The 72089-nt window shown below is 41.4% G+C and overlaps 1 protein-coding gene across 2 annotated transcripts; it reads right to left on the bottom strand.

Annotated features, from left to right (window-relative positions):
- Nucleotides 1–25257: 25257 nt before the first annotated feature.
- Nucleotides 25258–43427, bottom strand: DLK1 (delta like non-canonical Notch ligand 1). Of its 2 annotated transcripts, XM_050954221.1 has the most exons (6): nucleotides 43365–43427; nucleotides 42531–42633; nucleotides 41207–41270; nucleotides 40588–40718; nucleotides 34827–34968; nucleotides 25258–26195 (listed from the first exon to the last, which is right to left on the bottom strand). In XM_050954221.1, exons 2-6 carry the CDS (start codon nucleotides 42601–42603, stop codon nucleotides 25454–25456), a joined length of 1152 nt encoding a protein of 383 aa, XP_050810178.1. In that variant the 5' UTR covers nucleotides 42604–42633; nucleotides 43365–43427; the 3' UTR covers nucleotides 25258–25453. The 2 variants fall into 2 exon arrangements, with proteins under 2 accessions (XP_050810178.1, XP_050810177.1); XM_050954220.1 differs by lacking the exon at nucleotides 43365–43427 and having other exon boundaries at nucleotides 42531–43202.
- Between the last annotated feature and the right edge of the window lie 28662 nt (nucleotides 43428–72089).

The raw sequence follows: 72089 nt of genomic DNA, 5'->3' as shown, positions 1-72089 counted from the left end.
GATACTGCCCAGATAGTGTCACTGCACATCCTGATGTAGATCAGTGATGGCAAAGAGCACAGCCAATTCCTCCATAGCAGTTATCCCAGTTTAGAATCTGATGCCATGCCCATGTAAATGGAATATGCTCCTTGACTTCAGTGGGCAATAGATAAGGCTGTTGGAGCATGAAGAATGTGCTTGGAGTGTATGTGTGTAGCTCCCGGTGTCAGACCAAGAAGTGTATATAGAAGACAAACACCAATAGGCTAGCAGAGAACTACCCACGGAGACCCATCTCAGAGGACCTGATCTAACGTTCATTGAAGTTGATAGATTTAAATGGGCTTTTTTTTATGCGCATAGATATTAAGACCAGAAGGGACCATTTTCATCTAGTCTGACCTCCTTCATAACACAGGCCATAGTGCTTCACCCAATAATTTCTGCATCAAACCCATAACTTTTGGTAGAGCCATTGCATCTCTTATAAAAAGCTATCCTGTCTTAACATAAAAACTTCAAGTGATGGCGACTCCCTCACATCCCTTGGTAAGCTGGTTCAATGACTAATTGCCTTCACTGTTAAAAAAATGTGCCTTATTATAGCCATAATTTGTCTAGCTTCAGTTTCCAATCATTGGATCTCATTATGATTTTTTTCTGCTAGATTAAAGAGTCATCTACTATCAAAAACCTCTTCTCTGTGTAGGTACTTGTAGACTACGATAAAGCCACTTCTTTCCCTTCTCTTGGATAAACTAAACAAACTGAACTGTACTCTCTCTCTTTGGATCAGGCCCATGGAGAGTTTGTATTTGTAGGTTTTAGCAGGAGCCAGAATCATTGCAGGAATAGAGTTATAGAGTTTAGGGCCAGAAGGGACCACCTGATCATCTAGTCTGACCGCCTGTATATCACAGGCTAGCAGCACCATCCAGAACCCACAAAGTAACCCAACAATCAAAATTAGTCCAAAGTATTACAGCCTACAGGAGACTAAACTCCTTGTTCCCCGCTTTGCTCTGTAGATTTTCTGGCATGCACCCAAATTTGACGGCAACTATTTAGAAGAGAAAACAGCTCCTGTAGAGATGGAGGGTAAGGGTCTGAATGGTTGCTGTTGTTGTGTATAATCAATGGTGTAGTTAAAAGCTCTTCCAAATCAACACACTCGCAGGCTGAGAACTGGCCAAAACTGTACTTGGGAGTATGAAGAAAAGAAACTTAGCAAACAGTGAGTGCATACATGTTAATGAGGCAAACCCAGGTTTTATCAAAGCTGGGCTGAACGTTCAGTGACCTCTTTCAAGAACCTTTTATAATGCTATTGAGAGTAAAGTTTTAAATGAGCAGAGAATAAATCTCTACTCTAAAATTAGAACCAGGGCTTAAGAACATGTTTTCCATCCAGTACCTAAATCAACATGTATCATTATTATAACGAGTGCATATTTGAAAAGAGACCCTCATCTGAAACAAATATTGAAAAACAGAAGCTTTCAACAATCTGTCTGAAGTTTCTTCTGTTTGAAGTACCAGTGACTGGCAGTTTTCTTTAGAAAGAAGAGACAACAGAGTATGTTTTGCCTGTTACCCAGGACCAAATCAGGTGAAGTAACTCCACTGAAATTACACTGGTACAAAACTGGTGTAAGTGAGAGAAGCATCAGACCCCGAAAGAAGAGAGCGGCTAGAGCCACAACATTTGGACTTCAGTTTCAAATATCTTCAAGGTTCAGGGAGGCAGCATCTAGAGCTTATGTGAGGATTCAGCTGAAAGTGAAGAACTGAGAATCAAAGGGCTGGATCCTGGGTGCTTTTGCATTGCTTCCAGGGCCGGTGCAAGGATGTTTTGCGCCCTAGGCGAACCTTCCACCTTGCGCCCTACCCGTTCCCGAGCCCCCACCCTAAGACCTCCCCCCTCCACCCTGAGGTGCCCCCCCATGGCAGCTCCCTCCCTCCACCCTGAGGTGCTCCACCGCAGCAGCTCCCTACCCCCCACCCTGAAGCATCCCCCCCTGCCCCAGCTCACCCCGTTCCACTTCCACCCCGAGCATGCCGTCACTGCTTCACTTCTCCCACCTCCCAGGCTTGCAGCACCAATCAGCTTCGGCTGCCAATCAGCTTAGGCGCCCCAAGTCTGGGAGGCGGAAGAAGTGAAGCAGCCACGGCGTGCTCGGGGAGGAGGCGGGGCAGGGGTGAGCTGGGGTGGGGAGTTCCCCTGCATGCCGCTCCCCACCCCCCTTACTTGCCGCAGGTGGCCCTCCCCGCGCTCCCCTGCCCCAGCTCCCTACGCCTAAATTTCGGCGGTGACTGGGGCGTCCGAAGATCCGGCCGCTGCGGTCGCTGCCGAAGAAAATGCCACCCCCCAAATCCTAGCACCCTAGGTGACCACCTAGGTCACATAAAAGGTTGCACCAGCCCTGATTGCTTCAACATCAGAGAAGGCTCATGTGGTATAGGACAGGTTTAGCAGATATAGAAGGAGGACTGCTGTGCTTCATTGATCTGGCGCTGGTAAATGGCTCCCTGGCTCAGCCCGAGATAGAGCAATCTCAGACTCTAACTTGTAGTGGCCCCAGCTAGCCCAAAGCCTTCTTTGCACCCTCAACTTATGCTGAGTGAGGATCAGCTGGGTCCAAGGATGAAGCCCAGAATGAGAACATGTAAATGACAGAGTCCTTTTGGCAGAATAAAAGCCCCGACACCTGCATCCTCTTCAATAACATCTGTGTTTAGTTTCACTCAAAGTTTTGGAGATAACAGGAAGAAACAAAGCAACGGGAAGAAGTATCAACTTCTGTACACCAAAATCAGGAGAAAAGTTCATATACCAAGTTTATACGATTTAGTTGGTGCTGGTCCGGCTTTGAGCAGGGGGTTGAACTAGACGACCTCCTGAGGTCTCTTCCAACCCTAATCTTCTATGATTCTAAGTTTGTACCACATGTACCTTCTCAATAGGAGGGGAGTGTAATAGCCCACAAACCATTCCAAATCATCAAAATGTGTAAGAAATCATTTGCTTGCCAAGAAGGAGGCATCAGCGCTCAAATACTTACACGTTTTATTCAGTGGTTTAGTACTGAAGGGGGGAGACCAAGAAAAATACAACCTGTCAACCCCCTGAGGTCTCCCAAAGGCAGCCATGGTGGAAAAACCATTGTATTTTTCTTGTTCTTCTCTCTGTAATATGAAACTACTTAATAGAATATGTAAGCACTTTGATGCCTGGTTCTTGGCATGCCAGAGGATTTGTTACACGTTTTTACAGTAATTGAAAGAAATATCCATCTGTAGTGGTTTCATTTTTAACACACTGAACAGATTCTTGGAGCTAAAAGTTATGAACATATAAAACAGAATAAAACTGTTTATCAGGCAGAATCTTATCTCCAGACATAGATACTTTTGATTTCTGCTTTTGAAGAAAACAACAAAGTTTAATAAGAGGCTCAGTGCAATGATGTCTGTCATGTGGGGACGTTGGATTTAGAATCAGTGTTGGGACAGTGTTTGCACAGTGGTTGGGTCAAACAGAGTCACACAGAGCTGACATGATTTATTGCTGAAAAGAGAAGTTTCTGGTCATTCATGCTTTTGCTCGCCCTATGAGGAAACCTGTATAATAGCACTAAGAAAACGTTTAGATGAGATCACTTTGGAAGATGAGCGATGGTCTTTGGGTAAAGGCAACAAACTTCTGCATTCAATTTCCAGCACAGCCACAGATGCTTCATATGACCTTGGGTAAGTCACTTTTCTCTATGTTCCCCAGACCCCATCTGTAGAAAGGACATAATGCTTCCTCTTTCCCACTTTCTACAGTCTCATCTATTTAGATTGTAAGTTCAGTAGGTCAGGGACTGTCTCTAGATGCTACATATTGTGGGGAAGGGGGAAGAGGTGGATGGATAAGATGACCTCTTGACTCTTCCAGCCCTACATACCTATTACATTAATAATAATAAAAAACTTTAGCCATCCAGAAAGCAGGTAGCAAAGGAAAATGGAGAAACATCTAAACAAGAGGTGGAGTAGTAACTTGGAGCACAGAGGAAAGGGGTGCTGGCAAAATGGAACCAAGGAGGAGGGTGGAGGAGGAACTTGAGAAGCCAGAACCATGTAGACATTTGGCAACTGCTGCAGAGGAAAAATCTCTCTTTGAATACTGAAGATTTAACTTTCACATGTGGTTTGTTGCTATTGCCTGTTGAGTGTCTAAAAGTTTCAGAGCTTCAGCACATAACATTTCCAGTTAATTTGCTATTCTTTTGGAATATAAAAAGTGTAATTTGCAGAACCCCCCACTAGCATTTTTTCATCTGAAGCTGACAGTGTTGGAGAGGCAACTGAATCCCCTGCTGTGAATACTTACAGAACTAAGATAGATTGTGGCAGAAAACCTCTCATCACTCAGGAGGACTCCATGAGAGCTAGTTAAAATCTGGAGGTACAAAAGCTCCATCATAAGGCTGATACATTGCAGTACCCTTTCCACTAACCAGCACCAGGACTTGAATAGCCACCAACTAGGTATTTCTTAACATGCTTAGACTGAAAGTTACTGAAAGGATCCTTTTTCTGACCTGGTGTTTGGTATATGCATAGGGAAAAGGTCTGTTAAGTTTCACTTTTCTGCCTCAGATATTATACAAAGCCAAGTTTTGCTCTAGGGATGTATTCTTCCAAGTTCCTGTGCACCTCCTGGGAAGGTTGTTGATATTAATAGGAACTAACGACTCTCCACCATTAAGTGAAATGGGTGGAAATCTGAATTTACTCCACTGAATTCAATGGCATTGTTCTAGATTTACACTGGTCTCCCAGAGAGAAGAATTAGGCCCCCTGTGGCAAGCAATGATGTTCACAAACATTGGAGAAACTTTCTGTACAGTTACTGTTACACATTTCTTTAAACTAACATCAGGTTTACATTGTTCTACATGCTCTCGGTACATCCTATGCAGCCCTTCAGCTAAGAACTAACCAATATTTGGCCATGTATCTATATTTGTACTGATCGACACTGGGAGTGGAATCGCTGCTTCTATTGCATTTTGTTGCACACGTGGCTTACAGTGCTAGACTAACTAAGTGGCAAAATTTCAGAGAAGGGAAAAAAAATCACAAGAGTCTATAATAGTCATAAATTCTTGCAGACAAAAATAGTTACTGTCCCCCCTCAAAGAAAATGATACCCCGTTCAGACAATAAAAAGGTGGTTTCACTAAGTTGTATTTCATAAATGCCTCCATGTTAGATAAACACTGATTATATTTAAGTTCCCTTTTAAGAAATGTACAGGGCCAATTTCTGACATTTAGCCACTGGTCTTAGAGGCCACAAAGAGTTATACTGTCTCATGGGAGAATTTAGGAAGGGAAAATAATATGGATTACACAGGGTGCAATAATCATTATTAATGTTCGCTAAGTGCTTTGAGTTCCTGAGATGCAGGCACTGAAATAGTGCAATATTTTGGCTTTTTAACAGTTTTATAAAAAACTCCAGACACCAACTTTTTAACATTTCGTGTAACAAAATACGAAAGGTCCAGTTTCTGTGTGTTGCATTAGCAAGGGGGAAGGGAACAGAGAAAGCCGACAGATGCCAGATGGCGTGAATAGCTACAAATTCTCAAGCACATTTCTAGTCTGTCTAAATTTATGACAGAAGATTTGCAGTTTACAAAAGTTCAGTCTTTGAAAATTGTACCTAGGTTTTCTTACTGAAATATAGGGAGGTGAGTGAACTAGCATTTAAAGGAAATCTGAATGTGGTTTGTGTCTGCTGTTTAGCTTAAAAGAATCCTGGGAACTGTTTTATATATTTATATATATATATATATATATATATATATATATAAAGCTCCCGTGGCTGCTTCTCCAACTTTCCTTAGCTTTGCAGTCACAGCCCCAAAGGTAAAATGAACCCCTACATCAATCACCATCTAATGCTGCATCAGGGATCCTGTATTCCCTTCTCACAGCGTGAAGTCGTATGGCTTCACGTTGCCTAATTGGTGGGGAGGGACTAGATGATCTCTTGACATCAGTGACATCAAATGGGTCCCACAGTGACTGTATAGGAAGCTTCCCTAAGGGTCTTAACCTGAGTGTTCTGTCTTGAATTGTTCCTAGATGACATGTGTATTCCTGAAGTCACCTAGCTGTTCTTCTATTACTGGGAGCTATAGCTTCATCTGACTAATGTAAAGAAGGGACCTGTCAGGAGTAGGATTTAGAGTGACAAGTAGCAGCTAAGCTGCCAGCAATATAGAAACCAACTCAAGGACTATTAAACCCTTAAATAGATGTTAGAATTGAATGCCCAACTCTAGCTAGACAAACAGGAGCTTTTAAAACAGAAACATCAGTGAGATGGGCCCCTGGACCTCTTGCATTCTGATGATCAGCCACAATGTAAGGAAAAATAGGAAATACTCCAGCCCTGGGATGAAAAATTCAGCAACAGACATGGGGAAGGATCTATAACTATAAATACTAAGAGTGGTGGTTTGAGGGAGAAGGGATAGCCCAGTTGCATAAATCTTCCCTTTCTGGGCTGCTTCATGCATTTCTATTAGTCTGGGCCAGTTAGAGAATAAAAATTGCTTTCTGTAGGCCAACTAATTTCCTGATGAGTTGGCCAGCAGTGTCTACATCCCATATTTGTCTGTGTCATGGAGGATCCAGAGGGCCATGTGCTTTGGTCTGAAATTAGGACATGGGCCCTTTCCTCAGATAAGCAGTATAGTTTGGGGACTTGTACAAGGTTAGTCTACTTATTATTTAAGTAGTTATCTGGCTAAGTTTGTCCCAGTTGCTCTCAGGTATGTACAAACAGTTGTAGATTGTTCTCATGGTGGTTTGAGGTTTCTAGAATATGAATGAGAAGAAAAAAATGAAAAGTGTGCTTTGGTCTGATCTACATGAAATCAGAGCAGGCATCTTATATATACACTGGTCGTACATCCTACTCTACTTATATGTACAGTTAGGTTTCTTCCACCAAACAGTCAGGTTTTATGTTTTTCTGGCTTAAATTTCTAGTCTATTAATCTTTTCCCAAGCAGAAAGGATGAATTAAAGGCCACAAATCACTTTTCTAACAGAAAATGTTTTCATGGTGGTACTAATACAGCAAAACTTTGCCCAGGAAAATACATTAGGTTTTGCCTTAGTGAAGCATGTCTTTGGTATAATTGTACACTAAAAATAAAAATATAGACGTGCTGAACCTCGAGTAGGCCAACCAACACATTTCTACATCAGACCATATTTTATCATGATTAAACTGTGTGCTGTGGAAATCAGTTAACTATTCTGTTTTTTCCCCCCACAGGGATCCACAGGAGAAGCATGTTGCCATGGAGTTCTGAATATAATAAGAAATGCAGAATGCTGTAACAGCCACACAGACTTCACAATCTACCTGATAAGAGTAATGATTAGAAAAGATTCTTTTCATTGCAGAGTTTTGCTCATTGCATGTGTAGTTAGTAAATTTGATCCACAAGACATGTTAACCCCTTACCAAAAAGAAAAGACAAAACAAGGCAGCTAAGCAAGGTCAGAGTTTAAGCAAAAGCAAAGTTTTGACTCATTAGAAACACAGATAATTCATTCCGGTGGAGCACATCTAGTCTAATGAGACTTTATATAAAATGATAGAAGACAGCAAAGATGATTGTTCAGATTAACATTGGCATTTATTGATAGAATAAATACAGTCAATTTACAATTTAGTTCTGCTATTATAATTATATTACACTCAAAAGTGTGCTTAGGTGCTTCAGTCCATCATAAATCATCTTACAGTATAAGTGGCTAGAGAACCTCAGAAGGCCACTTTTAAGGAGCACCCAGTTTGGATTTGCATTGAAAAATCTGGTCTACAAAAGCAAAATGAAGATCTCCCTAAAACAGGTTTTCTGGCTGGGGTTTTGGATTTCCACTTCCAGTTGTCTCCAAAATGAAACAATGAGAAAAGTGAGTAAAAATAACTCAAAAAAGGTTCAGCTCAAACTCTAGGTGAAGATTAAGCTCAGATTCCATTTTGTCTCAACTGATATGCCCATCCCTACAAGTGCATATGTACCCTATATGGAACAAAACCTGTGTGATCATGGGAGACTCCAATCTGAGGAACATATCCTGGAGGTCTCATGCTTCCACTACTAAAACATCCTTGGAATAGTTCTAAACATTATAATGACAATTTCCTAACTCAAAAGTGTTGCAGCCAATACAGGGGGATTCTATATTAGGCCTTGTCCTAACAGATAAAGAGGAACACTGATCAGAGAACTAAAAGTTAATGGTAGCTTAGGTACAAGTAATCATGACTTGATAACATTTATAATATGCAAGCAGAATAACATGAAGACCAATAATATACATACACAAATTGCGTTAATAGGGCCAATTTCACAAAGTTGAAACACTGTTTCTATTTCACTAGTGTTTTTGCATGATGTTAAACAGGGTACTAAAGTTAGACATTTTGTGAATACTCAGGTCCACATAACTTGCAACCCAGAGTTCTAAAAGAGCTGATTGAGGAGTTTGCTAGACTGTTAACGGTTGATTTTCAATAAGTCTTGGAACACTAGGGTAATTCCAGAAGACTGGAAGAATGCTAATGCTGTATCTTTTTTTTAAAAGGATAAGCTGAATGACCTGGGTAATTATTGGCCTGGCAGCCTAACATCAATCCTGAACTAGGTAATGGAGCAGCTGATACCTGACTTGATTAATAGAAAACTAAAGGAGGGTAATATCACTAATACAGTTCAACATGAATTTATGGAAAATGGATCTGGTCAGACTAACCTGATACCTTGTTTTTGATGAGATTGCAAGCTTGGTAGATAAAGATAAGAGTGTTGACATAATATACTTAGATTTCTTAAGGGGTTGATGTGGTAACATGACATTTTGATTTAAAAAAAAATCTAGAATGCTATAAAATTAACATTGCACATGTTAAATGGATTAAAAACTAGTTAACTGATTCGTCTCAAAACAGAGGAATTATCATTGAGCGGGTATATTTCCAGTGCAGTCCTACTAGAATTGATTCTTGGCCCTATGCTATTTAACACCTAGATCCATGACCTGGAAGAGAACATAAAATAACTGAAAGTCTGCAGATGACACAAAAATTGGGGGAGTGGTAAAGAATGATGAGGACAGCTCACTGATTCAGAGCTATCTATATTGCTTGGTAATTGGTGCAAGCAAACAATGTGTTTTAATATAGCTAAATGTCTACATCTAGGAACAAAGAATGTAGGCCATACTGACAGAATGGTGGACTCTATACTGGGAAGCAGTGACAGTGAAAAAAGATTTGGGGGTTGTGGTGAATAATCAGCTGAACATGAGCTCCCAGTGATACTGTGGCCAAAAGAACTGATGAGATCCTGGAATGCTTAAATAGGGAAATCACAAATAGGAGTGGAGAGGTTATTTCACCTCTGTATTTGGCACTCATGCAACCACTCCTGGAATACTGTGTCCAGTTCTGGTGCCCACAATTCAAGAAGGATATTGTTAAATTATATAGGGATCAGAGAAAAGCCATGACAGTGATTAAAGGATTAGAAAACATGCCTTATAGTGATAAGCTAAATAGACTGCATTCATCTAGTCTAACAAAGAGAAGGTTAAGGGGGACTTGTTTACTGTCTAAGTATTTTCATGAGGAACAAATATTTAGATCTTCAGTCTAGCAGAGAAAGGTATAATATGATCCAATGGCTGGAAGTTAATGCTAGACAAATTCAGACTTGAAAAAAAAAAGGTGAAAATTTTTAATTCGAATTAACCATTGGAGCAATTTACCAAGGGTCCCAGTGGATTCTCTGTTATTGACAATTCTTAATCAAGATGGGATGTTTTTCTGAAAGATCTGCCCTAGGAATTGTTTTGGGAAAGTTCTATGGTCTGTGTGCTACAGGAGATCAGATTAGATGATCACAATGGTCCCTTCTGGCCTTAAAAAAAAAAAATCTATGAACAGCCTTCCCATCATTACATCTTGGATCTGATCCTGTAAACCCTTTGTACATTGAGTTCTCTTTGATGCATTATGGAACAGAACAAAGGCTATGGACATTTATTGACATTCTCTGTCTTTCTTGTCACTAGTATATTATATTATTTTTATTAGATAATTTTGGTCACAGGCGAGAACAAACAATTAGAGCTGCATGAATTTTTGCAGCAAAGTCTATTAGCTGAAAAATGCAGTTCTGAGTTGACCAAAACCATAAATACATTCAGAAAACAATTGCTGAAAAATTTAAAATATTTCAACTTTTCATTTTGAAACATTCTTTCATTTTGATATTTAGCTAAACAAAAAACAAACAAAAAAGGGTCAAACACACCCCAAACCAAAATAAAACATTTTGTTGGACCAAAAAAAATTTTTTTTGGTTTAGCGGAAAAAATATGAAAAAAAAATTATGCTTTCAAGATCAAACAAAAATGGCTTTTTTCCTGAATTGTTCACTTCGACCACTATTCACTGAACTCTACTAACAATACTGTATTTTTTACTATGAACTAAAACTAACAGGAGTTTTGTCTAGATAGAGAGTGCAGAACTGAGCTCTCACTGTGCAGGCGTCATGTGAATGAACCAATATTTGCCCATTTATTTAATTGCTCTTATCTTGTATCTCTTTACTATTCACTGACAAAATATTTGCATACAATCAGCATATACTGATTCACCTTCACCTTTATGATCAACAAAGCTCTCCTGCTCACCCTTGTGATGATTTACCAATGGAGTCCTCTCTGAGATGGTGATCACTTGCTAAAATACACTTTCCTGCCAATTTGCTGAATCACGAAGTCTTATCATGTAGGCAAAGACAGTCCATTGGCAGCCAAAACAGATATGTCTTGCTTTGCATTTTTTCTTTATTCCAGTATCTGTGAACAGATTTCTTCACAGGTTTTCAAATGTAATTACAATAGGTGTAACATTTTTATTTTGGTGGTAAAAATGAGAGAGATATAAACATAGCAATGGAGGATGTACTCTCTGGGGCTAAATTCAGAGGAAAGAATAAGTCAATAGGGAGTCTAAGTTTGTGTAACTTACATGGTCTTCTTGCCCATCATAAGCTCCTGCTAATGTCCCTAGGATGTAATTAGACTAGCTGTTAAGGATGAGATTTTCAAAAGGGTTCAAAATGGTCTCCACTCCAAGTCACTTAGGTACTTTTACGAATCCTACCCTAGATTCCCTTAAAGTCACTTGTCAATGTGTAGCTTATACCCCTCGTTACATATCAGGTGTGACTCAGGCCCACTAGGTGGAACTGTACACAAGAATTTAACATGCATCTCAAGGGATCAGAACAAAGGAACACAGAATTATATAAATGCATGGATGGAAAGGACCTCAAGAGGTCATCTAGTTCACCCTCCGGCACTGAGGCAGGACCTAGTGTACTCTAGACAATCCCTTACAGATGTTTGTCTCACTTGTTCTTAAACTCCGCCAATGAGGGGGATTCCACAATCTCCCTTGGAAGCTTATTCCATATCTTAATGATCCTTATTGTTAGACAGTTTTCCCTAATATTTAATCTAAATCTCCCTTGTGCAGATTAAATCCATTACTTCTTGTCCTATCTTCAGTATATATTGAAAACAATTGATTACCATCCTCTTTATAACAACCCTTAACATAATTCAGGTCCCCCTATAATCTTCTTTCTCAAGATTAAACATGCCCATTTTCTAAAAAACTTTTTTATAGGTCAGGTTGTATAAATCTTTTATCATTTTTGTAGCTCTCCTTTGAACTCTCTCCAATTTGTCCACATCATTCCTAGAGTCTGATACCCAGAACTGGACACACTACTCCAGCTGAGGCCTCACCAGTGTTGAGTAGAGTGGCACAATTACTTCTGTGGCTTACACATGACACGCCTGTTTATACACCCCAGAATGATATTAGCTTTTTTCTCAACTGCATCAGATTGTCGACCCATTCAATTTACAATCCACTATAATCACCAGATCCTTTCCTGCAGTACTATTACCTAGCCAGTTATTCCCCGTTGTGCATTTGATTTTTTCTTCCTAAGCATAGTACTTTGCACTTGTCTTTATTAAATTTAATCAGGCTGATTTCAGACCAGTTTATCAAGGTCATTTTGAATTCTAATCTTGTCTTCCAAAGTGCTTGCACCCCCTCCCAGCTTGGTGTCATATACATTTTAAAAGCACACTTTCCACTCCATTATCCAAGTCATTAATGGAAATATTGACTAGTACTGGATTCAGGACTTACTCCTGCAGGATATATCCTCTCAGTCTGATAGCAAGCCATTGATAACTACTCTCTGAGTGTGGTTTTTCAACGAGTTGTGCACTTACCTTGTAGTATTTTCATCTAACCCCATTTCCCTAGTTTATGACAATATAATGTGAGATTGTGTCTAAAGCTTTACTAACATCAAGATATATCACATCTACAGCTTCCCTCTGTCTACTAGGCCAGTAAACCTATCAAGAAAGGAAATTAGGCTGGTTTGGCATGATTTGTTTTTTTCTTGTAACCAATTCTGACTTTTATGCCTCATTACTTATAGTCATGTAAAGTCTAGCCTTCTCTAGTTAATAAATTTGTTTTATCTAAGCCAGTGTGTTTGGATTGAAGAGTTTGGGAAATTCCATTTGGGATAACGAGGCTTGTACATATTTTCTACTAATAAAATGTTAGACTTTATATTAGCTTGTTCTATCCAGGAGAGAGCAAGACAGTATGAGATGTACATTTCTGGGGAAAATCCGGGACTGGGAATTTGCTGGTGTTCCTCTGCAGTGTAATTCAAGAGTGGCTGGTTATAGCACTCATACAATATAACTGGGAGTGCCTTCTGGAGGCTGTGTGAAAGCAGCCCAGGAGTGGTAGCTTTCACAGCAAAGCAGTGTAAAAAGCATCCCAGGGTGGAGAACTGAGGGGAAACAGCTGGAGTCCAGGCAGATTTGTATGTGGGCTGGCTAGCCCAGGCTGCTGCTCCATCTGCCTGTGCTACCACAGATACACTACTGTATTTAGTGCACTAGCTCAATGAGAGCTTGTGTAAGTCTTTATAAGCTGGGATCAAACTCCACGCTCCAAGTGTAGATGTAGCCTCGGTTACCTTATGGGAGTCTAACATTGCTGCCTACGATCATGAGGATTTATTGGTGTTTAAAAAAAGTTTACTGGGGAGACAGGCAGCACTGGTGCGTGTTAGGATGTATAATTTACCATCTGACCAATGACACAGAGCTAAAAGTCCAAGAAAAACAAGAACTGAATATTAAATATTCTATATAAATCTTCCCCTCTGGAACAGACATCTTTCAGCTGACAGGTCATAGCCAGAGAATAGGCAATTTTTAAAAGGTAAAATAGAAGCATTGATCCTTTTCACATAGCATAGTAAATAGTACCCTGCCCAGCTTTCCATCTTCTTCTGAACAGATCAACTTGCAGAAAAGCCAGGGAACATTGGGAGAACAGAGGTTGGGTGGTCTGAATACAGAAATAGGAGCTAGAACCTTTAGAGTTTTACTCAAGCTCTGACGTGCAGTCATCTCCTTCATTTGGATGGGATATAATGGTACTTCCCTTCTTTGCAGGAGTGTTGTGAGGGATTAATTGATTAATGTTAGTGAAGAGCTTTGCAGATAAGCATGTGTGCTATTAACTAGAAATAGGTCTGTATTAGAAAACTGAATCAGAATAAACCCTAAATTTGGAGGTAGAGATTTTGAATCCAAACCTTAATGTCATGTTTACATACGGCATCTTTTTGTAAAGGGACAAAACCAAATCCCATATTTAAACAGCAACCCTGAACCTCGGCAAGATCCCAAAACCCATGCAGGGATCCACATTTTGTAATTATTTTTGGGGTCATGTAACTGAAACTAGCATATCAAGCAGGCAAGCATGAACTGTAGCAATTCCAATACCAGGAAATGCAGTGGTTTAGTAGGAGAATGCAACAATGGCCCAAAAAATTCCCTCTGACATATGTACCTGAGAAAATCGTTCAGTCAACACTTATAACTAAGTCTACTATGTATACCTTCCCCCTTCACATCAAATTTCATAGGCTTTGTTCTTTAGTGGATCTGATCAGTGACAAAACAAGAAGGTTGAGAGTTCCATTTGGAAAGCTCCCTTAAAAAAATTCAGGCTGGCTATGTTTTTTTGAAACTGATTTGTTGCCAGACTTTCCAACATGAATAAATGGGATTTGTTCCTGGTGGCTCTTTTGTTGCATTGTGTCAAAATACTAATTTACGGGTAATGCTCAATCCCTTAGAATGCACTTGGCTCAAAAGGGTAAGATCATCTGGATTAAAGAAACACCTGAGCCTTAGCCAAACTGAACCTCCAAACTCTTTCAGCTACACCACTGAATCTGGTCTGCCAAGACCAAACAAGTTTATTTACAGGGCGATATGCAAGTGATGATGGCAGTTGGTTAGTTGAAGCTCTAGACTTGCTACTGGCACAGTCAGACCATCATACGATACCCTCATTGAACTGTGAAAAGCATGCAAGCATGTAGCTGAAGTCCTCTATCAATTGGATTTCAATTCTAATTTTAAAAACTGATGACCTTACCCTAAAGTCCTTATTCAGACAAAACTTTAATGTCAAGGCCTTTCCGGTTAATACTGATAGAACACAGATCTCTTTTGAACTAGAGATGCACCTGAGTAAAATTCCGAGTGTAAATCTCTCTCATGCTAGGCAAGTTCAGCTTTGGATCTGGATTCTGTATTAAGCAGTTCAGCTTTATTTCTACTTCATAAAAAGAGAGACCCTGGTCCCGGCCACTGCACATGTTCGGCCCCTTTTGGGATCTGTCATTACGAGCAATGCTTGCTCACCCTACAATCATTGTTTTAACTATTGCATTAAAAAGAAACCACCAAAATAACACAGAGCTATGTTACAAGAACATTAATGTTGCAAAGTCAAACACTCACAAGTTAGAACTAATACCCCTTTGGCAAATTTCAAGTCCCTCCAAAGTATGGAGGCACTATTGCTTCTCAACAAGAGGGCTGTAAGATTAATCTTTTTAAAAACATGGGTGAAACAGTGCATTTTCCCTAATTTGGTTCTCACTGAACTGTTTTAGCTGAAACTTTCCAATACAATTTTTTTTTTAACGTTTAAAAGAGGCAGACACCCAGTATGGGAAATTCAACCCTGGATGGTTATGAGCAACTGAAGACAGGATCTTATAGTAGGAAAAGTTTGGCAACTTTAAGTATAAGCAACACTATCAGCTCCACCTATAATAAAGCTTTTAGTTTACATTATGATTAGATGCAACCATAGGTGCTGGAACTAAGTGCTGGGGGTGCTGTTGCACCGCCGTCATGAAGTGGTTTTCATCACATACAGGGTTTACAGTTTTGTTCAATGGCTTTCAGCACCCCCACTATACAAATTGTTCCAGCACCTCCGGATGCAACCCAGTCATAAAAGATATACACATAAGCTCACGCTGGCTAAACTTGCTGTGCACGTAGACATATTGCTATTTTTAATCATTTTATTGTACAGCATCAATACACACTCATAATTGTAATGTTCTCTGAAGCCAAGGGCCCTGACTTATCCCATGGCTCAATTCAGCCCAGCACAAATAATTCCTTCTTTGAAGATGAACACAAAGTGGCATACAGTACTTAATAGCAAAACTCTTGCAAATATCTTTGCGAGTGACAGATATTACCATGCAATTTGCCATATGAAGTATACAAAATACCAAAGTGACACTATCTACTGCCACACTTGGTCATTTACTTACAGTAGCACTCATAATGTGCTAGGCACTTTCCAAACATCAAGAAGGAATGGTCTATGCTCCAAGTTGCTCATGATCAAGTGACAAATGAACAAGGAGAAAGAATTTAGAGCAGTGGGGGTAACCTGCAGCAGATCAGGGTAAGCCGCTGGCAGGCTGTGATACTGTTTGTTTACATTGACTGTCCGTAGTTCCCAGTGGCCGTGGTTTGCCATTCCCAGCCAATGGGAGTTGCGGGAAACAGTGTGGGCCACAGGGACCTGCTGGCCGCCACTTCCTGCAACTCCCATTGGCTGGAAAGATCTCTGGGCATACCTTTGAGCTATCTTTGTTCAGACAATTTCTTTTTTAAGATGCATATTTTGGGGTTTGAGGTGTCAGAATCTGTTTACATGCTGAAAACTTCTGCTGGTGGAATGACTAAGGTTGTTATTTATTGCTAGTAAAGAGCAGAGTAATTGCATAAAATTGCACAGCAAAATTCTGTATTACTCTTGCTGTAAATATATACATTAAAGTAGGATGACAGGAGGCTTACAGTATGAACTCTTATTCTGGTAAGTTTTTAGTGCTGGTATTAATTCCACTGCTTTATGTCTCCATTTATAACTGATTAAGCAAGGTATTTCCATGAGAACTGCAATGATGCAGAGGGGGAAGTATGCTGGCTACTTATCACTTTTGGTTTTGATATTGCTGGCCAAGTGATTTTTTTTTAATTGTATGGAGAAATACCTACCTCATAGAATTTGAAGGGACCTTGAAAGGTCATTGAGTCCAGCCCAGTCCCTTGCCTTCACAGCAGGACCAAGTACCGTCCCTGACAGATTTTTGCCCCAGATCCCTAAATGCCCCCCTCAAGGGCTGAACTCACAGCCTCGGGTTTAGCAGACCAATGCTCAAACCACTGAACTATGCCTCCCCTCCCCACCTGTATCGGAATTATATGTAAATGAAAACCAAGATATATAAAATCAGACTGTTTCTCCTTTCCAACACAGCTGGGCTGCAAAGGTTTGCTTAGGTAGGTTTAAACCTTCCTGCGGTAGAGGAAAAGTGCAGCAGAGGACAGTGATGAAGGGATTGCGAATAGTTTCATGTTCAAATACCACCATCTAGTGGACATAAACTCTCTGTCTGTATTTGATTTTTAGATGGAGAGTAAACCAGCTTTTTCATTGTAAGGTATATGAACTGATGCATCTGCAGTTGAAGGAAATATGCTTGTTCGGTGATAATGAGAATATGATACTTGCCCTAGCCAAAAGTCTGGTATACAAAAATATAATTCTAACCACACTGCTTCAGGCTGTCTTGCCTGTAGAATGCTGACTTTATATTTTAGGGCCATTAATTTATTTTTTGAGCTATGAAGTGTTTTAAATAAGCAGAAGGCTATATGGTAACCAGGGAGACTATTCAGGTAGTTAAGCAATGTTACACTTCCTCAGCAGACTCTGACTCTGCAGAGTGTGTGCAGGTGAGTACAAGTGGAAGGTAAAGGAATGAGGAAGACAGGGCAATGAAAAGGAATGCAATTATAAGTTAATGTGAGCCGTATTGTGCAACTGCTAGAGCTGGGCAAAATTTTTTGACTAATTTTCTTTTCAGTGAAGAAATAAAAGACTTTTTAGGACCCAATCTTCTTTGCTGAATTTGGGGAGAATTCAAAATATGATTTTGGTTAAAAGAAAACATTTGTTTGGGTTTTTTCGAGGGAGGAGGGGAAGGAACCATTTTGTTGAGCCTTTGATTCAAAACAGCATTTCGGTTTCAAATTTGGACAATTTAAAAATAAATGCATAAAATGAGAGGTGGCTTGATGAAACTACTGTATCAAAACAAAAGACTTGAGAAAAAAATAATTTTTAGTTGACTAACACGTCTGGTCAACGTTATCAAAAAAAAAATTCATTTTCAATAAGAGTGCATTTCAGTTCAACACCCCCACCCCAGTTTTTCAGTTTGGCCTCCCAAACAAAACAAAAACAAAACCACACACCATTATTTTTCAGCTCTAGTGGTTGCCAAGTTACCCTTTCCCAACAGAAGTAAGACTTAAAGTATGTCTGCACAGGGATACAAGACCCACAGCATAGCCACAGCTGGTCTAGGCTAGCTGACTCAGGCAGTAGGGCTAAATATCGCTGTGTAGACACTGGGGCTCAGGCTGGACCCCAAGCTGTAGGGCCCTGCACTCTCACAGGGAGAATATTTTCTTTCAGGGAAGAGCATATATGGGGACGGGTGAGGGATATCCCTTTATGATAGGGGTTGGCAACCTCTGGCATGCAGCTCTCAAGGTCATTGTGGGCGGCAGGAAGCGCAGTCAGCACATCCCTTGACCAGTGCCGCTTCCTGCTGCCCCCATTGGCCTGGAGCGGCGAAACGCGGCCAGTGGGAGTCGTGATCAACCAAACCTGTGGACGTGGCATGTAAACAAACTGGCCTGGCCTGCCAGGGTGCTTACCCTGGCGAGCCACGTGCCAGAGGTTGCTGACCCCTGCTTTATGATACCCGACATTGAACAATATGGTTTTAATATTCTGCTCAGCTCCCAGAGCAGTGACTACACATATGTACTATATACGTGACTGTAATACTTCCACCAGCTTCTTAAATGGGATCTTGTTTCCATCTCTTGTAAAATTTTACAAGTAGCATGTAGACTTATTTCCTTCCAGAAAGTGACACTACACCATAGAAAATAAATCAAGATTTTAGTTGTAGGAGACAAGATGAAAACACTTAATAAGCAGCAGAGATACTGGGCCAGATGCGATGAGCCAGCTATGCCCCTCAGTACAAGCCTGGGCAGGAGGGATAAAATGGCTTGATGCTACTTTTGTGGGCCCCCAAAGCTGGATCCAATTTGCGCAGTCATGAGGCCCCAATACAAATTAGAACAGCCTTATGCTATCAGCCCCCAGTCCTTAAGGGGCTATTCTGACAAATGAAGATGAATAGTGCATAGAAACAACACAGACCCCCTCTTTCCTAAGTCTCAGGGATTCCTAGCCCCCCTTACTTCAGATAGAGTAGCTATTACTCATCACCCTAAAGCCTTTCTCTATTCCCAGAATCTTGGTTTTATGTAAGCCCTGCCTGTTCCCCCACAGGTGTACTTGCTTCCAGTTAGCAGCCTCCTCCTAGTCTAAATCTCTCTCCTGTTTGCTGTTTAATTGGTTGACTGGGTTTGCCTGGCCTAATTCAACCTTTTTAGGGCCAGTGTAGGGAGCTGGCCTCCATTACAGCCCAAAGGAGAGAGTGTACAAGCCCTCCACAGTGGCTGTTGAGGCCAACAAGGAGGCAGCAGGCTGAACCAAGGACTGACTGAAGGAGAGCCCGAGAGCAGGTGGAAGAGTTTGTTTTGTGTTAAAGACATTTGGGGGATTTTTAGTTTAGACATCTGTGACCTGGCTGGAGAGCTGAGTCACTGGATGAGTAACTGGCAGAGAAACCACCATAGTGCTGGAGTGATGATCAGCATGGCCCTGCAAGAGCTGTGGTAATATGCCAGACCACAAAGGGGCACCTAGGGGTGAATAGACTCTGTTACACATTTGCAGACAGTACACTGATTGCTCAGAGAAGTGTATCTATGACTATATTATGAGCTGGGACATATGTTATTGCTACTGGTTAGAGTTATCAACAATTAAAATAAAGAGAAGTGGCCTGTGGCATCTTTTTAATCTGTCATCAGTCCAGCACATCTCACATTGCAGAGACTAAATGTTGTCATCTGATGGCTCCTCAGTGGCCTATGTGAAATGAGCAGTTAAGGTCAGGCCAGATGTTTTGGAAGATATGCTTTAATCAAGCACAAGTTATTAGAACTACAGGAATCACTGAGTGAAATACTATGGCCTGCATTATACACAAAGTCAGACTAGATGATGTAATGGTCCCTTCTGGCCTTAAAATTTATAAATATGAATCTATGTCTGCATCACAAAACTCAGTCTCACATCTGTAACTGAGACTGGCAACTTCATCACTGTTCCCAAGGACTGAATAGTGATGGAAACTGAATTACCATTTTAGGTAATCTTAGACCCATAGGAGGTGGTCTGATCTCTTAGGGTTGGTGAAGATTGGTGAGGTAGCCTAAGGCAAATTGCTCTTCCCCTCTTTATGATGTACCTGTTTTGTAGATTATCAGATGACTTAAATCTCCAGAGCTACGCAGCCAGCTGTTTTTACAAGCAATATAATATTGGCATAAAAAGCAGCATATTAACTGCACTTTCACATGTGCTTCTTGGTGCTACGGTGATACAAATATTAAATAATAAACATTAAATTTTAACATTAGTGACTTTATTTGTTATTGAGAAAACATTAATGGAAGTTAAGGAGTTAACTAACAGTTTAAGTCTTCTCATTCCATTTTTAAAAATACAAACATATGTTAGTGTTTAATATTGGTATTTCCCTCCTCACCCTCCACTCTATTCCTTCCCAGAGAAGATATCAGAGCATGTGTTCTCATTATTGAAGAAGCCATAATCCACTATTTAGACTCTTCTGGTGAAAGATAAACTCATGTACTATAGAATTCAAGCTTGTAGAAATATTCAATATTTTCTCAAGGTCCTGCAAAGCCCAAAACCTCACTGGGCACTGCTCTCCTAAGGGGTTCCAAGTTCAGAGTTCTCTTTAATTACTAAATTGCTTTTCTTTACTCCCACCCAATTAAGAACTTAATATTCTTGATGGAGAAAGATGGCAAGTTTCACAGGCAGCTTTTCAATGGTGTTCTGCTCTGAAAAGTGATCATACAAAAATTAGAACTGACCAAAAAACAGAATATCCTCTGCATAGGAAAGTCCAACATTTTGATATGGGTTTTTCTCCCAAAATGGGAAGAAAGTTGAAATAGCAAAACTTTTGCAGAAAAAATTTTTTATTTAGAAACATTGGAAGCAGTGCAATGCCTCATGGGAATTGAAGTTTTGGTACTTCATGCTCTTATTCTCTCCCTATGGGCCAGGATCCCAAGCCAGAATCTTTCTCCTGTGATGCACTGCAGCCTCTCCTTTGGCAGATTTATTGCAGTGCATGGTGGGAGATATAGTCTGGTCAGGGAGCCTGGACAGTAGAGAAGAATAGGGGCTTGAGGCATCCAAACCACACCTCTCATTAAGCACAATAGCGGTTTAAATGGATGCAAACATAAATAGTTACTCAATCCAGCCTAAAATAAAAAGTTGAGATTTATTTTTAATTTTCCAGCAGCTAAAGTTTGAGTAAAAATTGACATTTTCCTGTAGGAACCACAGGCTCCAGTGAAAATAGGACCTTTTTACACAGCAGATCTCTTCCTTTTGTGTGTTCAGAATCATACCCACTTACTTCCTGCAGCCAGCACTATGGAGCAGAATCCTGGAAGCTGACAGGCACGGGGAGGGGGGGTTGGCTCTTCCCTCTCAACTCACATACCAGCCAGCACAGCAGAGGTGGGAGAGGTTGGTGTCACAATTTGCAGCTGGTATAGGCCAACAGGAAACTCTGTCCTAAGAGCAAGAGGGAAACAGGAAGGTTGATCTGCATCTCAGAGAGTGTGTCTGAAGCACAAAGCCTTCCAGGGCTACTCCTGGAGTGAAGTTTAAATACACACATCCCCACCCCCTATTGCTCAGGACTATGCCTAAATCACAATCTATCCATATATATAGTAGTCCATCAATGCGATGCGATGATGACAAAAATACGCTACACACACACACATCTTTATTTTCCCTTCTTTCTAGTGAATGATTGGAAAAGCAAGTATACACCAGAATTTGTTTGTTGCACTACACCTGCTAGTACTTAATTAAAAATATACAAAAGGAGAGTGAATTCAAAGGACAAGAAGTGTCAAAAGATAAGAAAAACGCCTCTTTAATGAGCCCCATGTTTCAACAAGGAGAATGTACCCAACTGGTATGATATGTTGTATTGCCCTATACACTTTCCTTCAATATGTATCTTGGAAGGACATTTGCCAAAAGAAAGTGGCACATCAGTTACTGCCACCTTTCCTCCACCCATATTTTCAATTTCCACTTGGAGAATAAGTATTTCTAAATATCTCAGGAGCAGAATGGAAATATAAAATCTCAGTCCATGTGTGATTAAATTGAAGGCCTCATCTTTTACACAGGTATAAATGAGACATGATTCCATTGAGGCGAGTGGACATAAAAGCAGTGTGAGATAATCGTGTTTTCTGGTTCTGTTTGCTTTTTGCAAATTACTGTGGTATACGCCTAACTGATCAAGCGCACTAATAGTGTCGCAAATCCCTTTCACACAGGCATCATACAGAGGGTTAATATGCCAAGTGTTTCTGAACAAGAGAGCTCTGCCTGCTCAACAACTAAGGAACTTGAAATTCAAAGACAGACCCAAATTTCCTTGTGAGAGAAAATCCCACCCCCTTTTGTTATTTGGAGTGGAAAGAAAAGAACTTTTGACAGCAGTTAGATTCATTCAGAGGGAAATCTGGCAACAAATGTAATACAAAGGAAAGATAGGATGGGAAACAGATGCACTGCAGCATGGAAACAGCAGCTCTAATCAGAAAACTTGCTTCAAATACCAAACCCCAGTGCAACCCATTAATTCTATTGTCAAGAACGCAAGAACATTAGAGCAGTTTGCTATGTTTAATGCTAGAATTGGAACTGGAATACCAAAGCTGAAGTCCCTCAAACATGGCTTGACTTTAGATTCTAATCAGAAATTCTCAGTTTATACCCAGCTTTGTAAAATGGATCTGAACCAGAATACTGCATCCAAACCCTCTCAGCTGGGTGGAGAATTAGATCTAAATCCAAACACCTTTGCTTAGGCCCATCTCCATTTAATGCCACAAACTGATTTGATGCTAATGCATTTGTGTTACTGAGTAGATCACATATTGGAATATACTATATTGTATAACATGTTTAAAAATAAATTGTCGACCACTTGCTCTTCTATCATTCTAATCATGCTTTGCTGCTTTGTTTGCAACTCTAATGTCATCTGTTTCTAGCCATCTTTGCTAAGGTTTGTCAAAAATTTTCCATGGCAACTTTTTTCAACTAAAAATAGTTTTTTCGACCAAACAAAAGTTTTTGAGGAAAGTATCTGCTGGCCTTCATTTTCAATCTATTGACAAAATCAAAATTTTCTGCAGACGCACTCCCTGATTTTCTTATCCATTCTAATCTTTACACTAGAGTAATGCCAGAGTATTTGGAAATTGCTGAATGCCTATTATGCACTTCACAGCAATTAATAGACATGATTCCAACAGAAAAATCCTGTGGTAGCAAGCTACATTTTTATTTAAATATATGGGTAAGGAGCTGTGTTTTTTAACAGGCATTCTGAGCCTAGTAGAGTTCGTAGATTTGTGAACAGGGAAATTATTAGACAGCTTGGAAGACGTTAAACATTGTTAACTGGGGGCGGAGGGGAAATAAATTGTTAGGTAATGGCTCCTAAAGACATCCTTAGAAAATCAGTTAAAAAAGTAATCTTTTATCCTTCACAACCCTGTATACATTTACCATGTTGTTTTTGATCCTGGAAAATCCAGTCCCTCTACTGGATGAAGAAAAAGCACAAAGAAGCCTGTATGGGGAATTGAAAGTGCTTGATGCAAAGCTGCTGTCCTCCAGGTCACATAAGGCCATCTTTTCAATCTCTGTGGCTTATTGACATACAGATTTAAAGGCATATCTGAATGTATGGTAAGCACCATTGCTGAACACAGAAAGTTTAGCTCCTGTAGGCTTCATTCAGGCATTGAGTGGAGTATTTAACGATAAGCCAATAACAGATCCACTGAGGTCTGGGTGGTGTCTATAGAGAGAAGGGCTGACAAAGATGCTGAGCAAGTTCTCATGCGTTTGGCTGATGAAAGCCATATGTTACTGTCATTGGCTCGAGCATCCAGTGGAGAGTTACAGGAATAGACTGTATTCCCAAAACAAGGGGGATAACCACAGGCATTAAGCTAGAGAGATCTTTAGCCTGAAACTAGTGTAGCAGAGGCTCCTTGATCAGGACATGCAAATGAACAAGGATGGACACAGGGTTAAAGTTTAAGCAGCAGGCCACAACTAACAAACTTAAGCTTGCTCTGCTGAATCCTCTGACACACGCACTCTCCCCATCCCCACATGAAAGAGACAAAAGGTACTAGTGAGGGACCTGGGTCTGCAAAGACTTCAGCTCTCCCCTTTTCCCACCAGCAAAATCACAGATGAATTATTGCTGGGTGCTGGCCTTTGAAGCCAAACAGGACACTGGCCGCAAGTTGAGAGCAAGTAAACATTCATATCATTTCTAATACTGTACTAAATTTCTAAATCCTATTCCTATTTAACCTGTGTCTCTGTGATGAAATTGGTAAAGGGTAAGAAAACCTACCGGGCATCAGGCAATTTGGCCTGATCGGAAAGATTCTTTCCTGACATAATAAGCAGGTGATCAGGCAGATGCACAACCACCTAAAAAAGTGGTTCCCATTATATATAAATAGGGGAAGAAAGGTTAGTTCCAATAAAGTGGGGCCAGAGGCTTGAGAAGCCCCAGGAAATTTAAAGTAATAATTGTGAGAAGCAAAAGCCAATCAACTCATATCTACCTGGCTGGCCAATGGACAGTAGCACACTCAGGGGGAAGAGGGACCTATCCCTGGGTACACCATCCCTTTTCATTCTGGCCAGCATCTTATAGATCCAGTCATGTCTCCCATCCATTAAACCAGTGGCTGGTAGCATAGCAGTAGTCTCTACAGGCATAGTATGTTTTATAAAGGTACTGAGACCAGCTTGTCCCACTGGCAACATTGCTTTGCCTCCAGAGAACTCTGGGGTGTGGACAGATGAAGTAATTTGCTGTTGGCAGGTATAGCACCAGTCAACGTTTGTCCTTTTAATATAGGGTGGCACTACAATGGAGGACAAAGCACTGTGTAAAGGTTGTCTGTCCATGAATGGTCAAATACTGGTCTTAAGCACAAAAGCAAAATTCTCATTGTCACATAACAATTTAAGGGGTTTCCCCCACTCTATTTATTTAATACACTGGCACCATTTGTGTAATAGATGAAAGTTTCAAAATAATGGTTTAGATTGTGATCAGTTTCTAAAGACTCTCACAGTGAGAGGAAGTACTACATATTAATGCTTGTGGCACATTCACCATAGCATGCTAGAATTCACAAAACTAGTAAATAATCCTGTATAGCCCTTAATTACTGTTTATTAAAAAATAAGCATTGACAAGTAATTTATGAGTACCATATTTGCCAAACAAGCTTACACAATCCAATAAAGCTGAAAACTACTCTTCTGGCAAATTTCTTTTATTTTACAAAATATAGATGCATTTAAAAAAAATTTCAAATGAACATTCCTTGCTCTGTAATCTGATTATGTTCAAGTTTTATTTTGGAAATGAGAAATTCACTTGGCAACACAGATACAACATATTTATTCTGTACTTCCCAGCACAAATTACAGCAAACGTATGCACAAATATCAAAGCCAGGCACAGGTAACAAGTTCAATAAACTTTACATATTGCTACAAAACTCTGGAAGTTGCTGCAAGTCTTTCCAGGAGCCTAGATGGCGGTGTAGTTCTTGGTGTAGTTAGTGAGTTTGATCTTCTCTGGGAAAATTATGTTAACTGAAAGGTTTTCCCCATTAGACTGAAGAAAGCAATTCTTTTTCTTGCGTAGGAGATGGCTATATTTGGCATTAGCAAGCCACATTTCACATTTGGAAAAAAATACAATCGCAGTTGTACCTAACACAACAAGACATGTAAGCAAGCCTAGCACAATGAAACATATCACCTGACTTTTATTAAGCAAGGGGTCTGTGTTTTGGATTGTTTCTTTCATTGTTATCTTCAAGACTTTATGTTCTTGGTGAGGTACTGACTTCGGATGAGCATTTGGTGGTAGATTATAACTCTGCCCGTGTTTGGCCTCTGTATTCACACCATGGAGACTTGTGTTTCTGTTGAGATATGTGCAGGTTACACCAACAAATTCCGGCTTACAAATGCATTCAAATCCTCCTTCAGGATGCTCATGACACGTTCCTCCATTCTCACATGGGCTGCTAGCACAGAATATGACACGGCTGCTGCAGGATTTGCCCATATAGCCAATAGGGCAATGACAGTTGAAGCCTCCACCAATATCTGTGCATGTTCCTCCATTTTCACATGGGTTGGGTTCACAGTCATCTACATCTATTTCGCAGAAATTGCCAGCAAAACTTGGAAGGCAGAAACAGGAGGCATGAGGCGCAAATCCATTGTCATCAACACATGTTCCCCCATTCTGACAGGGAGAGCTGGAACACAAGACAAAAACAGATGGGAGTTTCAAGAAAATTTAAGTTAAATAAATAGATATGCAACATTTCAGATAATTAAAAAGGGGTAATTTTCTTTATTAGATAATGAGCCATGTCAGTTCTTGGTGGAATGTCATTTATGTCCATGGAGTTGCATCAAGAATGAATTTTGTCCAACATCTTTATCAATATACGCTGTCCCTCTAATATTGCAACATTAATTACAATCTCTTCTGCACAGCCTAATTTACAAATCCTATTTGAAGAGATTTAAAACTGTTTTTGAAATTAAGCTGCCCAGTGTGTCTGTCTGGTTAGATCTTGTGATCTGAGGAACGGTTGAGTAGGTATTCAGACCAGAGTGAGCAAAGATACTGCCAGCATGGCTTTGTTTTTCCTCAGCAATTAGTCAAAACATAATCTAGGTACATATATATTCAGTATAAATTATCAACAAGCATAAGCTGATGTGGAGACGTTTATTTTTCTTGTATGTCTAAGGAATAGTCATACCCTGTACATTCAAGAGCCTGGGAGAATTCAGGGCACTTTGAAACCTAAAAGCGCTGAAAACAATTCAAACATTTCCATTGTTATTTGAATAAATACATTAAGTGAGAATAATTTTGTCAAAAGAAATCATATACAATCAAAACTGTTACTTCAAAGGGATTGAGGACGCAGTTGCTCAGGAGACTGGTAACAAGGATACCAAACTTTTCACATCTAGGTCCCAAATTTGAACAGACCCAGGTCGGTAGTGTTCAAAAGTTGGTACCATCTCATGGCTGCTTGGTTGCCTGTGTGAAATTACCTTATTCCAATTCCTACTAGATAAGTGTTCACAGTACAAAAGCCAACCCAGTCAGCATCCTCCTTGATAGTCTTCACAGAAAAGCCAAGGACATAGAAACTGGAGAATGCTCTCATTTCTAGAGGTGGTTCATTCACATCAGGGCAAGAAGACACTGATTGTTTTGGTACACCCTTTCTGTGGAAGAGATGAGGACATCCTCCTCCAGGAATATGAATCCAGCATATTTCATTGGTACTAAATTAACTAAAAAGTTATTAAAGGAAGATTGTACTAAGCGCAATTTCAGAGGAGTCAGCAGAGCTAGAGTGGCAGCCAGATAAGGGAAAGTAATGGAGAAGTTATGCAAAAACAGAGAGCTATTAGCTCCTCAGATTGAATTAATATAGTCAACACTGAAAACATTCACAATGACTTGTTTCAGGAATTTTTCTTCCAGAAGTATTTTTATGTGTTGATCTCTAATGTAACCCCGAATATCCCATCAGAATTTAAATATGAACACATCATCACAAACCATTTAAAGTTAAATAAGTTAATTTAGAAATGTTAGCACAGAGGCCTACAAGCTCCAAGCATCCCTCCTGGCTATGATAAAAGATTGTTAGTATGTAGGCAAGAGTACCATGACGCCTTACAAAAGTTATGTCAGAGAAACAATAGATATTACTAACAGGTACAAGTTAAATTGCTTATAGAGTGGAAATAAGCTTAAGAGTATGACTTATTTTTACAGCGGCTTAAGGTTGTTTTGTGCCTTGTAGTTGGCTATGCTGTGTGAACAACAAGTTATGAAGCTGTAACCAAAACCACAAGAAAGGGCATGTAGGATGGAAACGTTTAAGAAGAACGTTATTCACTTTGTATATGACCACAATATGACATTAACATATGATTGGCCAATTTATTAAAACATTCCAAACCGCAAAGGACACAGTGACATGATTGGCTAAGAGTTGTTTTAACTCATGCTATGCTTTATTGTTAAGGAGGTTAAAGTTATTATGATGGAAATATAGGGCAGAACCCATTTCATAATAAGTCTATAAAAACTATAGAATTTTAAATCGTTCTGAGACAGGGTGAGATGCAGATTGACCCCCTCACCTCCCAACTGGTTGGTGAATACCACCTTTCTGTTACGTGCTGTTCTATTTGTAGTTAGAGAAATCGGATTTAATAAACCAGTTTGAGCTTAGTATTTGATGTGTCACTGACTTACCCATTGACCAGAACCCACAACATTTATTACAGAAACATGTATTTCCTAATTTGGACTATATTAGTATTCCAAAGAGAGCTGCCAAGAGACAGTGGGCCATAGATGACAGTGGGCCACATTTTGAAAAATCAACAGGGTGGTTATTTACAGCATAATTCAGTCCATTACTTGCACTGTGGCAGTACAGGAATCTCGTGCAAGAGATTGCAAATGAATTTCCATCTCACTTTCATGATAATTTTACATGCAACAGCAAAACTTTTAACATCCAAGATTAGAAAACACATTTAGGTTTCATACACTGAAAAGACGTTAACCTTGACATGGCTCAATCATTCCATATTCCTGAAGGCATATAGTACAGTACCTGCCAGTATTTGAAAAGATCACTCAAATCGTTATTTTAAAATACTGCACTTATAGTGGGAGACCCAAAGCCTAGGACATCGAACATCACTGCTCTCATGCTCCAGCTACACGTGCACAAATAGTTAATATTTGCAACTGGTTAAATGACCCGGCCATTATGGATTCCCACACTGGGACTTTGGGTTGCCTTAGGAGATCTACTGATAACTGGGCTTTGAACTGCATCAGAAGCATGAGCTGCAGAGGAATGGGCAGGTGGTGGAAGCTGTCTTAAAACCCCTATACCTCTGAAGGTGGAATGGCCCAGCTTCCCAGACTCTCAAGGTATGTCTACATTGCAATATAAGCCTAGGCTCAGACACAAACCCTAATCCCCCTTCTATCTACACACAACTCTAACACAGACCCATTATCCTGCAGAAGTAGAGGGTTTGAGCCTGAATCCCGAATAGCCTCAGGCCCAAAAATCCATCATAGTGCAGTGTGGGCATGGCACAGCTCAGGTCCAAGCCTCCCAGACTCAGGTCATTTCCCTAGGACACAGGGCCAGATACAGTAGGTAGCATTCAGGAATATTTTATTATTATTGTGACGTTCAGGAGCTCATCTGTAATAACTTATGAACACTGTATGTGATCTAGTTAGTGGGCTAGTTAATGTATGGCTATATTGTGTTATTGGAATATTTATTGCATGTAGGGTGATCAGATGTTCTGATTTTATAGTGACAGTCCCAATATTTGGGGCTTTTTCTTATATAGGCACCTATTACCTCCCCAACCCTCTGTCTCGATTTTTCACACTTGATATCTGGTCATCCTAACTACATGCATATGTTGGTTTACTTTAATAGCAGGGTTGTTAACAAGTAGGAAGGCCACATGATAGCCCCAGATAAGCACATTGGAGGTCAGTAAGACACAATGCCTGAGCTACTAGCTGTGAAGATGCTACTTTCAGGCAAGAGCCAGGTCACAAGTCTTGTTTTGCCAGGGCTGGGACTGAAGAAATCAAAAGGAATGCAGACAAGGTAAAATGTCTCCTTCTCCTGAGATCAGGCAGTTGTCAGGGAGCTGTTCATAGGGTACAGGCTGACAAAAACACAGACACATACCTGGGGTTTTAAAGGAGTTAGGCCTTCCTATGCGTTAAGTAAGACAATGTGTGTAACCCTTTTCTTGGTTTAAAAATCCGTTTTGTCTTATGCTTTCTTTATTCTTACAGTTCAGATTAAACAAGACTTTGTTTTAAGAAAGCTGTCTAGTTCTTCTAGTTAGCACTGATCACAAGTCATCAAAGGGAAGACTTGCAGGTGCAAAACCCAGTCAGGCCACATCGTGCTGAAGTTCAAGAGCCTGATGAAATGCATCCTAGAATACTCAAGGAGTTAATAGAGGAGGTATCTGAGCCTCTAGCTATTATCTTTGGGAAATCATGGGAGACGGGGGAGATTCCAGAAGACTGGAAAAGGGCAAATATAGTGCCCATCTATAAAAAGGGAAATAAAAACAACCCAGGAAACTACAGACCAGTTAGTTTAACTTCTGTGCCAGGGAAGATAATGGAGCAAGTAAATAAAGAAATCATCTGCAAACACTTGGAAGGTGGTAAGGTGATAGGGAATAGCCAGCATGGATTTGTAAAGAATAAATTGTGTCAAACTAATCTGATAGCATTCTTTGATAGGATAACGAGCCTTGTGGATAAGGGAGAAGCGGTGGATGTGATATACCTAGACTTTAGTAAGGCATTTGATACGGTCTCGCATGATATTCTTATAGATAAACTAGGAAAGTACAATTTAGATGGGGCTACTATAAGGTGGGTGCATAACTGGCTGGATAACCATACTCAGAGAGTAGTTATTAATGGCTCCCAATCCTGCTGGAAAGGTATAACAAGTGAGGTTCCGCAGGGGTCTGTTTTGGGACCGGCTCTGTTCAATATCTTCATCAACGATTTAGATGTTGGCATAGAAAGTACGCTTATTAAGTTTGCAGACGATACCAAACTGGGAGGGATTGCAACTGCTTTGGAGGATAGGGTCAAAATTCAAAATGATCTGGACAAATTGGAGAAATGGTCTGAGGTAAACAGGATGAAGTTCAATAAAGATAAATGCAAAGTGCTTCACTTAGGAAGGAACAATCAGTTTCACACATACAGAATGGGAAGAGACTGTCTAGGAAGGAGTATGGCAGAAAGAGATCTAGGGGTCATAGTGGACCACAAGCTTAATATGAGTCAACAGTGTGATACTGTTGCAAAAAAAGCAAACGTGATTCTGGGATGCATTAACAGGTGTGTTGTAAACAAGACACGAGAAGTCATTCTTCCGCTTTACTCTGCGCTGGTTAGGCCTCAACTGGAGTATTGTGTCCAGTTCTGGGCACCGAATTTCAAGAAAGATGTGGAGAAATTGGAGAGGGTCCAGAGAAGAGCAACAAGAATGATTAAAGGTCTTGAGAACATGACCTATGAAGGAAGGCTGAAACAATTGGGTTTGTTTAGTTTGGAAAAGAGAAGACTGAGAGGGGATATGATAGCAGTTTTCAGGTATCTAAAAGGGTGTCATCAGGAGGAGGGAGAAAACTTGTTCACCTTAGCCTCCAATGATAGAACAAGAAGCAATGGGCTTAAACTGCAGCAAGGGAGATTTAGGTTGGACATTAGGAAAAAGTTCCTAACTGTCAGGGTAGTTAAACACTGCAATAGATTGCCTAGGGAAGTTGTGGAATCTCCATCTCTGGAGATATTTAAGAGTAGGTTAGATAAATGTCTATTAGGGATGGTCTAGACAGTATTTGGTCCTGCCGTGAGGGCAGGGGACTGGATCGATGACCTCTCGAGGTCCCTTCCAGTCCTAGAGTCTATGAGTCTATGAGTGGGAGAATTGTGGGTTTCACCCCAGAAAAAGGTAAGGGCACGAGGCCTAACACCTGTGGGGTTACACTCAGAACAGAGAAGGGGTCAAAGGTACAACTAGCCCTGAACCACAACAGTTTCAACATCTTAGAGGGGCACCCAGAGACCCCAATCAGATCAGAGCCCCACTGTACTATAAACAGGAGACAGGCTATCGCCCTTCCATAATAAAACACTTACCTGCAGAGCAGGGATTGGAATTGTGTCCCTCCAATTCCTAAAAGCCAAACCTCTACCGTATGAGTGAAAGGAAGATTTCTGTTAGGCCTTTATTATGCCACCAATTCCCTTACCGAGCACTGCACATCAGCCATCCTTACATTGTAAACAGCAACCAACCAGTGAGGGTAAAATACTCACACGTACACAAAACACCCAACCTGGCCCCACTGAAGTCAACGGCAAAAATCTTCCACTGACATAACAGAGCACAGGTTTGGAAAAAAGTCACAGACTCATAGACTTTAAGGTCAGAAGGGACCATCTTCATCTACTTTGGCCTCCTGCACATTGCAGGCCACAGAACGTCGTCTGCCTATGCACGTAATAGACCCATAATGTCTGGCTGAGTTACTGAAATCCTCAAATCATTATCTGAAGACTTCAAGTTACAGAGAATCCACCATTTACAGTAGTTTAAACCTGCGCGTGCCCCCTGCTACAGAGAAAGGCAAAAAACTCCCAGGATCTCTGCCAGTCTGACCCAGGGGAAAATTCCTTCCCAACCCCAAAAATGTTGATTGGTTAGACCCTGAGCATTTTGGCAAGAGTCTCCAGTTTGAAGGCAGTGAGAACATGTTTGGGCTACAGCCTTATATAAAACAAATATTTGTTTGCTCAATTACAACCCATTTTCTTCAAATATAAGTTTCCAAGGAGATTTAACCACACGAAAAGGCTAAAAGGGTTGTAACAAACCATTGTTGAGCTAAAGGGAGACAAGGAAACCTTAGACAAAAGTCAATGTTTCAAATTAGGATAATTATTTTTAAAGTGATTTATAACATAGAGATTAATTTTCTTCAAACTTTGCAGAAATATTCTGCTTCATCCTCAGGGGAAATCCACCAACTTTCAGGCTAAGACAATTTTTCAAGCCAAAGCTCTAGGAAAGCTAAAACAGCAATTTATAATGGAAGGTGGTAGCAGCCTTAACCATAGTGACACTTTTGCTTCTCCATAATAAAATGCACGAGGATTAAAGGTCCTCAGATATTAGGAGAATGTGAGAAGACCCTTGACAGAATAGATTCCTCTTAAGGACAGATCCTCAACTAGAGCTGGCTGTATTTTTTCAAATTTCACTAAAAAATTATTCACAATTTTTTCATCATTTTTCAGACAGTTCTGTTCCCAGCTATATCATTAAACCCTAGCAACAGCCGAGTCATGGACAAAATGTGCAGCCAAAAAGCCACAGTAAGACAAGACTCACAGGGAACAGGTTCCTTAATGAATAGGTTCATTCCTTAAAGTCTATGTTCCCCACAGTACTTTGAGTTCAGCCATTAATACAATACTGCAGGTAGAGTTTATTGTATCAGAATACTGCCGGCCTTCATCAATGAGTAAAAGCTTGAATTTAACTAAATTATATTCCTTCTAATCCCTTGTTTCTGTTTAATGTTTATCTGTCCAAATCTTCTGTTACATGCTTAATTAAAACAGGTATCCATATTTTAGACATTACATTCTTAATTGATTTCATTTACTGGTACTAATTTCCTTTAATTTGTACATTACAGATGATTTACCTTACAATACAGGTCTAAGGAACAGTTAGTATCTTGCATGTAAACACACGCCAGTTGTCTACTTATCTACTTTATGGGCCATGTTGGCAGACATATGCACATGCATTTTTCTGCCTAACTTGTACTTGCAGTTATTGTGACTGCATAATCAGTTATGGCAAATGAGCATACAAATGACTAATTAGACACATGACTGGCCAGTTTTATACATGCTTACTGTGACGGCATGAGAAAATCTTCCAAACAGCCAGTTAGTTAAGTAGTTCAGGAAGTTAATTTAAGTTAATGGAATTCTTTCCCTGGATTTTGTTGGGCTTTGGATCAGGACCAATAAATATCAGAAAGGCAGTTTGACAAATGTGAATAAATAAATGGCCCCTTGGATGCCAGCTACCTGGGACACTGCCATAACAGAGTTAATGGAAGTGCCTGAGCTGGGGATGCCTTTGTGCAGATGAGAAGGAGCTGCAGGAAGGCTGTTCTGTGCAAGAGCCCTTCACTATCAAATACAAACTCTCTCCTCCCTCCAGTCCCATCCCACTAATCCAATTTGCTGACTTTTAGGTCTTTCAACTGCAGCTGTGAGTGTGTGTCCCAGCTTGAGTGGATGGACACATGCTAGGTCTGCTTGAGCGAATGTGCTAAAAATAACCATGTAGCCAGGAGTAGCACAGGCAGTATCTCGGGCTAGCCACCTGAGTTTGTACCCAGGGAGACCAGGTGGGTTTGTAATCAGGCAGCTAGCCAAGCTACTGCCTGTGCTACCCCAGCAACACTACTATTTTTAGCACATTAGTTCAAGCAAAGCTAGCACATATCTGTCTACTCAAGCTGGGAAGCACTCGCTCAGCTGCAGCGTTGACATACCCTTACAACATGCTGCCAAACTCATCAATTTGGACAGGCATTTTGGATAGCCTGAGGTTTGGTGGGTTTAGCTGAGTATAGAGGCAGGGGTTAGGAGGAACATGGGTGACTAGAAGGAAGAAACTCCCTCTCCTCTCTGTGGCCTGAGGAAGCAGTATGCCCCCACCACCCTTTCTCTTCTTCTGCTGATTTAATGAGAATGTCTCCTCTCATTTAACCACTACACTGGGTGTAGAGTTTTGTGGGAGTTCAAATACCTTGGTATTTCAGACAGGGTTATTTTGTGCTGAGGGAGGTTGCTAGTTGGCTACCTTACTTGTGGTCTTAATTGGATTATATTTTTAATTATTTGTTAAGAGCACCTAGAACATTATTTTGATATTTATATATTGAAACTGTAAATAAACCCAATCAAAATATTAGTGCAATATTTGCAATTTTGAATATTTGAGGTTCAGATTATGCACACAAACTCATGCAAAAAATTTGACATAATTATATAATAGGAATAGATCAGAATTAGTAGATTTGAGGCTAGAAACAAATAGGCTAGAAACAAAACTACCATGTAGGCCAAAAAAGTTATGTGCTACATAGCAAACATTTTATGATTTAAGAAAGAAAACCAGAGAAAAATTTAGCAGGACTGTGTATTTATATCAGAAATCAATATTTACCCATTAATAATGCAGGGTCCTTTTTTCAGTTGGCAGTTTTTTCCTGTAAATCCCTTGGCACACAAACAAATATATCCTCCATCTCCAGTCTCTATGCATGTTGAGTTATTGGTGCAGGGTTTTGAAGAACATGGATGAATATCTGTGTTAATAAGAGCAGACAGTTTTGTTAAATCAAAACACTATTAGTCATAATGTTAAATATTTAGCACATGAGAAATCAGGGCCTACTTTATCATATAAGAGCCATTAAATAGTAAACAATGCAAAAAGACTAAAGTGTATTTTTAAAGGTCCTTCATCCTGCATTGCATATATTTTGAATTATTCTTCTCTCTAATGGAGGGCAGATTGGTCATAGATACTATCAGCTTGTTCCCCACTCATTAGCTCTCACTTTGTGAAATACACTTGGATTGTTTTGCTTTATGAATAAATAATATTAACAATAAAGAGTTAGTTGTCGGGGGAGAGCTACTGATTACTATAAACACCACCTCACATTCCCAGCTACTTCATACACGTAAGTCAGATAAAGCAATGGGCAATCTAAACATGGTATATTTACAAATTTCTCCAGATTGCTTGATGTTTGACGTCCTACACATAAGCATTTTACATTTTAAAAGAGAAAACTGATATTTGTAGTAACAAAACACAGGAGCTGTTTAGGAATTTAGATTTTCTTGGGCAGTGAGGGTGTCAGCAAATGCCAATTTGGTTGAAACTGAAACTTTTCTTAGGAGAGGGCTGGTTTCAATGAAGATTCATTGGAAAGGTCACTTGGGTCCTGGCTGGAAATTCTGGGTAAAACCAGAAAAAGAGAGAGATACCTCGACCCCACAGTAAGTAATGTCAATGGTTATGGCACTCATCTGTGATGCGGAGAACCCAGATTCAAGTCCTTGTTCTGCCTGATGTTGAGCAGGGACTTGAGCCTGGGTCTTCCACATCCTTAGGCACCAGGTTCTTTGCTATTCTGGCATCATGGTGTCTGTCTCAATCTCTCCTGTTGGCCCTATACAACTTTGTATACCTAATTAAATATTCATTGGGCCAGAGGGAGAGTGACTGTAGAGACTGGTGGCTCACCTAGGATGTGGGTGATGCAAGGACTTGAACTTGCATCCTTCAAATTTCAGGTAGATGCCCTAACGATTGGGCTATTGGGTACTGTGGAAGGCTTCTTGTTTACATGAAAAACTCTGAAAAGTCTCCTCCGTTTCATCCAGTGCAGAATGGGAACATTTGTGTGGGATGGGAAAACTGCTTCCAGCCCAGCTCTACAAAACACCTTTGAACCGCAACTTGTCCCTCTCTCTGTGGGGTAGTCTTCGCTGGTTGGCATTTACCTCTTACATCAGGTGCCAGAAGAGTGGACCCTGTTATATTTTTGCCTTGTAAGTCACGCACATAATCTGTCACAATTACCCTCTTAGACTGAATCTCCTCTAGAGCAACTATTGAAGATTTAAAAGGAAATAAATAAATAAATAAATGCAGGTTTGAACCAAGATAACATGGCAGCTGCTGTGAGGTCTTGCAACTTGCTGTGAATTTTTGCAAGCTCACACGTGTTTTGAGTAATAGTACAGTGCATATACTTTTTTCTAAAGTGATAAACAAGGATGTCATGAATATTAAATTCTACTTCCCACCTAAACCCACCAGATAATGTGAACCTAGAGGAATATCATGAGGCAGTGTAAAATATTAACTATAATTATAAACTTTGTCCAGTTATAATTATAGTAAAATGCTCCTCCCCCTGTATAGGGGTCTATTTTCCACTATCTTAGTCTGTCCTGATTGCCACACTACCACTTTATATGAACTTTTGTATGTAAACGGTGGTTTCCACAAGGACCAAAATAGCCTGGGCTGTGTTTTGCAGCGGTGTTGTGTGCCCATTTTGGCAAGCCTTAAGAGCAGCTAACCAAACACAACCTTGATACGTGAGAAAGGAGATGCCTTGAAATAGACACACATTCAATAACATTAAATAAGAAATGTATAAGATTGAAATAAGAAAAGAAAGAAAATAAGACATATAACAGCTCACTAGGTAGGAAAATGACACACAATCCTTGAGCCTATAGGAATAAATTCACTACTTTAAAAAAACAACAACATTATTCTTGAATTTCCCCCCACTCTTCTTTCAAATGACTGATGAGCTGTGGAATTTCTTACCACAAGAGATAACTGAGGCCCAGAGCCAAAGAGAATTCAGAAAAGGATTAGACATTTGCATAGATAAGAATATCTACAGTTGTTTTATATAGAATTAAAATAGCATGTACAAAGAGTTAAACCCTCCTGCTTCAGCAATCACTAATTGTTTTTATTAGGAAGAAACTTCCCCAGTAGCAGTTCACTGGAGAGTTTCTTGCACCTTCCTCTTAAACATCAGTATCATAGACCATTAGATGGACCATTGCTTTGATCTGCTGTGGGGAATCCTATGTTCCAAATGAGCTGTCATTAAGGTACTTGCCACATATTCTGAATGCCATAGTTACTGTAATGGCACTAATTTTGTGGGCTTTTGCCCTGGTTTCCATAGAAACAAACCAGCCACACTGTTTCCCCTCTTTGTTTTGAAATTGATTCCGTGTGGTACATTCACCCACTATGGCATGTCACAAAGTCAGCTCAAGAAAGAGAAACCCTCTGTAACTGGGTGGCTTTCACCACAGGCTGGGACTAAGCCAACCCTAATTATAGCATGAGTCTCACCTGAGAGGAATCAAGTGATTTGGGAGTAAAAGGAGCAGGAGAGTGTAATAAAGGGGAGAAGCCTAGGAAGATGTGGCAGAGTTTGGAGAAAGTGAGGAGAGGCTCCTGCAGTGAAGACCCAGAGGCCAGGGGAGTTGCCCCAGGCAGGAAGGCCTGGGAGAAGGAAGAGAAACCTTATGTTGTGTGGATTTAGGAATGGACCTTGTTTTGGGATTTTGAGTTTTATTTGCAGTTTATTTTATATTTTGACCAAGAAAAAACTAGAAGGAAAGTTTTCTTTGAACAGTCCAACTGGGGAAACTGAGGTAGTCTGCCTGTAGCCTGACCCTAGGCCATGAGGGGGTGCATGAGAGGTGGTCAACCTGATTACACACTGATACATGAGTACAGGTTTTAAATATGGGGTTGGATCCTGCAACGTGCTCTACCCTCTGGTCTTGATCCGGTAAAGTGCTCAAGCATATACTCAACTTCAAGCATGTGATTAAATGACTGAGGGTATGTCTACATGGGGATAAAAAAAATGCAACTTGCCCAGGTCAGCTGACTCTGACTCATGAGGCTTGGGCCCTGGCAGCTTACACATTGGTATGTAGACATGCAGGCACTGGAGCCGCTTACCAACAATAAACAATGCCACCACCACTGGCCCATTTCTTCATAACAGGCTGGACCAACCCCCAAATCTGAATACCCCCAAACTTTGGGGAAGTTCAACCTGGATCTGAACCCTGGAGCAGGCCCAACTCTATTAAAAACAATGGCTATGCAAGGAGAAGATTTAGAACAACTATACAGGTGCATGTTCTAAAACTATACAAACTGGAAATTTATGTGATACACAATGAAATTTGAGCAAAATATGCCAATGCAGTTCAAAATTACCTCCAGTTTCCTCCTTGTTTAATGAGCAAAGTAGCTGCTCAGAATATGCTCACATTTTAAAAGTATACATCTATCAATTTAACTACAGAACTCATCAGCTTTCCCACCATCAGTTTTGCATCCTTTCTAGCTGACAATATCAAAGCAGCGGCTGCATACAGAAACGTCTTGGCAAGCGTACATAGTCTTTAAAAGTTGCAAAAATGGAGGACATTGAGGAGATGCAACAACTTCCCATAAAAAAGGTGCATTACTTATTAACTTCGTTGATTCTTTAGAGCAACATAGTAAATGTATGTTTTGACCTGGTGATATAGACTGCCTGCAGGAGCTAAAAATGCCAGTTTAGGTCCATTTGCTTGTGAAAATGTAATGCTAGTTGTCTCTACTTCTCACATGCAAAGATAAAGTGTTAAGGAGGATTCCTTTATAGGTAGGAGTCTAGTATTTTATACTGATTTACTGGATTGGATTTAGTGTTTCCATATGAAAGTCAGTTATTCATACATGCTAACCATCCCAAGTTGGGCAGGAGCCTCCTATTTGTCCTGTGGAATTTCCTCTTTCTTCCTAACCTGATCAAATCTGGATTAGTGGTATGTGTTAATAAATTATAGCAATTCATCACAACTTTATACAACCAGGCAACTGACACCATCTTCCTAATAGAGGCGGGTCCAATCCAATGGCAGAGCAGTTGCTCCATTTCACGTTATATTGCTTTATTGGATCATGACAATCATGGGTAAAGGCCACCCAATAACAGGGAGGAAGCTTCTCTCTGCTGACCCAAAATGAATGAAAGAACATGTCCAGACTAGCTAAATCCATTGGACTGGCATGATTTTCAATATACCTGATAAATCCAGACATCAGGCAAATGGCTAATTCTATCACTCTGATTATTCTTGACATGTCCTTAGCTGGCCCTGGATTCAAGCTGGCAAAAACTGACTCCTGGTGCTGAGTGAAATAATTTTTGGATGTCTGTAGAGCTTGCTTGGTATTACTAAATATAGAGATAATCGGTAATATTTTCAAATCCACCCAAGTTATTTTCAAAAGTGACTTAGGACCAAATTTTCAAAGTATTTAGGTGCCTAGAGATCTAGATCAGAAACTAATGTTATTTTCAGAAGTGCCAAACCAGATCAAGTTTCTAACACGCACTGATTTCAAGTGATTAAGTTCCATTTTCAAAAGTGACAGATTTTCAATGGTATTTAGGTTTCTAGAGATGCAAATAGGTGCCTAGTGGGATTTAAAAACAAAAAGTATCTAACCTACTTAAGTGTTTCTGAAATCTCTCTAGGTGCCTAGATGCGTCTTTGGTGTCTAAATACCTTTGAAAATCTGTCCCATAAGAAACCAAGTTTAATTGAAAGATAATGGGATTTAGGCTCTAAGTCAGGAGACTTTGAAAATGTTACTCAGTGAGAATTGCTTAATGAATAAGAATGATTTCTTGAACATCAAGTTAGAGAACATAGCAACAAACTAACTTTTGATAAACTAGAAATGATGAAACCCAGAAGACTGGCAAAAAATATGAATCCAGTTCTCCTTTTCCACTGGTTTAACACCAATGTAACTCCATTGAATCACTGGAATTTCTTTTGATCTACAGTGGTTTGAATGAAGGAAGATTTAAGTGCTATACCTTCCAATAGTTCCATTCACATCCTTGGCTAGAAATTATTTGGTCAAGTACCAAGCTCATGTATTTATTTCAACTTATACTATCATATCCACACGATGTTGGATAATGAATTATTTCAACTGGTTGAACACACCCACGGGGACTTCTTACATTTACGGAACCAGGGTAGAATTTATTATTCACCATCTGCATGTGACAATCATAGTTAAAAATGGAATTCTAACAATACCCAGAACTATATTATACAAGATATTGTATGTTTTCACCTAAAATGTGACTGCATAGGGCTTTTTTTCTCTCCCCTCCTCCCCTCCCCCCAAAAAATTAATGTCTCGTGTTTTGGGTCAAATATTCATTTTAGAAAGAAAACATCTAGGGAAAAGCTTTTGCATATTTTTAACACCAGATGGAGCTGTAATCACTTCATTAAATCTCTGGAAAACTATGTTGCTCTATTAAAGGAAAGTATTTGCAAACCTATGTCGCAGAGGCTGCCAACCCATCCTTCTTCACAGACACATTGCCATGGTTTGGCACAGCTGCCATGCACACAACCAGGAAAAGGAACACACTGATTACAGAGAGCTCCTTGCCACCCAGGTTGACACCTGAAATAGATACAAAACAAGATACAGAGGGGTTTATTTTAATAATTACCAGGCTGTTCTCCTTTTAAATGCACAAAAAACTGAATTTGCAAAGATAACAATGCTACATATAATGCATTTGAAAAAAAAAGACCTTCAATGTTTATAAAATACTGGGGAAAGAATTAAAGAAAATTGATTTACTCTAAGTGGAATAAAAACAAATATTTTAAACCTAAAATAACGTAGCCCTCTTAAGTTTCTTTCTATAAGTGCTCCTAGGATATTTTTTTAAAAAAATTCTAATTCTCAAAGGCATCCAGGTTTCTTTAATATGTTACACAATTCTAGTTAAAGTCTGTTAATGGAGAGCTGTTTCCTTATTGCATCACATTTTCAGCTGGCAAATCATTCTAATTTCTGTCTTTTTTTTTTTGAAAAACAAGAATCATGTATTATTGAAACAATCAGTCCTTTCACTAATAACCTCAGTTGGTAGATCTCTTTACCTGCATTCACTAGGAATTTCACAAAATCCATTCACAGGGTGGCAGCCAGGTTTACAAACAACATCTGGGAGAGAGATTTGCAGTGTCAGTACTAAAAAGAACCATATCCTCACATTCTATATAGTTTATAGATGCTTTAAAACCAACCAAACGTATAAAATTCTAAAAACAAAATGTAATTCTAAATAAACATATCACCTAGCAATTCAACTAATACACCTATTAGACAACTGGAATGGAAGTTCCTCAGAATTGTACAAGTTAAGCACTTTAGCATATGCAAAATTTTTGCAATATTAATATTAATATCAATTTACTTAAAATTGAAAATTACATAAAGGGTCTAAGTCATTTCGCACATCACAAGATAGTCTAAGTATACTATTATACTTTTATTTATACAAAAGCATCTTTAGTCAGAAATAATTTGCATTCTAAAAATTTGCTAGTATACATGTTGAATCCATTCAACAAGGCTGTGTTATTAACAAACACTATTTTGATTAAATACTATGAGAATAGCAAAAGTTAAAGAGAAAAAGTCACATTTTCTATTCACACAATTTAATGTAAATATTTTAATTTGCTAAATAATCTTAATCTCACATGCAATCATTAACTTTTGAAATAATTAAATTGCAAGACAAATCCCTGATCACACTCGTCAGAAGAAAAGCGTCTCTCTAAAATCAAAAAGAGAAAATGAGAATTTGGAAGGAACTTGAACTAGGAAAAAAAACATGCGTGGGGTAAAGCAATAGTCGGTTCTTCAACAGTGGTATTAAAAAAAATTAGCGTGAGGCTGGAAAGTTTTTAAAACCGTTACTTGCGTTAAGACTGCAAGTTCTTCCAATTCAGCCTATCAGCTGCACACCAAGATGACACGGGAAACACTGGGTCTTCTGCATTGTTGTCTAATCGGTCAATCGCTGTTTTCCAGGACACTGAGCGCAGAGGACACGCTTACTGGAATACGGCGGGTGTGTTTGTGTGATCCAGTAACGCGTTCCATGTCCTCTCGCTTGTAGTGTGTGTGCGCGCATAATATCCAGAGTCTCCCTCGTGGACATATGAACGGACATCCACATTACTACGTTCTCCTTCTCTCCAACGAAACCGAACGCTTCCCGGTCACACAGAAAGGAGCCGGGAGCAGCAGCCGCCGAACGTGTAAAGAAACCAAACCTCCCCCCCCCCCCGGGAGCCTGCAGAACTTTCCGCGAGTGACAAAAGTGCCACGAACTCGTCCAGGCTGCGTCCAGCCGCAGCAGCCAGCCGAGCGGCTCGGGCTCTGGCTCTGGCTCTGGCTCCGGCGCGCTCTTACCTGGGGTAACGGGCAGGATGAGGGGAAAGCAGCAGCAGCAGCAGCAGATTAAAGTGACAGCCTGGAAATCCATCCCCCAGCATATCAGGGGCGCGCTCCCCACCTACAACAACAGGGACATGCCCGTGGCAGGGCGCCGGGCTGCTCCCTCACCAGCCCAGGGAGGGGATCCGGCATCCGCCCCTCGCCCCGCGCGCTCCGCTAGCTCCCCTGGCCCGGGAAGTGTTGGCACCTCTGGGGGTGTCTACACCGCCCCTCTGCAGCAGCGGGCTCGGAGACTCTTTGCTGCAGAGCGAGCGAGCGAAAGCTCCCTCCTAGCCCTGGCAGCGGCTCGCAGGGGATCAGCTGGCTCAGTCAGGAGCCGGCTTATAATTAAACTTCTACGTATGGGGGGGGGGAAGAGGCCTCCCCTTTTCCCCTGCTTCCCTCCGTCCGTCTCCCCCCCCCCCAGCGAGGGGATCGCATCTGCATCCCCCACCCCGCGCGTGGGCAGGGAAGGAGTCGCCATGGAATTAACTTTGTTTCGGGGGTGGCTCTTCCGCAGGGGGCTTGTGCCGCTCCGCGGAGCTAGCGGGGGCTGCCCCGGTCCTGGGGAGCCAGAGGTCGGAGCAGAGCAGGCGGATCCTGTCCTGCGCCCTTCCCCTCTTGCTTCACTGCACAGACGGGCCAGGGCTGCTGGCTGCAGCCGGGCTGCCCCTGCTAGCGTCCGGGCAGGCGAAGGGAGTGATCAGCTGGCAGCCCTGCCAAAGCCCCACGCACCAATTGAGTCAGATCCGGGCCCTAGTTGGAGCCACCCGTCACTGGATTTCAAAGTGGTATGTGGGTTTTCCTTACATGGGTGCGTTTATTGTCCAGACTGCGGTCAGGCAACGTCCAAGTCCCTCATCGCCTTCTCCACTGACTAACGGCCTCTTGGCACCTAGGCTGGACAGTTACAGATGGTTAGCTCCACCTTTTCCAGAGTGGCTGCCAATTTTGGGGTGCAAACTTGTGGCACAGTGAAGCCCTGGCTGCTTTTGAAAATGTTGGCCTCGTTGTCTAGAGTACCTTGTCTTTCCCCTGCAAAATTGAAAGGGACCCTGCAAAGCAAAAATATACCTCCGCACCCTTTCTTGTTTATTTATTGTGCTAAAAGGCAGCTTTCAATAGTTCTGGAGATGGGAGAAGTGGTTGAGAAGGAAAGGACTTTTTCCCAGCCTCTATTACTTTTCCAGTACAACTAGCGGATTTTGTCTGGCCTGTTTTTGCTGGTGAACTCTGTAGATGACTGAAGAATTAGCGGGATTATGACATTACAAGCGACAAGAAAATGAAACTTAAGGCAACTCTAGTAGCAGGGAGTTTTAGTTAGATTGGTTTAAACTATGGTGTTTGTTACCAGGTATTTAATCCAACCTGCCACCACACAGTTGGCTAAATGCTGTCTTTGGGGAAGCTATAACCTCTACCCCTTCAGGTAAGGACAGAGAAAGCTCCAACTCTAGGTTTCTAGTCTTCCAAGGAATGTGCCAACAAAAACAGGGAAGACAACATTTAATATGTGATATTTCTAAGGTAAAAGTTTTTCAGTCTTTCATTATACATCACTAAAGAACAACAAAAACAAAAAATAAAATAAAAAGACAAATCTCCTTTCCCCTTGAAGGGTCACTTTCAGCTGACTGTGTATTTTTCTGCGATTGTCCCTCCCTATACTTTCCCATTTGTAGCACAGGAGTGCCTGTGATTTCAGCTACCCAATTTAGGGACAGATTGGCTAATTCTTGTTGCTTGCAGTCCTCCTTTAAAGAAATTACTGTCTGTTATGCCTTAATTAGTGTCTTTTAGGATTCCCCAGCCCACTTTTTCCTCACTTGTTGATTTAATGCTTCTTTCCCTGAGACCTTATTTGTTAATTTGTCAACATTTATGTGAAGTACGCTGAGCTGCCAGTAATAGTTTATGAACTGTTTTCATTGTTACGGTGTTGTTTGCTATAGGCTCACCAGGCTGATTAATTCAACCAGGGGTTAATTGCACATATGCAGGAAAGGGGACAATAGCTTCAGGCAGATTGTTTACTGGTACTTAAAGACAAATCAGATATCCTGTTTTACTCCCAACCATGCTGAGTTCATCAGTAGGGTTTGTAACCACAATTAGTAGGAAGCCAAGTGGGAAAAGCTAGAACAAATAATTTTGGGGTGCATAAACCACAGCTCCTGAAGAACAGGGGAGAGGGAGACTGTTTAGGAGTAGATTGAACCCCTGTCTCCAGCAGTTTGGGTGTCTTGGATAAACTGGGCCTTCCTAAACTATAGGTAAGAGAGAAGTGTGTGCAGAACCCCTGTGTTAAGAACCCTTCTCTCTTGTTATGCTTTTTTTCTACTGTTGAGATTAAACAATACTTTGTTTGGAAAATACTTTTGGTCACAGCTCCTGAAGGGAAGACTTGCAGGCACCATACTCAGTCAGGAATAGTAGATGACACAGAGATACTACAGGTCCAGGTACCTGGTCTAAGAGTAGAAGAGTTGCAGAATTACATCCTGAGAGAAGGGGAGACACAGGGTAGTACCCATGTACTCTTATTCTGTGAACCCATTCATTACTAAAATGAAGGCCAGTAACTCAGGCCAAGTTTTCTGTTTTTTCCTAACACATTCAACCATTTCTACGCTACTGGTGAGAAGTATAGTCAGGGTAGCTTATCCTTGAGTTTAGATATTATGGATAAATAATTATCTATGTAATTTGGAAACATCCTTTATGCTGCATGTTTGACTGTATTTCTTACACAACAGATCATCTGGGTAGTTAAAACCCCCATAAGTATGATATTGTGTGGTTTCAAATACTCTGATAGTTGGTCCCAGAAGATTTTATTCTCCCTCTCCTCCGATCCTGATAGTCTGCAAAAGACGCCTGTGGTAGCTGTTATTTGTCATTGCCTGTATGATAATTCATAGATTTCACCACCACACTCATAACTGTCAATTTATATGATCTCATTGGTACTGAAAACGCTTTTGACATATGACATTCCTCCCCCTCTATCTCTGCTATTGAATATAGACTGCATTTATCCATACTGATATTTGACATTTATGAGAATTTTGTCACCAGGTTTCGGTTACACATGCTGTATTACACTCACTCTCATTTAATCCGTTTTTAATCTTGCTTACTTCCCATGTTTTTACATGTGTATACAGATGCTTTAGTGCACAAATGCTCTCTATTTTCCACAGCAACTCCATCTTTTTATTATATTGTATGTCAGGTGTGCCTCTTTGATTAGTTGAATTAGGAAATAGGTCCCTTTCTCTGTCTTTAGTTTAAAGACCACCTGAAATAATCCTGCCAGTTTTAAATCTAGGAGGTCAGAATCCCTCCTGCTTAAGTAGAGACTGTTAAATCCAAACAAGCTTTCAACACAGAAGTTCCAATGTTCTATGATTCCAAAATAGTTCTCCTTTCTACGTTATGCCACCCAAGCAACCAAACAGCAAACCATTGCCACTCAGCTCAATAATTACATCCACCTGTCAGAAACACTCTCATCCAGCACTCTGACAGTTTTCAGTGAATGTGGAAAAGACTACAGACTTGGGTTCTGGCAAATCTTAGTGAGTTCCACTAAGAATACCCCATTGCTGATCCTAGAAAAGTTTACTCTAAGACCTGAAAGCAAAAGCACCTCACCTAATCTTTGCCTACATTACAAGAAACGAACTAAGTGGTTGTTTTTCAGGTATCAAGATCTCAGACCATTTAAGGATTGTACACAACACCCTGAACCAGCACCTAGAAATTAACAAATAGCCTTTTTGAAGGTCCCAACATTCCATCAGTTTTAGGAGACAGATAGTTGCCCTGGGAACTAGCAGAAACTTCTGGCTGGCCTTTAGAAGTTTCCTTAAGAAAAATGTATTATGGAAATCCAGCACAGAGGTGTCAAAGGCAAAGACTACAGTAGCTGAGTCAAGGTAGGACAGGAAATTCCTGAACCTCTTTGCCAGTGACATACATAAATGGGTGCTAAGTCTCACTTTCAGAAACTAAGAATCCAAAAGCAGCAAAGGGTCCAGTAAAGCCTTGAAGCTGTGAACTACCATTGTGGATGTATCCATCTACTCCTCCAGATGCCTCCTCTGCCTGCTAATATCATAGGGGTTGGTGCACTGATTTCTCAGCTCACAAAATAGAACAGGCAGGGCCACCTTTATGAGACTTTATAATGAGTCCAAACAGAAGAACATCAGCTGTAGTAAAACAAAGACGAACTACAACCAACAGTTTCCTCCTACAGACCTGTAGGCAGGGTTCCAGTCGTCTCCCCAACCTCTGCCTCGGAGGCACCCTCTTTATATTTTCCCTGCTCCCTCTAATAGGTCAGGGTTAAGTGGCTGCTGCATTAACTGTTTGGGGTCTGGTCTCAGGAGTGCCCTTGGACCCTGTCACATATCACTTATGTCTTGTCTGGAGGGAGATTCAGCCAATTTGTCTTTGTTCAGCTCCCAATTTCATTCAGATACTGTAAGAATCTAGAGACTACAGAATATGGGTTCAGTGAGAAGAAGCCAACAGATCACCATCAGCATGTCAATTGTACTACAAGTCCCAAAGACCTCATTATATTCTCTGTATACATATATTAAAGTGAGAGTAACAAGAAAGAGCCATATGGGGCATCACATATAGGAGCCCTGGGAGAGGAGAAAATGAAAATTCACTCAGCAGCTCTCTGAAAGGAAAGGAAAAATCAATTCTAAAGCAGTCCCATCCCACTGACAAGTCAGCAGTGCCTTGTGAACAATGGCATCAAAGACAGCTGACAGCTCTAATAATATCAGTGTGTACACCTTACCTTTATCCATCACTAGAAGCTCCTCAGCCAGAGACATTGTTAATACAAATACACATGGACACACAGCTTCTTTGGGGGATATACTGATTAATAACCTGCTGGTTTGAACCACAGTGTAAGATGGTATTTAATATTCTACTCTATAACCTGTGAACAGTGTTGTCAATAAAGAAAAGTTGTTCCAATAAAAATCGAGGCCAATTCGAACCCACCAGAACCATTCTACACTCGAGCTCAGGCTGACCCACCTTACTCCTCTCCCATCAGGCAACAGTGCCTCTTCAATCCCCACCCCTGGGGCTTGGTTCTGTTCTCGCTCAAGTCAATAGCAGAACTCCCACTGACTTCAATGGTACAGCATCCGGCTGGAAGCTACTGCTTTTTACCACAATTAGATACAAACAAAATGTGTCTCTCTGCAAAACAAAAAAACCTACAAAAATACAAGGAAATAGCAGCCCCCAAACTGCCAGAGTATTTTGGACAGGATAATTGTTTTCCCATCAGAACAGAAACAACTGAAGAAGCTGTAGCTGAAATAAAATGCTGCCCCTCAGCTCCCACCACAAACGTTAACCTCACACGCTAGCCAATGACAATCAGCGGTGCCACCCATCAGTCAATTAATACAGGCCAGAAAACACTGTTGACCATTTCAGTAAACTCATCTGATGAAATCCTGGCCCCAATGGCAAAGCTACCATTGACTTCAGTGGGGCCAGGATTTTACCCAGTGTCTTTCACTGACAGCAAAGCACAACCAACAAACATGATCAAGGAATTAACACAAAGAACCACCCTCTGCCCCGTATGATTTCTCTCAGAGTAGTTTATCAAGAAATGGAAGGAAAATCCATTGAGAGAATAATACACTGCTACAAATATAAATTAGGAAAGAAAGAAAGAAATAATCTGTTATAAAACAAAAGAAAGAAATAATCTGTTATAAAACAAAAACCAAGACCTTAGAAGTTGATGTTAGAGAAAGACTATCTCCTTTCTAGGATATATGTAGAAAGACATCTTTTGGACAGCTAGGAAGATTTTATCATCATTTTATTCTGTACTGGTAAGACTGTACATGGGAATACTGAAGACATTTCTGGGCTCTTTTGTTCAAGAGTGGTCTAATGATGCAGAGAGGTTCAACAAAAGGCAATATGTATTTCCAGGTCTTATGAACATGAAGGAACAACATTTGTTTAGCCTAAAAACAAGAGAAACACCTTAAGGTGGGAGCATATTGTTTATGTGAATATATAAAGGGAAAAAGACAGAAGTGAGAAAAGAAGTGTTCATGGTGGACTGATGCTGATGTAATAGCCAGAAATAAAGTCAAAAGAAAGATTAATTTAGCTTAGATATATATAAACCTTCTTTACCAGTAAGGTCAATCAAACAGTGTGACTGTTTGCCAAATGAAGAGAAGGCAAAATAATTGGATGTCTTTAAGGAAAGGTTAAGAACATTTATGGAAAGAGTAATATAAGACACTCGCTGCTTGAAGCAGGTGTTTGGATTAGTTTATCCAGGATCTCCCTTTCAAAGCCATCATTTATAATATCTTTCAGTGCTAGAAAATGTTTCCTTCAAATTACCATGTTACAAAGCATGAGTTTTACTGATTAAAAAATGTGCTGAGCTGAGAAACACCAATAACTAGGAAATTCATAAAACACACATCAAGTCCCAAATATTTTACCCATTTTCGGCAGAAGCCGATGCTCTGTTTGTAAAGTGCAACACCTCCTTATCTCTTCTTTTTCAGCATTATGAATTGGGTACAGTGTATATGTCTAGACTCTGAATAGTCAATCAGTCTGTGTAATACTTTTTGTCCACTTTACTATTGTTACATTTTAAAATGTATTTTAGGTGCATTCCTGAGACCAGTCAAATCAGTTTACTTTCTGTGTTTCTTCTAACTAGATTTGAGCCTTCATTTTAATGGAGAAAGAGAGAAAGACATAATTTTAGTATATTTAATAAAGCACCGTATTCACATGTTTACCTGGATTTAGAATAAATTATTCTATTTACTAAAAGGGGTATTTATAAGGAAAAATGAACATGCATGCAGTTTGCTTTGAGACAAACATATCAAAATGAAAAGTTCAGTTACAAACCTTAAGACCCTAAAATCTCCAGTGTCTTCTGATACTGGCAGTTTCAGCTTGCTCTCTGAGCTGTAGTAGTACTGAAATCTTTCAAAGTATTATATTTTGAAATCTTTAAGGTAGCCATGTCTGAGGCTCGAGATGCTTGCAGTAACCCTGGGGAGAAAGATGTGGTTGGGCAAAAAGACAAAAAACCCAACCCCAAAACCTTTTTAGTCCAGTCACAGTTGTCAGGCTCTGGCATTCTGGTATTTCATCTTCGTCTGTCTCAACTGGATTTTGTCCACTTACTACTCCAACTACAGAAGCAAGACTATATTTTCGTTCTCAGTGTTCACCATGGGTGTTTGTAGCTCTGGATATAGAGTTAATAGACTAAAAAACTACGTTTATTTCTGTTGTATAAAACTCACATGATGCATTTTTTTTGTTATATATATACCCATATATGGGTACTTGCTTATGGAGATCTGGTTTCAGGCACAACCAGAAAGTTTCCTCAGTTATTTCTGCCTAACACCTAAGCATTTTTCCAGTCACTTCAATTTTTTCTTTTACACATATAATTGCCCATTGTTCTCTACAATGATAATGTTCAACTGTACAGATACTAGAATTAAGGTCTCATTTAGATTATCTGGCTAATTTTCGTTTGCTGGCGAAATCCCGTTTGCCCTATTTTTAAAAAAATGCACATGTGAATTTTGCATTTTGTTTGGGGTTATTTAATCTTTCTCCTGTCCAAGCCCATTTTATAATCACTCACAATTTCTTAGTTTTAAGTTTCTACTGCTCTATAACAGTGGTTCTCAACCAGGAATATATGTACTCCTGGGGGTACTCAGAGGTCTTCCAGGGGGTACTTAAATAATCTAGATCAGTGTTTCTCAACCCCCAGGAGGGTCATGGAATGGGTTTAGGGAGGGGTCAGGGCTGGCAATAGGGGATGTCAAGCACAACAACTGCCCAACTGCCCAACAACTCCCACATCACAGGGAGCCCCATGAAGCTAAGTTACATGGTTCAGCCCTGCTGCCCGGGGCTTGGGCTTCAGACAAGGCTCACAAGTGAAAAACAAGCTCAAATATCACACTGAAACGTAAGTACAATGTTTATATTCCAATCGATTTTATTGTTATATGGTAAAAACAAGAAAGTAAGCAGTTTTTCAGTAACAGTGTGCTGTGATACTTTTGTATTTTTATGACTGATTTTATAAGCAAGTAGTTTTTAAGTGAGGTGAAACTCAGGTACACAAGACAAATCAGACTCCTTGAAAGGGGTACAGTAGTCTGGAAAGGTTGTGAACCACTGCTCTATTTCAATTCATTTTTTATCTTATTTATAAAGGATACATGAAGAAAGTACATGAACATGTAAATGCAAAGTTAATATTTTATAAGAAGAAGTGTCATAAGAATTCACTGCATGAAGAACAAGGGAAAAATACAGAAAATGAAGTGGGGTAATAAAACACAGCATTTACACAGGATCTCTTCTAGCTGTGGAACTATCTTCTCTTTCCAGCACCCAAGCCATGAATAATGGAGTATGGCAAAATTCCACCCCTTCATATGATAATATCCCAGAATTCCATCTCAAACTATATTACCTATTTCCGATGGAATTTTCTATTTCCAATCCATTTTCTACATTTCATTTAAGCCTCCCCTAAATACTAAACAAACTACCGATAAAGGATAAACTTCCAAATAAACCAACTAAAAAGTTACTGTATTCGTAGATTCATGAATTTCCAGGCTAGATTATTCTGATCATCTAGTTTAGGCTCTGGCATAACACAGGCCATAGAATTTCACCTAGTAATTCCTGCATCAAGCCCAACATGTTGTATTCAGCTCAAGCATATCTTTTAGGAAGGCAAGTGCAATTTAAAGACTTCAAGTAACAGTGAATCCACTACATGCTTTGTTAAATTGTTTCAAGGGTTAAATAACCAACCTCGCGATTAAAAAGGTGCTCTTTATTTCCTGTCTGAATTTGTCAAGCTTCAGACAAAACTGGTATTCCATTGAAAAGTACGTATATTGATATATAATTAAAAATTATATAAAAGGAATTTTTATAAAGGAGATGGGGAAAAAAGTCTTGAGTAGAGATGGTCCCTATGGGATTTTACACACACACACACACACACACACACACACACACATCTGAACTTCATGTTTTGAGTACAGGGCTGAAGCCAGATCTGAATTACCCCAGGTTTTGGTTTTATAAAATCAATCCCCACCAGCAGAGTTTTTCAAAGAAAAGACAAAAAAATAACTTTACATGCAAATAGCGCTTTCATTTGCAGATCTCAAAGTGCTTTGCAAAAGCATATATTTCTACCTTATTTCACAAAGGGAGAAACTGAGGCACAGACAGGTGCTGTAACTTGCCCAAGGTCTCACAATATGCTTGTGCTAGAGAGGGACCAAATCCTGGTCTCCTGGCTCCCAGTTTCCTAGTCTGAGTGCACTGCCTCCCATGCAACATGCCAGTGAACCAAACACTTAGTGAGTTTAAGCAAGTCTCTGATCAGCTAGTTGCCCAAATACAGGAAGATTGTAACACCCACTGATGAAAGCAAGCTGCTACCACCGTGGATCTTTGTAAAGACCCATGGGGCCATGGAAAGCCTGAAGGGGAAAACTCAATTCTGGTAGTGAGGTGATCCTATTACAAAGTGTTGGAAATGCTTGTGGGAAGGATGGAAGGCTGCATGAGAGTAGACATCTTGTAGTTTGAGGACAACAAACCAGTCTTCTGGATCTAGGGATAGAATTATGGTCCCTAGAGTAACTATTCTGAAATGCTGTGCAAGGACCAAGTTGTTCAAATTCCTGAGGTTGAAGATTAGTCTTCACCCTCTGGCCCTCTTGGGGAGTAGGAAATATAGACAGAATAGAACCCTCTTCCAACAAACTCGAGTGGAACCAGTTCAGTCACCCCCAATATTGAAAGAGACTGTATCTCCTGTTGTAGGAGCTCCTTGTGAGACGGTCCCTGAAGAGGGACAGGGAGTTGAGATGAGATGCTAGGTAGAGTGGTATATGGAGTAATCCACTGACAGCCTCAAAATCCATTCGTCTGAGGTGATGTGTCCCAGGCAGGTAGGAAGTGTGACAGTCAGTTTCCAAAGGTAGGTTGGATGGAACAATTGCACAGCATAGAATCTGGTGGAGGAGTTTGTCGATGCCCTCAACCTAGGCATCAAAACTGACTTATAGGGAGATGCAGACTGAGTGTTTGTAGAGCAGACTGGGTGTTTGTAGAGGAAGGTGGACCTCTCTTTTGGGGTTTAGGTCTCCTTCTGAAGGGCTTGGAGGGTTTGGGGAAGGTGGGATGGTATTGAAACAGCCTGGATTGCTGTGCAGTTTGCAACCTCTTAAAGCATCTTTTCATTGCAGGGGCAAACTCCCAAAGATCGCAGCATTGTAGTCTTTAAGGATGCGGAGAGAGGAGTCAGTGTGCTCACTGAAGAGCATGGGCCCTTCAAAATCAAGGTCTTTGACGGTGTTCTGCACATCTTTCAGGAGGCCAGCCAACTGAAGCCAGGATGCTCTTCTCATAACCATGGCCATGGATCTGGAGGCTGTCAGCAGCATCTAGAGTGGCCTGCAGGGAGGCTTTATCAACTAACTGGCCTTCTGAGATGAGCGATTGAAACTGGTCTCTGTCTTATAGCAGGAGTTCAATAAGTGTGTGAATTTCAAATACTTGTTGAAATCATATTTTGTCATTAAGGCCTGCTAGTTGGCAATATTAACTTGAAGAGAAGTTGATAAATAGCTCTTCCTGCCCAGTAAATCGAGTTGTTTGGACTCCTTGTGCAGGTGAGAAGGTTTAGAGTGAGCTTGATGTTTCCTTTCATTGTCTGCATCTACCACTAGATAATTAGGGGTGGGATGGGAGAAGAAGTGCTCCTTTCCTTTTGATGGAATATAGTAATTTTGTATCTGCCCTCTTATAGATGGCTAGATTTGTGGCAGGTATTTACCACCAAGTGTAAACAGGAGATAGCCCTTCCAATTAATGAGGCAACACTATCTTTCCCTGGGGGATTGGTGTTCAAAATATCCACTAAAGGGTGCTAGGACTCCTGGACCTCTTCTAACTGGATTTGCAGTGAATCTGCCAGGTGTTTTATAAGGTCTTGAAAGGCCCTGAAGTCATTGGCATAGGATGGCAGTGGTGGCATTACTGTCTCAGCTGGAGGAAGAGGACTTGGCTGAAGGAGGTGAGACCTCTTTAGTCTGTGGTTCTTGCTTCTCTTGTGAATCATCCAATACCACAGAAACATGCGGTACCGGAGATTGGTCCATCAGTACTGGAGGGTTATATGGTACCATTGGATATCAGTGTTTCTTTTTGGATGGCATCCTGTGGAATTATTCTCTGAAATGACCCAATGGGTTCCAGTAAACCCACTGGGAAGGGGGAGTAGGAAGGGAATCTGGAAGGCAGTGGAGGGCTATGTTTGCCAATGGCCAAAGTCAAGCTTGGTATCAGACCTGGGAATACGGATCAGCAAGAATCTGGTGAATGCAGGACTGAAGAGGTTGCTGAAACTTCTCTGACCTCCAGAGCTGTGGTAAGATGATGGTACTAGAGCATGTGGGGTAGGTCTGCATATGTTGAGGTGCCAAGAGGTGTCACAGAGTACCAACAAAGTTGGTGCCCTGGGAGCCGAGGACTTGTGCATGCAGTACTTATTATGTGGCACCACCACTTTGGTACTGGATACAGACAAAGCCTCAGTGGTACCTTCTTGGGGATTCAAGTTCTCCTGAGAGTGAGCTGTATGGGGTGACCTGCTCCTTTTCTTCACTTCCCTGTTCAGGGAAGTATGCTTCCTTTTCCTGGAGGTCTTGGTCTATGGGCCACTGACAAAGTTCCAGCAGACACCTGAAATGTCAAGAGCAATGTATGCGGGGAGTAGGGGGGCAGTGCATGGGAAGCTGGCCTTCTTGAGCTAGGGAACATTCCTTTAGGAGGCTTTTCAGTCTAGTCTGCCATCCCTGCTCATGGATATTGCTTTGCACTCTCCAGTCGAGAGCACACAGGCACACACACATCCTATGCTGGAGCATTCATAGGGACATATACTCAAAGAAGAACCATTCATTTCTTGTCAGTATATAATTGGAATAGAATACAGAGTTTAGGTGCATCACCTATATGCAGCCCAGGCTGATTCTGGCAGGGGAGACCTTGCCTATTCATGTTACAAGTGGACATTTTCTCAGCTTCCTGAGGCTGAGCCATTGATCCTCTCCTGAAAGGTCCATCTCCGTATACTCTTGCAGTAATCGTTTTGGAGTTTCATCTTTTATAATTCCCTCTTCCCTGCTATCAGGAATCATACTATCTATAAGCTATTCATATTCACAGTTTCGAGAGTACTTGCATTTAAACTAAATGTTTCCTCTACATGTTGTTTGCAAATGTTGAACACATGCTCAAAGGTGATATTTCTCTTTTGAGTGTAATAATCCTCAGGCATTTTGATCAAAACTGATTTTTCCCCTCCCATCTTCAAATAGAAATGTGTTATAAAGCTCCTGGGCGTGTTCTCACGCATAAGGCAGTAACAGTCAGCAGTTCAGGTTTTCCGATATGGTGCTTTTCTCTGTTGCAGACATATGTATTTTGATCAATTCTCCAGTTTTCAGATAGGTAATTTCTAAAGGAAACGTAGGTGGGAGAAATTCAGTGGAGGAGTGCAGTTCTCCAGAGACTGGAAATGGAACAGAGAATCTGTCACACACTAGATCACTGGTCCAAATGTGGCTTCCTGTAATAACAACCAAAAGCAATTTAATTACCTGGATATGAATACAAATATTTCCCATGACTGGCAGGACAGAAGAATGATGGTGACCAGATGTGATGGGAAAGGGTTGGCATTGCTCTCAGCTACACTGGTGCAAATCCAGAGACAGATTCCTGATTTGCAGTGGTGTAACCATTATTATATTTTATTTTTAGATATAGAATCATAGAACTGGAAGGGACTTCAAGAGTTCATCTAGTCTAATCCCCTGCACTCATGGCAGGACTAAGTATTATCTAGACCATCCCTGACAGGTGTTTGTCTAACTTGCTCTTAAAAGTCTCCAGTGATGGAGATTCCACAACCTCCCTAGGCAATTTATTCCAGTGCTTAACTACTCTGACAGTTAGGAAGTTTTTCCTAATGTCCAACCTAAATCCCCCTTGCTGCAGTTTAAGCTTATTCTTTCTTGTCCTATCTTCAGAGGTTAAGAACAATTTTCTCTCTCCTCCTTGTAACAACCTTTGAAAACTGTTATGTCCCCTCTCAGTCTTTTCTTTTCCAGAGTAAATAAACCCATTTTTTTCAATCTTTCCTCATAGGTCATGTTTTCTAAACCTTTAATAATTTTTGTTGCTCTTCTCTGGACTTTCTCCAGTTGGTCCACATCTTTCCTGAAATGTGGGCACCAGAACTGGACACAATACTCCAGTTGAGACCTAATCAGCGCGGAGTAAAGCAGAAGAATGACTTCTCGTGTCTTGCTTACAACACTCCGGCTAATATATCCCAGAATGATGTTCACTTTTTTGCAACAGTGTTACACTGTTCACTCATATTTAGCTTGTGGTCCCCACTATGACTCCCCAGATCCTTTACTACAGATCCTTTATTTTGTATGTGTGCAAATAATTTTTCCTTCCTAAGTGGAGTACTTTTCATTTGTCCTTATTGAATTTCATCCTATTTACTTCAGACCATTTCTCCAGTTTGTCCAGATCATTTTGAATTATAATCCTATCACCCAAAGCACTTGCAATCCCTTCAAGCTTGGTATCATTCACCAGCTTAATAAGTGTACTCTCTATGCCATTATCTAAATCATTGATGTGCTATATAATACATCTAACTACTGTATACTTCTGTTTTCTCTTGTTTTATGCTTTGAATGTAATCTTTTGGGAGAAGACAATCTTTGTTCTGTGTTTGTACAGCACCTAGCACAGTTGGGTCCTGGTATTTGTATTGCAGTAACACCCAGAGGCCCCCACTAAGGATTGGGACATGATTGTTCTAAGCACTCTGTAAACATATATAAAGACACCGACCTTGCCCCAAAGAGCTTTCAGTCTACAGGAAGCAGACAAAAATCAGAGAAGGGTGATGGGAAAGGATACAACAAAATCATAGTAAAGTGATTATGGTGATGGCTGGCAAGAAGTAAGATAACTCTATGGAGTTTGATTTGTTTTTTTGTGGTGGAGCAATAGATAATAAAACTCTCTCACACACACACACAAAACTGTGCTAGAAGAACATTAAAGTTGTGAAGTTAAGAACTCAAAAGTTAGGAAATGTCAGAATTAAGATTACAAGTGGAACTTAATTTAGCCCCCTTGTGCATATACATTATGATACAGTCTTTGATTACATGATCAGGTACTATTTTTTCTGCAGGACCTCACCAATTCAGTGCATACTTAATGAGCAGCTATTCACATGTGCATGGTTGCATGTCTTACTTACTGTACTGTATTTACTCCCTGAAAACTTAGGTTGCAGCAGGCCACTGGGCCTGCACTGATGCACAGCCAATAAGAGAAGGGCTTATTGGGAGCCAATCAGAGCCCAGATTGAAGGCAGCCAATCAGGGCCAGGCTAAGCCCTATAAAGAAAGGCTGCTCAGTGAGGGAGCAGGCAGTCTGTCCCAGATGTTCAGAGAGGAAAGTCTGTCTCCTGAGCAGGAGACCAGCACCCGGGACAGCGCAGCGCAGTGCTGGGCAGGCTCAGGGAAGCAGAGTGGAGCTTCAGCCTGATAGCTGCCAAACTTCCGGCCTAGAGGGTGCAATGGGGTCAGAGGGGAAGTGATTCAGGGACGGCTGAAGGCAAGGGGAGAGAAGGAGGACTGAGAGGCTGCTATTAGAGGGTCCCTGGGTCAGGACCCAGAGTAGCGGGTGGGTGGGCCTGGGTCTCCCCCCCACCCTTTCCCCCTGGTGCTGCACCGGACTGTGGAGCAGGGGCTGAATCAGGGTGCAACCTGCCCACTGACGTAAGAGGGGCTAGACTTGAGGCTTGTGGAAGGCTGCTAAGGCCAGTGCAAAGACTCCTGTTAACTGCCCCGCCCCCCAGAAGGGAGTGTGGATGGACTAAGGGGCACTGCTGGAGGGCAGTGGCCTGGGCCTGGGCCTGGAACAGATTTTGCCAATCAGAGAGCAACATGGGTCCAGACACTGACAGAGGGATGGATGGGACACCGTCAACAGGGGGTGCCATCCATGGACAGAGCTAATTCCCAGATGTGCCAGCAACAGGTGCTGAGTCCCAACCTTGTCACATTGTACAATAGTCATACCCTGCTCTGAAGACAGAATTATTTCCTCATGAGCTTTTTATGGCACTCATATTAGTATCTAAGTGCTTCACAAACATGACTTTTTTTTTGAGGCACAAAGAGGTTCAGATAAAAAATTTCCAGCAATTTGGGGTGCCTGGTTTGAGACATCTATGACTTGATTTTTCAGAATTCCTAGCAATATAAAGCACTATATATGTTCATAGCACAGCTCCCTTGACATCAGTGTGAGTGCTGCGCACTTCTGCGAATCAAATGCCAGGGTCTCAAGCTAAATTCCCTGTAAACTGTGTGGCTTCACAGCCGCACAGCAGGCTGTCAAGGGCCATGCAGGCACAGGGGTCTGGGCTGGATAGGAGAGAGGTAGGGGGCATGCAGGGCCATGGTGGGGAGAGTCATCTCTCCCCACATGGCTCTGGGGCAGCCTGCCATCTAAACCCCTCATCCCAGGCCCCACCCCCCAGTCCGCACCCACAGCCGGAGTCCTCACCCCCCTGCCCCAGCCCTGAACCCCCTCCCGCACTCCAAACCCATCAGCCTCACCCCCGCCACCTCCATATCGGTGCATATAACAAAATTCATTTCGCACATGGATGTAAAAAAATTAGAGGGAACATTGCAAGTGAGGCCCCCAGAAAATGAGAAACACACAATTAGTGACAACCTATGAAAAGTTTGGTTGAAGTAACCTGCCTAACATCACACAGGAATTCTGCGACTTAGGCAGGGATAGAATCCAATTTACCAGGGCTGCATTCAAGTCCCTTAACCATATCAGCCTTTCTATCCGTCCAGTCTGCTGCCTCATTCACTATGCACCTTCCTAAGAGGTTATGCTGTGACTGTGGGGCCTATTTCTGGTCCCTTATCCAATCATGCCTTCAGGCAGAGTTCCTCTGAGCATTGTCCACTGACTTGCTATACACTTTTGAGTAACAGTGGGCACTGGCAGGGGTTCTCTACTCAGTGTCCTCTTCTGGTTCCCTCACTTTCAACCTTTGATCTCACTCCCATTCCTGTTTTCTCCTTCATTGTCCCATGCAATCACTTGTGGCCTGAGCTCAGTGGTTCCTGCCCCACAGTTGAGGAGTGGGCTTAGACACACGTCTTAGTACCCACAAAAAGTACACACATTCCAACTTATGCAACAAATGAAGCAGGGGTCCTACAGACAACATTCTCCTATGCTGCACAATCCCGATTTATCCCAGAGTAGGCCCACTACGCACAAGAGGGCTGAATTAATATTGCACAGGCAACCTTACTTCCGGCATTTTCTAAATTTTGAGAGCTTGACTTTGCAACCTTAATAATATTGTTTTAACATAGGAAATTGCACACAAAAAAGCCCTGGACCTGGGCTTCTCCTCAGGACCACCTGCACTCCCCTACACTCTGTCTCCCCCTTCCTCACCAGTTCTCAGTTCCTGTCTCCCACACACAGCTCCTCATCTGATCTTAGTTACCCCCAGCATTGTCTTCCCTGACTCCCAGTCTCAGTCTCTCTCTCCTGCCAATGTCAGTCCCAGGCTTGATCTACACTACACATTTAAACCGATTTTAGCAGCGTTAAACCGATTTAACACTGTACCCGTCCACACTACGAGGCCCTTTATATCGATATAAAGGGGTCTTTAAATCGGTTTCTGTACTCCTCCCCGATGAGAGGAGTAGCGCTAAAATTGGTATTACCATATCGGATTAGGGTTAGTGTGGCCGCAAATTGATGGTATTGGCCTCCGGGTGGTATCCCACAGTGCACCACTGTGACTGCTCTGGACAGCAGTCTGAACTCGGATGCAGTGGCCAGGTAAACAGGAAAAGCCCCGTGAAATTTTGATTTTCATTTCCTGTTTGCCCAGCGTGGAGCTCTGATCAGCACGAGTGGCAATGCAGTCCCAAATCCAAAAAGAGCTCTAGCATGGACCGTACGGGAGTTACTGGATCTGATCGCTGTATGGGGAAACAAATCTGTTCTATCAAAGCTCCGTTACAGAAGACGAAATGCCAAAGCGTTTGAAAAAAAAATCTACAGGCTACACAGTGCTGCATGACAAGCGTAACGGGAAGCCAGAGACTCAAACGGATGCTCATGGAGGGAGGGAGGGGGTACTGAGGACTCCAGCTATCCCACAGTCCACAGCAGTCTCCGAAAACTATTTGCATTCTTGGCTGAGCTCCCAATGCCTGTAGGTTCAGACACATTGTCTGGCGTGGTTCAGGGAATAGCTCGTCAATTTACTCCCCCCGGCCCCGTGAAAGAAAAGGGAAAGAAATCGTTTCTTGACTTCTTTCAATGTCACCCTATGTTTACTGAATGCTGCTGGTAGACGCGATGCTACAGCAGTGAAGACCAGTATCCACTCCTCTCCCCTGCCTGGTGGCAGACGGTGCAGTAGGACTTGTAACCGTCCTTGTTATCAACCCGTGAGTGCTCCTGGCTGGCTTCAGGTGAGGCTGGCCGGGGGCGCCTGGATGAAAATAGGAATGATTCTCAGTCATTCCCAGTAGATGGTACAGAACGGCTAGTAATCGTCCTCATCATAGCAACTGGGGGCTGAGCTCCATCAGCCCCCTCCCTTTCCTGTGTAAAGAAAAGATTCTGTACTGCCTGGACTATCATAGCAGCGGCATGCTGCGCTCCTCTCCCCCGCACCGCTTAATGTCCTGCCTGGACTGTCATAGCACCGGGAGGCTGCCTCCCCCTCATTTTATCTCACTAACAAGTCATTGTTTCTTATTCCTGCGTTCTTTATAACTTCATGACACAAATGGGAGGGGACACTGCCATGGTAGCCCAGGAAGGTTGGGGGAGGAGGGAAGCAACGAGTGGGGTTGTTGCAGAGGCACCCCCCGTGAATGGCATGTAGCTCATCATTTCTGCGGGATCTGACATGGAGCAGCTGTGCTCTCTGATACACTGGTTCTCTAGTACACTTGCCCCATATTCTAGGCAGGACTGACTCTATTTTTAGAAACTATAAAGGAGGGATTGACTCAGGGAGTCATTCCCTGCTTTGTCTTTGTGCCCCCAGCTGATCTGAGCCAGGCGCACCCATGATAGCAGCAGACAGTACAGAAGGACAGATAACCGTCATCTCATTGATAATTTACACCGGCAGCAGACAGTACAGAACAACTGGTAACCGTCTCTGCTATCATGCAAAAGCAAATGAATGCTGCTGTGTAGCGCTGGAGTATCACCTCTGTCCGTGGCATCCAGTACACATACGGTGACTGTAAAAAAAAAAAAGCTGAACGGGCTCCATAGTTGCTGTGCTATGGCGTCTGCCAGGGCAATCCAGAGAAAAAGGGCGCAAAATGATTGTCTGCTGTTGCTTTCCCGGAGGAAGGAAGGAATGACGACATTTACCCAGAACCACCCGCGACAATGATTTTTGCCCCATCAGCCACTGGGCTCTCAACCCAGAATTCTAAGGGGCGGGGGAGACTGCGGGAACTATGGCATAGCTATGGAATAGCTACCCACAGTGCAACGCTCCAGAAATCGATGCTAGCCTCGGACCATGGAAGCACACCGCCGAATTAATGTGCTTAGTGTGGCCACGTGCACTCGACTTTATACAATCTGTTTTACAAAACCGGTTTATGTAAAATTGGAATAATCCCGTAGTGTAGACGTACCCCCAGATTCCCTCTCCAGCCCCCCCGCCAACCCCCGGCCTCAAATCCCAATGGTCATCCCTCCTTCCCCCAGCTCCTTGTCTCAATCCACTCAACCTGCTCCCACAGGTCCAACTCCTATCACCTCTGCTTCCTCCTGCATGCTGCCTGGACTCAGCATAGGGGCATTTAGATCACAGGAAAGAGGCTCCCTGTTTCAGTTCTCCTGCCCTGCTGCAGGCTGCAGCAACCCAGAGCTGTAGTTGCAGGAAAAGTCCTTCTGAGCCCTGGGCTGGGGCATGCCCAGCATGTGCGCATGGATTTTAGCTGTTAGAGACTTCTTAGAGTTTGTGCAAACTGCGATTTGTCAGAGACTTATAACTTGGTCAGGCTTTAGCAGATTTTCACAGGGGTGGTAAAAGGTACTAAGGCTATTTCCCTGCTAAATTTCAAGTCCCTGATCCAAAGCATGGGGTGCTACAGCTATCCAAAAGAAAAGTCACTTCAATATTGTGAAAACAATGTATTTTATCCTAGTCTCATTCTCAAAAATGGCTGAACCATTTTAGCTGAAAATTTCCAGGCAAATTCATCCTGAGGCAGACCCTCATGGGAAATTTAAGCCCAAATGGCAGCGGTGCTGGAACAATTTGTATAGTAGGGATGCTGAGAACCATTGAACCAAACTGTAAACTCTGCCTATAATGGAAACAAATGCCAGTTAGGGGTGCGGCAACAACCCCAGCATCCGTAGCCTCTGTTTGTCAGAAGGTGGAGATGGATGGCAGGAGAGAGATCACTTGATCATTACCTGTTAGGTTCACTCCCTCTGGGGCACCTGGCATTGGCCACTGTTGGTAGATAGGATACTGGGCTGGATGAACCTTTGGTCTGACTCAGTATGGCTGTTCTTAGGTTCCTAGTTTCAGCACCTATGCCAAATGGTTAAAGTTTGACAAAAAGTGATAAGAAATTCAAAGCAGGGTCTTATAATGGGAAGTGTCAGGCAATCTTAATAATAGGTGGAGCTTCCAACCCCACCTATAATTATGGGAAGGCAGCAGGAGATGAGCTAATAAGTGAGTGAGAAGGAAATGAAGGGAAGGATAGGGATGTAAAAGGGGAAAGGAGAGAATGGGAAGAGGAGAGAAGGGAGAGTGGAGGTGGAGTTGCAGGGAACGCGAGGGATAGAAAGTCAGAAGAAATAGCCACTCAGCAGGGAGGCCTCCCCACTAGATCTCACTACTCCTGGCAGGGCATCATCCACACCCCTGTCCTGCTGCTACTTCACTGTCCTAACTGGGCCTCTACTGCTCCACTGCTTCCTTCTGCCCACAGCCACGCTGCTGCCAAGGAACAGCCCTAGGCATTTTGCCAGCCAGGGTGTAAGATGTTTTTGGTGTCTTGTGCTGTGGATGAGGGAAACAAAAAACAAAAAGATAAAGCCCGTGTGGCATGGCACCTAGGGTTACCTCCTTTGAAATGCAAAAAATCTGGCACCTGCCTGCCTCCACAGGGCAAGGCTGCGTCAACTCTAACCCCCAACCACAAGGCAACTCTATAACCCCTTCTCCCAACAGCCACTTTTAGTATCTAGAGAAATAATCTTACCTCTGTGTTGAGATCATTGATAACAAATGTGCATGAGTTTTATCAGCATATTTTGCCAGCCAGTCTTTGTAATCGGTTTTGTTTAGGCATTTGTTATGGCATGTGCAGTTTCTGATGCGAGCTTTTTTTGTAGTCTAATAGGATCACTTGCACCATCGCCCTGATCTTCCATTATTTAATATGCCTTGCACATGTCCTCACTCTCACGTGACTCAACCCCCCGCCCCCTGCACACAATGCACTTGCATGTTGGTGTGTAGACAGCTGCTGTATTTTCAAAAGTTTTGATCTGTTATTGCTTAAACTGCAGAAGTGGGAACACTGTAGCATCTTTAGCTGGACACACAAACTTAACATTAGATATCCCAGTGCTGTATTGTGATAATGCAAATCTTTAGACCCACCAACGCCCCCCCCCCCCGCCCCGAGTAAATTATTTTTCTGATAACTGGCAAATCCACAACCCCCCCGGCCAGGCTGGTCAAGTACTGGCCAGGTTGTAACCCTAATGGCACTCCTGGAAGTTAGCTGTCAGGGTGAACTGCCCTGAGAACCCATTATACTGCTGCTAATAGAATTCTATTCAGCTGCCGATGGTTTGTTGTCCCTGGCTGTGTTTCCTGCTATCCCACAGTGCTTCAGTGCAGGAGGAGGACAATTGCTGGCTCCTTGTTGTGGGCTTCACCTCCAGGAGTGCTGTTCTTCCTCCTCCAAGCCAACATAGCTAAGGGTGTGCATGTGAGTAGGTACCCAACACCTGCAGAAGGTATGTGGTACTCCCAGAGTGGAATCTGGCCATTCTCCAACAGTAACAAATGCACAGTCACACTCTTGCTGCAATTTCTCTTGTACTCTGTGTAACAATGAAATGGAGCTAGAGTAGGATGACCCATTTGTTTGGTTGCTATGACAATGTGTTTCCATGCAGGGAACACTGGTTCAGAGCAGCCTTGCTACTAAGTAGTTGTGGGCTGGGGATATCTTAAATAATACAATAATTTAAATGAATCTTCCATTGTCATTGTAACAGCAGGTGCATTGACATCCATTATGGTAACGTAGGTGTCTGACACAGACACAAAGGCTCAAAAGGCAGTAAGTGTTTATTTGAGCAGAGATTGGCTGAACTAGGTGGGTTTTTTAAATTACCCTTAAAATTAACATAACACTGCAATCAAAATATATGCAGAAAAGCAACAGGGGATTACAGAAACAAAAGCTGAACTTCATGAACATTGTAGCAGGAGGAAAAATATAGCATACAATGGTAGCTGCTGACATCTGAAAGTGATTAGACATTAAAAGACATGTCAATATGCCCCAGACCTGATTTAAAGCAGTGGGTAAAGATTGCTGTGTGTCTGACGCAGAAGAGGGGAAACAATGCATGCTTTGCCTAGCATGAGAAGCTTCTACATAATGGAAAATACTTTTCAAATCATTTTTATTAAACCAAAAAGATGACTTTGCCTCATTTCTTTAGAAAATCTTTGCCTCTGAGATTTAGATCACCCTGTGTATGTATCCTGGAGGGCTTTTTAGACTCTCGGGGGAATTTTATGCACTCCCCAAATAATATTTTAGCTTATCACAAGAGCGAGAAGATTAGTTTGAGACTTTCTTTATTACATTAATATACAGACATTTATTATTATTTGTTTGTATTGTGGTAGCTCATAGGAACCCCAGTCAAGGATTAGGCCACAACATGCTAGCCATTGTACCTGGTTGCCTACTTTTTTATTTAAATCCTTTGTGTGATACCTTGTAGCTTTTCTGGAATTTACCTTGGTGAGCATAACCTGTCCCTTTAGCCCAGCTGTAATTGCTGGCCTATCCTTTACAAGACATGGAGCTGCTTTTTATTAAATGACACTTGTCACAATTAGGGCAAGCTGCGCTTTAGATCCCTTTCAGTCCCTCATGAGTGCACCCTCAGGTGACGGGCCTAGTTTCCTGCACTTCACCCAGGGTGGAAGCCTGAGGGAACCCTGGGCTACAGTCTCTTCCTCTGTTACCTCGACAGGCACAACTGGGTTTGGTACCTGTAAGTGTTTTCCTCCAGGGACCTTTGGCCAAGGAGCTGATTAAAGATACTCAAAAACAGCTTCTTCAAAACAAAGAAGTATTCATTCATCCAAAAAGTACATAGCACACAGAGCAAAAGGTTAGAACAATAAAGGCCTATGTGCATGTTTCTCCTTACCCGCAACTTAATCTTTCCTTGCAAGCTTTGGTAAATGCCATTCATCCCAGCTACCTCCATCTCTTGGGCTGGGGAACAGAGTCTTCCCTCCTGCAGCATGCTCTCTGTGACTCTCTCCTGGTGTGCCTCAGGTCACCCTCGGTGCAAGCCTCAGTCAGTTGACAATGCTCTTCCAAAATTCTTTCACTCCTCGCCCTTCCCGACTAGACCTACATGCCTCCAGCTTCCATCCAGGACACATCACATGATCCATTGTCTATAGCCAAGCCTTAAGATACAACCACATTTGTTCCAATCCCTCAGACAGAAACAAACACCTACGAGATCTCTGTCAAGCATTCTTAAAACTACAATACCCACCTGGGGAAGTGAGGAAACTGATTGAGGGAGCAAGACGGGTACCCAGAAATCACCTACTATAGAACAGGCCCAACAAGGAAAATAACAGAACACCACTGGCCATCACTGCAGCCCCCAGCTAAAAGCTCTCCAGCACATCATCAGCAATCTACAACCTATCCTGGAAAATGATCCCTCACTTTCACAGTCCTTGGGAGGCAGGCAAATCCTTGCTTACAGACACCCCCCAACCTGAAGCAAATACTCACCAGCAACTACACACCACACCACAGAAACGCTAAGCCCGATACCAATCCCTGTAACAAACCCCATTGCCTTCTCTGTCCCCATATCTACTCTAGTGAAACCTTCAGAAGACCCAACCACATCAGCCACACCATCAGAGGCTCATTCACTTACACATCTACTAATGTGATATATGCCATCATGTGCCCGTAATGCCCCACTGCCATGTACATTGGCCAAACTGGACAGCCTCTACATAAAAGGATAAATGGACACAAATCAAGCATCAGGAACGGTAACATACAAAAGCCAGTAAGAGAACACTTCAATCTCCCCGGACATTCAATAACACATTTAAAAGTAGCCATCCTTCAACTTCAGAAACAGACTTCAAAGAGAAACTGCTGAGCTACAATTCATCTGCAGACTTAACACCATCAGTTTGGGCTTGAATAGGAACTGGGCATGGCTGCCTCACTATACAAGCAATTTTCCCTCTCTTGGTATTGTCACCTCCTCATCAATTATTGGGAGTGGACTACATCCACCTTGACTAAATTGGCCTTCAGCATTGGTTCTCCACTTGTGAGGTAACTCCCTTCTCTTCATATGCCAATATATATTTATGCCTGTATCTGTAATTTTGACTCCATGCATCTGAAGAAGTGGTGTTTTTACCCAAAAATGCTTTTGCCCAAATAAATCTGTTAGTCTTTAAGGTGCCACTGGACTCCTCATTGTTTCTGACTAGACCAGCCTCTTTAAAGTTTTAGTTTTCCCTTTGGTCCTAGGTTTAGACCTGGGAAAAGTAAACCTTGACTGGTTGGCACTAGGCAGGTGCATTCTTCAATTAATATTAATATCCTCCATTAATATCAATAACCCCCTTAAAGAGCTTTATCTTTGTCATTGTTTCATTTCTTGTTTGCTTCCCACGCATCAGCTTCCTGAGATTTAACTTCATGCAGTCAAGCAAAATAATATCAGACAGGTAAACTGTGGTGCTTATGATAACTATAAAAATAATACAGAACTCCCTCATTCTCCACCATATTCCTATCAGCTGTCCATGTCTGACCCCAGAGTTCCTCAGCACATTTGCTTTCCCCAGTTCTTAGTACAAACAACCCCTGCTAGTCTTGTCTATTTTCTGTCCCAGCAGTCTGGTTCTACTTTGGTTAAATTGGAGCCATATATGTTTTCCTTTCCTCATAAAGTTCCAATACCAAATAACCATAACCCTTGCCCCTCTTTACACCATCATCACATCTACACTTTGAGCCACTAACATTCTCCTTGTCTAACTGCCCTGTGGCTGGAACTTGAAGCATTTCATAGAAAGCTACCACAGGAACTCTCAACCTAAGACTTTTTCCAAGTCATCTAAATTTAGTTTCTAGGACCTCTCCTCTACATTTCCCTAATGTCATTAGCTCCACTATATACCATGCCCACTGGCTCCATCCCAGCACTAAATAGAAGTTTATCTAGTGGTCTGATCAGATCTGCCACCTTCACACCTAATAGAAAAGTTGCCAAATAGTCAACTACCCAGCTATTGACATTTCTAATGCTCAGATCTCCTATCACGACAATCTATAACTCATAAATGAAACCCCATCTCCAGGAGTGATCTCCTTGTTATATGATGAATGATAACCTCTTCTTCTGCTGTGGGAATGTGTCCCCCAACACAGGGAATTTGTCCCTCCATTCTCCTGTTGAACTTTCTTCTTTTCTTTCATCTAATTATTACACAGTCCCCATCACCACAGTATCTGTGCAGCTCCCAAGTATTTCAAAATAGAAATAATCTTTTTCTCTTTCTCTGCCATCTCAGCCTGTTGGAGAAATAGCTTAATTAGTTTATTGGTGTTTGTTTGTGTATGTGAATGAGTGGGTGTGGTGTTTATATATAAGGCAAGATAATGGAGTGACTGATGGGACTCAAATAATTAAAGGAAGGTAATGTCATTAGTTACAATCAACATGGATTTATGTTAAATGGATCCTGTCAAACTAACTTGATACTCTTTTTGATGAAATTTCCAGTTTGGTGGATAAAAGTAAGAGTTTTGATGAATTATACTTAAGACTTCTGCAAGCTGTTTGACTTGGTTCCACTAGAATGATATAAAATTAATCTGGCATACATTAAATGGATTAAAATCTGGTTAATAAATCTCAAAATGTAATTGTAAAAAGGGAATCATCATCATCTAGTGGGCATGTTTCTAATGGAGTCCTGCAGGGATCTGTTTTTGGCCCCATGCTATTAAAATTTTTTATCAGTGATCTGGAAGAAAACAAAATCATTGATTAAGTGTGCAGATGATACAAAAATTGTAAATAATGAAGAGGACAGGTTGATGATACGGAGCAATATGGATTGCTTGGTAAACTGGGTACAAGCAAACCTGTTTTAATATGGCTAAATGTAAATGTATACATCTAAGAACAAAGAATGTATGCCAAAATTACATGATCAGGGACTCTAGCCTGGGAAGTAGTAATTCTGAAAAAGATTTGAGGGTCAAGGTAAACAATCAGCTGAATAGGATCTTCCAATGTGATGCTGTGGCCAAAAAAGCTAATACAACCCTTGCTTGCATAAACAGGGAAATCTTGAGAAGGAATGGAGAGATTATTTTACCTCTGCATGTGGCACTGGCACAACTGCTGCCGGCATACTGTGTCCAGTTATGGTATTCACATTTCAAGAAGGATGTTGAAACACTCGGGAGGGTTCAGTGAAGAGCCATGAGAATGATGACAAGGCTTGGAAAACCTGCCTTATAGGGATAGACTCAAGGAGCTCAATCTATTTAGCTTGACAAAGAGAAAGTTGAGTGACTTGATTTGTCTATAAGTATCTACATGGATAATAAATAATTAATAATAGGCTCTTCAATCAATATAATCCAGTGGTTGGAAGTTGAAGCTAGACAAATTCACACCAGAAATAAGGTATAGATTTTTAATAGTGAAAATAATTAACCATTGGAACAATTTACCAAGGGTTGTAGTGGATCCTCCAACACCAACAATTTTTAAATCAAGATAGAAAAACTCCAAAGAGGTATGCTCTGTTAGTTATTTTGGGGAAGTACTAGGACTTGTGTTATACAGGAGGTCAGACTATACAATCACAACAGTGTTTTCTTGTATTGGAAACTATGAATATATGATCTCACCCCTACCTTTTGTTGCAGAGTGCCTCAATGAGTCAGAGAATTCCTACTGATTTACCTTGGCTGTTATTCAATGCAGCTGGGAATCTTCACCTTTCACTCAGTCATTTGCAGTTCCTTGAGCTACCCAACATGCTCATTATTGTCAGAGCAGTATTTCATTTCTCCCTACTCTCACGAGATGAATGAGAGCTAATCCTGGGAGCAACCTCTGTTCAATCCCCAAAAGATGATGGGTGCAGAAGTGTGGTACTATAGCAACTATTTTTATAGAGCCCTTTTTAGGTATCCTCTGATTTTGCAAGTGTACTTTTGAGAGCTTGATCAGTTGTATGTGGAAATTGGAAGCAGAGGGCAAACTTTGGCCCATAAAATGAATATATATTCACCCATTCCTTAAAATCTGCTAATGGAGACTTAGGTAATGAGCACGTTTGTTCTCATGATTAAAGTTCTAAAGTGGCTTGTAGGGCACTAGAAATTATTTGTTTTGAAAATCTACAATAATTTACCACTTAAAGAACACAAGTGATGTTTCATTGCGACTATGCGTCCCTTAGTTAAAATCAACTAAAATCTTAACTCCTATGTGATAAATTGCTTCAATTCCTTCAGTGATAACTTCCAACAAAATATGAAAGTTTTGAAAATTAGAGAAAAAGGGCAAATCCTCTATGTATTGTATTGTTCAATATATACACAAACAGCAGGCTACTACTATGTACTGTAATATCACACTTTAACTATTTAATCTTCACGTACGTCGATATTATCATCCTCCCTTTTCAGATGGGAAGCAAAGACACTGACAGTTATAGAGGAGGCTAGACTAGATGATCACGGTAGTCCTGCCTGCCTTGGAATTTATAATTGCATCACTACTAAGTCTACCAATTCATCTCTGTCTCAGCTGCTAGAGGCTACTTCTTACTATTCACTGGGTCTCATTCCATCATTAAGATACACTAATTTTTATCATTCGACTTCTTCAGCTCATTTATTTTTTAGATTCATCAGAGTCCTCGAGGTATCATACATCATGGATTTTCATCTGTTATCCATTTTTTTCTCTTACATCTTTTATTGCTTTGCTGTATAGCAAATTTCATCTTGGGAATTTTTGTCTAGAAAGCATTGCTGACATTACAAAGGTGTTCAAGGATGTTTTAAAAGAGAGGCAAGTTTCTCATCCTGAGGCCGGTCAAGTCCCTGATCCAGCAAAGGATTTCAGCCTATGACAAGTAACACCCCTCTGTGGTGAGGGGGTTTGAAGGCAGAGGATATGAACAAAACATATTTTACTTCATCTATCCCTGGAGACTTTAAAGAGATCTTGGAGGCGTGGGAGGCTCGGCATAGGTTAGAGCAGCCTTGAGATTGCTCTGAGTTAGGGGGGATCTGAAATGGCTCCCAGCCAGTGGCGGGACTGGGGAGCCACAGATGTGGCTTAGTGGTGCCACCTTTGTCACACCCCAGTGAGGCTGAGATGGGTGATCTCAGCCACATCTGAGGATCAAGCCCCATGTACTCACAAGTGTTTGCTATGAAGTACAGCTTTAGAAACATGTCAACGTGCACATAACTTCTCTACTTTCTTCTCTGAAATATGAAGAGAGACTAGATCCTAAACTGGTGCAAATCAGCTTAACTCCTTTGAATAAATGGAGGTAGGCCAATGCATCCCTATAATCTGTGTAAACAGGTGATGGGCAGCTCCAGAACTAATTAATCCAACACAACCATAAAGGCCTTTGAAAAATAAAGAGAAAAAATAACCAATGGGGAAAAAATAGGTTGGTGATTCTCAATACAGAAAATACTGAAGAAAATTTACTTTGATAAGTAAGAAGGGGCTCTTCTTGAGAGTGCAATCATGGTTAATGTATGGAAAAGTAAACAGTCATTCCTAAACTCAGCATAACATTCTGCTAATAAAAGTAAATGGTGTCCTCATTGCATGTAAGAAGGACAATGAAAAGGGTATATATACAAGGGCTATAGCAAAACCAAAAAGAATGTTATGGTTCAATTTCTGAGGGAAACATTTGTACAGAGGGTCTGAATGAGCTCTTCCCTGACATCTAGTAATGAGCCGGGGAGAAGACTTCAGGAGACAACCTTGTTTGCATAGACACCCACTCTGCTTAGGTGCACAGCATGATGGAGCTGCTTTGCCCAAATGACCGCTTCAGGCAGGTGTTGGATTGCAAGTCACCTTGTTATTGGATGCAGGGGTAATAAAATGTCATTGTTAGGGGGCTTATTCTTTCACCCTCTCACTTCCCTGGTCCTTCTCACATGAACAGAGAGCAACAATACCCGAAGTCCAAAGGCGCAAACAATTCGATGTTTATTGGGGTGAACTTCCAGCAAACATGATTCCAGTTTCCTTCCTCAGTGTTCCCCTTCCCAGCTCTGACACCACAGAGCCTTGCCTGTGTCCCTGTTTCTGTTCCCATCCCTTGTTCCTATTTCCCCCTTTAGCAAAACATGATCCCAATTCCCTCATCCTCAGTCCCTGTTCCCATTCCCCCCGCCACTTTCTGATTGACTGCAGACTATATAGTAAAACCTGAGTTTTGCTTAGCTATTCCTTAACCAACCATTTTACTGAACTTTAACTAACCAATCCTAATATACTGTAACATGGTTATTTAACCAATTATTTTCCACCACCTTCATTGGTTTACACCCAACAAAATTAATTATACAGCAGACAGAAAGAATTACAGAACCAGACAGAGACCATGCAAATAAACATACAAAACAATACAGAAGTGAGGATTTCACAATTACATCTATATAGACATAAGGGTTTTCCAGCTGTGTCTATTGATATGTGAGTTCTTGCCAGACAGGATGCTATCAAACTACGTTTCCTTTTACATCTTCTAGGCTCTTCCCTTTCTCTGGAGGTGATAGGAATATCAGGACAGGATTGTATTCCTAATAGCCCAATAGCACCTTATTTCAATGTGACTAGTTTGGAATGTGAGGATGTGACCATACGCTTCCCAGCTTA

The sequence above is a fragment of the Gopherus flavomarginatus genome, chromosome 5 (assembly GCF_025201925.1).
Source record: "Gopherus flavomarginatus isolate rGopFla2 chromosome 5, rGopFla2.mat.asm, whole genome shotgun sequence".
Classification (NCBI taxonomy): Eukaryota; Metazoa; Chordata; order Testudines; family Testudinidae; genus Gopherus; species Gopherus flavomarginatus.
The sequence above is the reverse complement of the archived record's forward strand: the minus strand, read 5'-3'. Positions and strand labels throughout refer to the sequence as shown.

Bases quoted from the DNA above. Each gene is read 5' to 3' on its own strand.
- DLK1 (XM_050954221.1), bottom strand. From the start codon at position 42,603: ATGGATTTCCAGGCTGTCACTTTAATCTGCTGCTGCTGCTGCTGCTTT. The intron at 41,271-42,530 runs GTAAGAGCGCGC...TCTCTCTCCCAG, and splicing joins CATCCTGCCCGTTACCCCAG to ATGTTGTTTGTAAACCTGGC. The intron at 40,719-41,206 runs GTAAAGAGATCT...TATCTATTTCAG, and splicing joins GAAATTCCTAGTGAATGCAG to GTGTCAACCTGGGTGGCAAG.